At 45.8% G+C, this 61,391-nt stretch overlaps 4 protein-coding genes and 3 non-coding genes across 10 annotated transcripts; 5 read left to right on the top strand and 2 right to left on the bottom strand.

Moving 5' to 3' along the window:
- Positions 1 to 2,764: 2,764 nt before the first annotated feature.
- CX3CR1 (C-X3-C motif chemokine receptor 1) lies at positions 2,765 to 14,543 on the bottom strand. 2 transcript variants are annotated; one of them, XM_039713537.1, is made up of 4 exons: positions 14,288 to 14,543; positions 12,958 to 13,029; positions 9,224 to 9,312; positions 2,765 to 4,368 (listed from the first exon to the last, which is right to left on the bottom strand). In XM_039713537.1, the coding sequence occupies exon 4, from the start codon at positions 4,352 to 4,354 to the stop codon at positions 3,293 to 3,295; it is 1,062 nt and encodes a 353-aa protein (XP_039569471.1). In that variant the 5' UTR covers positions 4,355 to 4,368; positions 9,224 to 9,312; positions 12,958 to 13,029; positions 14,288 to 14,543; the 3' UTR covers positions 2,765 to 3,292. The 2 variants fall into 2 exon arrangements, with proteins under 2 accessions (XP_039569471.1, XP_039569481.1); XM_039713547.1 differs by lacking the exon at positions 14,288 to 14,543 and having other exon boundaries at positions 12,958 to 13,094.
- Positions 14,544 to 23,189: 8,646 nt separating this feature from the next.
- LOC120504225 (C-C chemokine receptor type 8-like) lies at positions 23,190 to 26,458 on the bottom strand. The gene is made up of 3 exons (XM_039713525.1): positions 26,357 to 26,458; positions 26,202 to 26,270; positions 23,190 to 25,299 (listed from the first exon to the last, which is right to left on the bottom strand). Exons 2-3 carry the CDS (start codon positions 26,253 to 26,255, stop codon positions 24,220 to 24,222), a joined length of 1,134 nt encoding a protein of 377 aa, XP_039569459.1. The 5' UTR covers positions 26,256 to 26,270; positions 26,357 to 26,458; the 3' UTR covers positions 23,190 to 24,219.
- Positions 26,459 to 29,967: 3,509 nt separating this feature from the next.
- Positions 29,968 to 36,307, top strand: SLC25A38 (solute carrier family 25 member 38). Of its 3 annotated transcripts, none has more exons than XM_039713286.1 (7): positions 29,968 to 30,125; positions 31,645 to 31,766; positions 32,361 to 32,445; positions 32,945 to 33,124; positions 33,721 to 33,889; positions 34,507 to 34,673; positions 35,413 to 36,307. In XM_039713286.1, exons 1-7 carry the CDS (start codon positions 30,051 to 30,053, stop codon positions 35,533 to 35,535), a joined length of 921 nt encoding a protein of 306 aa, XP_039569220.1. In that variant the 5' UTR covers positions 29,968 to 30,050; the 3' UTR covers positions 35,536 to 36,307. The 3 variants fall into 3 exon arrangements, with proteins under 3 accessions (XP_039569220.1, XP_039569232.1, XP_039569224.1); XM_039713298.1 differs by lacking the exon at positions 29,968 to 30,125 and adding an exon at positions 30,903 to 31,054; XM_039713290.1 differs by lacking the exon at positions 29,968 to 30,125 and adding an exon at positions 31,072 to 31,463.
- Positions 36,308 to 44,390: 8,083 nt separating this feature from the next.
- On the top strand, positions 44,391 to 50,900 carry LOC120504097 (40S ribosomal protein SA). Its single transcript, XM_039713276.1, has 7 exons — positions 44,391 to 44,544; positions 44,736 to 44,903; positions 45,900 to 46,018; positions 48,485 to 48,730; positions 49,522 to 49,650; positions 50,494 to 50,662; positions 50,756 to 50,900. Exons 2-7 carry the CDS (start codon positions 44,771 to 44,773, stop codon positions 50,848 to 50,850), a joined length of 891 nt encoding a protein of 296 aa, XP_039569210.1. The 5' UTR covers positions 44,391 to 44,544; positions 44,736 to 44,770; the 3' UTR covers positions 50,851 to 50,900.
- Positions 46,599 to 46,755, top strand: LOC120504462. Its single transcript, XR_005628034.1, has one exon. It is a non-coding gene; the product is annotated as a small nucleolar RNA SNORA62/SNORA6 family (small nucleolar RNA).
- LOC120504454 lies at positions 47,871 to 48,027 on the top strand. Its single transcript, XR_005628029.1, has one exon. It is a non-coding gene; the product is annotated as a small nucleolar RNA SNORA62/SNORA6 family (small nucleolar RNA).
- Positions 48,870 to 49,028, top strand: LOC120504443. The gene has a single exon (XR_005628024.1). It is a non-coding gene; the product is annotated as a small nucleolar RNA SNORA62/SNORA6 family (small nucleolar RNA).
- Positions 50,901 to 61,391: the final 10,491 nt, after the last annotated feature.

Genomic DNA, 61,391 nt, shown 5'->3' with positions numbered 1-61,391 from the left:
TTTATAGTAAGTGTCAGCGTGATTCTCAAACAGGAAAAAAGTTGATAATAATGAAAAATTAAGATGCAAAGATAGCTCATCAACCTCAAAACTCCAAAGCCCAACACCCACGCCCCAAACCCAGAGATTTCCTCACCTTCTTTTTGCACAACTAAATTCTATTCAATATATAGATACAAGTGTGTGTGCATTTCCATGTGTAAATTGTGACTTGCTGAGTAAGCAAGAGTCTGTCCTTAAATTGTAGCAGATGGAAAAGTTTTATCCCATACTGAGAGTGGTTTACTTTCTCGTGGGTAGTGGGGAGGAACTGGATGTTGCTGGTCCTCAGGGATATGCTGATCCAGTCTAAGGATAAATGTATCATTACTGCTGTACACAGAAAAGCTTTGCAGGTCATAAACTAACCAGGCAGTTAGAAAACACCAGTTTCCTTCTACAGAGGTTTTGAAAGAGAAGTTGTGTCTTTAAAAAAAGGCCACAATTAACTGAAAGTCCAGTTCTTAAAGAGACATCAAGGGGCTTTCTGTCAGGCTTGAATGGTGCAGGGCAGCAAAGGGCAGCAATGCCTGTCTCAGCTGAACCCACACTGGTAAAGTTTGCCACTTGCTGCTCTCAGAGCACACGTATGTCCCATGGAGGCCAAAGCTTTTTAAGGAACAATTACAAGAATACTCTTCCTGTTAACACAAACAAAATTAAAATGGTGATTATGGTTTTCACTTGGGTTTTCAAAGATTTACTGCTGCTCCTGTGAAGAGGAACCTGCAAAAAGTAGCAGTTTGCGGTGGAGCCAAATGCCTACAACCCCCCTGAAGTTTTTAATCTCATACAAATGCTCACATATTGAGCAACTACACCATGAAAATAAATGGCAAACCTAATAACTTGCAAATGAATGGCTTAAAACTTGACAATGTTATGCTGGCAATCCTCAGAAGTCTTCCATTGCACAGTGTGGCAGAGAAGACAGGAGTACAGGATTTCAGGAGGGGCCCTTTGACTTGGAAGTGAAGGATTTTGGCAGCTTGCAGAGGACCCAGGGCTGTCGAGGCAGTCTGACTCGCAGTAACAAGTCTGCCCTGCCAGAGGGAGATGCATCTGGAAGGAGAGGGATGCATTCTGCTGCTGATGGGTAGGATTGCTGGGGAACCACTGGGTCAAAGCAGCAAAACCCCTCTCCTTTCCTGGAGAGCTGGCATCAAGCTCTGGGTTTCCACCTTTCATTCTGCAGACAGTACATGGATCATATTTAAACATGTCTTTTCCTTTTCCCACTCAGTAACTCACCATTGTCTGAAAAATCAAAGGGAAGTTAAATAAACCAAGTGTGATTGCATTGCTCAGTTTGGCAATCCACCATCTTCTGGCTGACTTCAGGCTGATAACTTCTTGTTTAGTCTCAGAGCCTTCCTCTTTCTTTCTGCACATCTTAGCATTTCTTTAAAAAACCTTGTAAAAATACCATTTCTTAAAATACCACTTTCTTGGGGGGAGTGACAAACAAAGTTGCCTTATATCACTTGATTGGGCAGACTGAATTTTGAAAAATAATTTAATTTCAAGTGACACTCATGCTACACTTAATCTTAGACAACAAGTCTGGAGTCTGGAAGCCTACTTATAACTGAAAATTACAACATTGAGCATAGAGAATATATTTCCACCAAATACAAAGAGTTTTAGGAAAACGTGTTTCAGTTGGGTTTTTTTACTGTAGACTGTGATGAATGTTCAGTAGCAAAAAATGGAATGTTTGTGTAATTATGAGACAATTGCTCAATGGACACACTCTCCTCCGCATTTTCTAGGAAACAAGGTGGTACTAAGGTCCACAAAGAAAGGCCCTCCTCCTTCCTCTGACAATCTGGAACAACTTTATTGTGTTAGTTCAAAAGTGAGAGTGTTTCTTCAGATTTGGCATATTACCAGTTCCATCAGAGCACAGAAATACGGTTCCACTGTCATGGACTTGTTTTGCAAGACTGGTCTTTGATTTTTCCTTGTAAGGTGATCTCACTTTCATTATTGGCAACAGTCCTTTTTCCACTCACCTAACTCTAGTCCACACTGCCAATAAATTCTCCTTTATTTTGCAGCAGATGGTGGCAGGGATGCCCAGGCTCAGTTGTCTGATGGACATTTTACATCCCTGGTGCATTGTTACTGCAGGAGTAACAAGGATATTTGGAGGCTGTTCAGTGCACATGGGAAATGTGTCCTCTGGGATGCATTAAGCCTGGGTACAACTGCAGTTTTCCCTTTGGAAATCAGCTGTGGTGGGAGAGGCCCCAAAGCTTGAGGAAGGGTGTGGTAAGCAGCATGGGCAAGTGGTTATTTTGTCCCCAGAGCCATTGTCTGTGATAGCGTAGTCATGGCTGGTGTTTACAGCACGTGGCAAGCAGGGCATGGGTGAGAGGCAGGAACTTACCCTGCTCAGCTTGATCGTGCTGTATTTGGACCAAGCACAGGGATATCCAAACCCATATTTCTAGTTCCCATTGTTCCAGAGGCTGCTGATGTCCTCTGGTCAGAGCCCTTGGAGATGTGCTCTGTGAAGGGCTCCACTGAGCTCTGCCATTTGGCTGAGGCCAAGCCCGTGGAAATCAGGAGATACACCCACTGGCACATCTCTAATCCTAAAGGATGAATTAGAGATCCTTGCTCTGATTATTGCATGCTATAAACACAGAGTGAACAGGTGACACTAAACACATGTTCAGAAATAACTCTTTTTTTTTTTAACAGCGGGACTTTATTGCATATGAAAGGACAATTAAAACATTTGTTGCAATCAATAACCACAAAATAACTTCCTTCTGTATATATAGCATCAAAAATACATCCCTTTACTATCAAAAATATTTCCCTCTCCTAAAAGTTAGTCACTATTCATTAAAGAGATTTCTCTTCCCTTATAAAAAATGAGTTTAGGTCTATGTACATCAGTATCACATGCACATACACTGGCACATGTGCCAGTGGTGGAACTGTTCAAAAAGTTCCCTACCCTTAAATTCTTCTCCTCTTTCTTCGCTAGGCATAGAGCACTCCTTTTGTGTCTACTTTCCCTCTTCCTTGCTCTTGATTCCATTCTATGTCCAACACTGACATATTATATGTCTTTTGTTTTTAAAATCTCTGCTGTTTTAGAATATTTAATCCTTAACTAGAGGTATGTCAGTAATTCAGTGCAGCCTTTAAGGTTCTTCATATGGGTAAATGCAACCCCTCAGTGGCTGCTATCCCTGCAGGAGACCCCTATTGATACATTTCTCCTTCTGGGACCCTTTTAGACGAAGACAGAGGCGTCCTGGTCGCTGGTGTTCTGGGTTATGTTGCTGTTCACCACACTTTCTGCATAACTAACTGAATGAGAGACCTGGTAGTGACTGCAGGGCCCACAGAAACACAGGAATGGACAGTACTTCATGCAGACATGATAAAAGTATTTCCTGAATTTTTCCCCAGCAAAGGCATAGATGAGAGGATTGAGACAACAGTGACTGAATGCAATGGTTTCAGTCAGGTGCATTGCATAGTCCAATGACTTAATTTGGTTGCAATTTGTGAATAAATCATAGTGATTTAAAGTATCCAGAAAAATCAGTACATTGTAGGGGGACCAAAAGAGAAAAAAAACCACCACCACAATCAATATCAGTTTTATGGCTCGTGCTTTTTTCTGATTTTTGCAGGATAGGAGGGTTTTGATGATCCCACAGTAGCAATAGAATATGATACAGACTGGGATGAAAAAGCCGATGGTGTTCAGCTCCATATTGCAGAGCACTGGCCAGATGTTCTCCAGCTTCTCTGGGAAGACAGCAGTGCAGTCATTTTCTATGAGCTGGGAGAACACAAAGTGTGGCACTGACACTAAAACCGCTATTGCCCACACTCCACAGGTTACAAGAAAGCCGTGTCTTACTGTTCTGGACTTCAGAGAATAAGTTGCCCGGACAATGGCCAAGTACCTGTCAACACTGATAACAGTGATAAAGAACATTCCCCCAAAGAAACCAATGTAATACAGTGAGGAAACAGTTGTACATGCAATAGTCCCAAGGGTCCATCCACGGACCGTGTTGGACGCCCAGAACGGGAGGGAGATCACAAAGAGAAGGTCAGAGATAGCCAAGTTCAGGAGATAGATGTCAGTGATGCTTTTTTTATTGCCTTTCACAATGGCAAAAACCACCATTAGATTCCCTGTGAGGCCAAGGGCAAACACCACGATATAAAATAGTGGCAGAAATATGTTCCCAAACTCTTGGATGTCGGTTTTGTTGCAGGAGAAAGCATGTTCATCGTAAGTATATTCAGCTGTGGTTTCTGTGTATGCTTCTGTCATGCTGAATTTGCTGGCTAGAGGCAAAATGGAAAGAGTAAAGAAAATAACATTAGAGTGATCTTATATGTGCTGTGGTAAAATACTGAGGGACTGCATCAAGCATGCTTTGGGATTTTGTCACTATTTATTTTAGTGAGGGTTGTATTACTGTGGAGCAGATGATAATTATGTTATGACAAAAACCCAGACTCTGCTATTACATGTACTTCACTGAAAGTTAACTCTTTAGGATAAGAAAAAATAATTAATGAGAATTTCAAGCCCCTAATTACTGAAGTGCAGCAGGAGCAGCAGCAAGTTGAGATGTGGCTGAGATCTGTGCACGTGGTGCATGGCAGCACCACGAGCAAAGTAGGTGCTCTGCTAGTGTGTGGGCAGTTCTTAGCAGGAAACAACAGTTCACAAGTAGATGTTGAGCAGATTTGGTGCCTGTCAACACCCCAAGAGCCCCATCTCCCCCTCTCACCAACCCTGGGCTGGAAAGGTTCAAAGCACCCACTTTGGCCAGGCCTGAGATGATGCTTGCTGATAAGGGAGGAGCAAGTCTGCACTGAGACATTGCTAGCAGCAAGCCCATCTTTTATGAGGCTTTTCTAAAAAGCATCCTATGATCAAAAAAAGAGAAAATATATTGACCCTTTTCTTTAAGTAACAAAGCACCTCATGACTGCTCCTGCTCTGGCTGTGGGGCTGGAGCCAGGAATTCACCGTGGCTGAATCCTAAGAGACTATGAGGTGCAGGTGTGTGACTTCTGGGCTCATTGGCCTGCATACCCAAAAACCCAGAGCAGCTGTCATTTCATCTCCTCTCCTTTGGGATGTGGTGCTCAAGTCTCTGCAAAGATTTCTGTTTGCAAGGAATTAAAAATCCTATAGGAGTGCAGATGTTGCTGTATTTGGTCGGCTCCCTGGTTAGGAAAGAGCTTGGAAGTATCCATTACTTTGTCTCACTATAGGAGATGAAAGAAAGTGAGTGTGATATGTTGTGCACAAGCCCAGGGAGGTGATAACAGGCTAAACCACCCTGTTAAAGCTGAGACCAAAAGAAAGGGTCAGTGATAACCAAACTGCAACTAACAACTACCCCTTGGCCACATCTTCTTACAGGAATCCCCTGCTGCCTGTACAGAAGGCACTCAGGTCAGTGACCACAGGCTGTCTATGTTTACATCTCCTGTTAGTGGGAGATATAATCAGTACAGCCAACAAAGAGCAGTGCATCCTCATCCAATACAGGTCAGGCCAAATCTGCTTTAAGACAAGACAGACTGCTTTCCAGACTGCTGGCCACACTGGTGAAACTTTTTTTCCCAAGTATAAGGCAAGCATGGACACACTGCTCAGTAGTAGGTGCCGATGGTGCGTAGCTACTCTGACTCACTTATAGCTAAGTGATTGGAATCCACATTTCACCAACAGAAATAGTTTTTATACCTTCTGTTTCAAATAAGCCATGCAAGATTAAACACGAAATAAAGACGTCCTCAGGTGTGAGGCAGTTTTCTATGCCATGGTGGTAAGTACAACAATCTTCCCCATGAGCAGCTACTGTGACTATACTGACATTTTCCCCTAATGCCACATTGCCAGAGCATCATTTGTGGTGTTGGCTGTGAAGTTGTGGCCTCCTATTTTGTAGCAATATCTTAAACAGTGTATTTTTATGCTAGTTGGAAATGCAGGCTCTCAATTTTAAAATATTCTTTAATCTGAACGTTCAAACACTAATGATTAGCACCTGCACACTCTAGAAAACATCTTTGTGGTTTGCACAGGAAAAGTGGGCTAAAAAAGTCTGTCTCAGCACTGGTAGCTCTGGGGCATGGGCACAGTATGGGGAAAGCTGTTTGCAGCAGGCAGGCACACCCACGGGCAGAGCGGCTCTTGCAGTATCTATCCACTTGGACTGGGAGCTGAGTCCGCCTTCAGAGTCTGTCCAGCCCCTGCCTGTCAGCCCAGTTCAATTCTGCATCCTCTGACGCCAGCAGAGTTAAAGGGATGCAAAGATGGAAAAGCTTAAGTGCTGGGGCGGAAGCTGATAGCAATTGCAAACAAGATACTTATTTTCTACTGGTGAGATAAATAAAGAGTTGTCATCTCTCTACCTGCCCTGTTGAATAATACAGATATGAGCAGGAGACATCATGTATGTAATCTCAATAACACATCATGTTCTGCCATCCTATCCTGATTTCTTCCTTGCTTTCTGAGACTAAATGTAGGCAGCAAAAGCAGCAGGGTACACCAAGTGTCCTGTGCCGAGTATGTGTCACTCTGTCAGCCTCCCCAGCTCCTTGCCGCTGAGCTGTCACTGCACCCATCTGTGCACCCAGAGCCTACGCCTTTCTCTGCAGGCTCATGTGCTCCACAGCTGGTTCTCCACTCATGGAGCAGTAGCTGAGGGCTGCAGAAGTGACTGACTGGGGCAGGAGCACACAGCCTATGAGAAGACACTGGGTTTGGTAAGCATCAACAGGACATGTCTCAAGAGGAGTTTAGGGATAAGGTGTAAAGGTGAAACAGACAACTTTCCTCAGGGGAATAAATAGCAATACCCATGGAAATCATTACTTAATGCATTGAAAAGAAATTTTTGCCATGATGGTGGTCAAAGAGCAGGACAGGGCTCCAGATAGGTCATGGGATCTAATCTCTGGAAGTACTTGAGACTCAGCTGGCCCTGCTCTGTGCATGGGTTTGGACAAGAGACCTCCAGAAGTCCTGTCCTATCCTTGTGACTCTGGCAATGCCAGACAGAGATCACGCTGTTTCTGCAAACTGCACCAGCTTCTTCTCTGCCAAGTCAGCTCCTGTTTCAGACATGTCATTCCTGGTGTGACAACCAGAAGTCTCATCAGATGAAGAGGAAAAATCTGATCGAAGCTTGCTTATATCCCCTTAACGCTTTTGCTAATTATGCTGTCATCCAGAGAGGGCTGTTTGGTGGTGCTTGCCTTGACTGTCTGTGCTGAGACAGCACAGTGAAATCCCTGCTCTGGAGAGAGGGAATGCACATTGCTTTACTCTCCTCTCAAAGAACCTTGAGCTATGCTGGTTTTTAACATACTTGCTCCCTTAATTCACATTGAGAAAGACAGCTTGTCTGTCTGGAGAATTTCCATATGTGTCCATAGCAGTCACTGTGCTCTGATGGACACACATAAGGAAATGCAGCTCCCACCAGGGGTTAGCCCTCAGGTCTGGCAGAATTTTGCAAAGACTTCTGAATGGGCTTTGCCTGGAGAGAAACTTGGGCTTGGGAATGGCCACCTCCTTCACTGGAGAACATATACACAGACATGCATGAGGAACTCCTGTCCTTAGTGAAGTAAACAGAAACATTGCTTGTGCTGGGATATTTCCTGAAATACCTTTTCAGTCAAGTAATCTCTAGCTTACTGATGAGAATCATTTATTTCTACAGTAGCAAATTATTTCCTTTACCCTTGGATGGGTGCTTGTAGGGCCTGTGGTACCTACAACAATAGGAAGGGTAAGATTGTGTATTGTATGTCCAGGGGCAAGCAAGGACTGCACTTACCAAAATGACAAAAATTGGTGTTTGAATCTGCTGGCAGTCTGTGGTTTATTCACTCTATATCTCCTGGATTTCATTTGTCAGCAGTCCCTCATATCCTCCACCACCACTCATGCTGCACAGGCAATGCCACCAGCACTATTTGAATATTTAGCTCTTCTGATACCACTTTGCTCAGTTTCAGCTGATGATTCTCAGTAGATGGACTGCACATTTCAAAGGACTCCCAAAACCCATCCCATGCCAGATAGAGATAATGTGTTGAAATTATATTGCCCCTTAAAGAGTGAAACTTAGATCTGACCATCCTCCATCCTTTCCTGTCACATATTCTCTGTCAGCCTCTCAAAGTTCACTGCAGCACATGCTACAGGTTTCTCACCATCAGCTTCAACACGATTTTCCCTTTTATGCTTACAATAAATGTTCACCTAAAGGATAGAATGAACTGAAGAGTGCAGAGGACACAAGAGGACTGCTAGGCTTTGAGGTTTCTCCATCAGATATTTTCCCTTGCTGACTACAGGAAATAGTAGATTCACTTCTGCTTCTCATGGAACTGCTCAACCACTTTTCTCTCCGGATTTCCCCATCGATTTTACACCCTGATCTTCACAAACACTTCTGCTCCTAATCATGTTTACAGCTACCTCAAACACCATAGTCTGCAAGACCAGGACCCCTGTTTCTCAACCCAACCACCATGTGCACCCCATGAAATACAGAGGGAAGTGAAATTGTGAGAGGTCTGCGAACTCTTCAACGGAACAGAAGTTGCATTTCAATCTTCAAACTACACTGGCATCAGGCTAGGTGACATATGAGCAAATCCTGTTTATATATCTAGATATCAGATATACCAGATTCTTTCCATGTGTCATGCCTGGCACTTCAGCCGAGTGCCATGTTAGAGGCTGTACTGCCAAAAAGAGAGAGATCTACAAGCAGTTTGCCTCCCTGCGATGCCGCTCCTACCACCAAATTAAAAGAAGTGAAAACAATGACCAAATCCAGACCTCTGTTAGAGGGTCACGCTTCAGATTTGCACAATATGCTAATAAAAGTATTTCAGCCTCAGAAAGATTTTCACACCTTAGTCAGCATTTCTAAGTGATGCTTACACACTTTTCTCATGCTAGAAAAACATGTTTTCAATGCACACTGAATAGCCTGATGAATCAGCAGGCCCTGAGAAGCTGTAGGCTTTGTGAGAACGCCCATGAAACCCTACAGGTGTGTGTATATCTCTTTTTCACCCTTAGATCTGAGCTGCCACCACCCTACCCAAAGATAAATGCTTTTGCTTTTTTTGAATTTGCAATTACACCCACCTGCTTCTTACCAGCTGGTGATTCTCAGCAGGAGCACAGGGATGACCTCAGGCACCTCCAAATTTAATGTTGAAGCTATGGTGGCACTTCTAACACACAAAAGAAAGAGATTAAAGTAAATAACCAGAACTGGGTGAGAACTAGGAGGAGATAGCACTCTGGGTAAAACTTAACCAGCCTGGCCAAGCAGCTGCCAGAGACACCTCTACCTGTGGTTTAGATGACACACCACCCAAAACTTAGGCTTAGGGTTAATACATTAACCAGAGATGGGGACTGGTTGCTAGTCCTATTCCCTGCTAGTTCCTGTAATTCACTTACTTTATTTTTCAGAGCAGGATGGTTCCATGCATAGGCAATGGCCTCTGGAGCTGGTTGGGATCATGTTAGACAGCCAGGGTCAAAGGCAAGCCCATCCCACCAAATGCAGTTACTTTAAATCTTAAATTTCAGTCTTTCATTCAGTCCTGAAGTGGGGAGATGTTCTCCCTCTTCCACCTCTACATGCAGACCTTTGAAAGTGGGAAGCAAGGTGAAAGGGCTGAGCTAACCTAACCTTTAACTCAGGCAAAATGAATTTAAACTGTTAAGGGGCAGAGTGCAGCTAAGGCAAATCTGTGTGGCTTTATAGAAGAGGATTTTTAGTTTGGGCATCTGATGGGATTGCAAGGTTGAAAAAGGGACTTGTGTGGGTGAGTTGGAGCTCTGATTTGCACTACATGCTTATTTGGTTATCACGTCTCCAGCCCAAAGAAAGACCAACAAAGCATTGCAATGGGATTTGGAACAGTCAGATATCAGATCTCAAAAGGCAGACATTATGGAGGAAGACTTGCTGAACTCATAGTATTTCTTGTAAAAGGTCTGTGGAAATGACAAGTTGAAAGCCACAAACTGGTGTTTTCATCATTGTTCTGAAAGCACACTGGCAATGAGAGCTGGCAAGGGCACATGATAGAAGGGCTACAGGAGAGTGATTCAGACAATCTGATTAATCTGGGGATTCCTAGATGATTCACATTGGCCCTAATGGAGACAAATGTAACCCAAGTAACATGCTTGGCAGTTAAACAACATGGGCCATGTCTCAGCTGTGGGGGCATATCTGAAAGGAAACTTGACTGCAAGAAAAGCTGATGCAACCCTCAGGTGTTAAAAGAGCTTCCAGATGGGAAGGAACAAAAGAGGGATGACTTTATCATTATCATGTGTTAATAATCTTGCTCATTATTTGAGTGGGATTAGCTGTCCATAACAGTGATGCAGGGAAATTCAAACCAGAAACGTGCAAGACAGGAATAAGATTAATATTTTTAACAGTGAAAGGCTAATAACTGGAACAGACTAGATTACAGGAAGGAAAAGAACATTTTTGCATGTCTCAGAGTCTTCACTTCAAGAGAAGGTATCGGTCTGGGAAATGGATTTAGGCCAGACATAGTGGAGAAGCTCAGCAGGAGAGTGCTGGATTAAACCCTACAGCCCTTTATAAGCAGGGAGGCAGACCAGGATGGGGCACAATTCTCTGAACAACCATGACTCTCTTCTGGTAATAAATGACTGAAAAAGCTAAACTCTTTGAGCTCTGTCCCACACCAGCTAGCTCAAATCTTAAATGGGATGTGAGCTCTGGAAGGAAGCAGGATCCTGTGAAAACCATGGAGCAGCTGTGGTGTTGGGTTAGCAGTGATGCTGTCATAATGGCTGTGGAAAGAAAGCAGCACAGTTTGGAGATATTGCTATTAAATAGCCACCCTGTTGAAACCTGTGTATTTTCCTAACTAACCAGTTCTTTTTTTTTATTCCTCCCAAGCTTCTGAGTGAGTGTGGAGCAATGCTACATGCTCGCTGTCCCTCCAGTTCTTCCTTGATGAGTTTAAGGTGAGGGAATTCCTTTCTTTGGTGTTTCTTCTTTCTTCTGTCATTTACTCTCAGATCAACTAAACGATTACTGTGTCCCATCAGAATTCTGCAAACCTAATAATTGCTTTTCAATTTGGGTGATTTAATTTATGGAGACTTTCCCCAGTAATTTGAGGATAAGTTTTTTAAAAGCAAGTAGTTCTCTGGGATGCTTTGTTATTGAATTTTCCAATTTAAGGTGAAGTTGAAGGGGCAGAAACATGATGCTGAGGCTTTCAAAGAATTAGGCCACCTTAAGTGTCATAACTAAATGACTCAGAAATAGGAGGTGATAAAACTACTGCTGATAAGAATGACTGAATATTGCAGAGGTCTTGCATCCCCTTACAAATGGTATTTATGTCAAAAGCTATTTTAAAAATGCCAGTTTCCTGATCCCGTTCTGCAGTTTTTACACCAATATCACAAACTAAATTAGAAGTAGACACCACTACCTGAAAATGAGAAGCATATAAATCTACAAACTTAAACCAATGGTTTTTGGTGGAAAAATACATTTGGAAAGATCAGATTTTGATCATGGAAGGCAGGAGGAGATAATGCACAGTCCGAAATCCCTAGGGTCCCTCTCACCTTTGCCTAGGGCATAGTTTTGGAAAGTGCTTTCTCAATGATGGTCCTTGCATGCCTGGAGGTAACAGCAAGTAATCAGAGCACAAGATTTATATTAGCCCATCACATCAAAATTAGGTGTACTCATGATTTATAAAGAAAAACTAAAAACATGGACTTTCTCCAGGATGTCTCTGCCAATGTCAAGGGCTACATCATCTGTCCTTCAGAGCAACAACAGGGTATTATTTTGAACAAGATCTTGCCCTTGCTCCTTCAGTGCACTCAGGGTGTTTGTGCTGCCTACCACATCAAAGCAGGCACAGGGGACTGAACCCAGACATCCTGGGCACATCCTGCCCCCAGCAACATCCCCCCACTTGCTGGATTTTGCTCCACCAGGCAGACTTGCTGTGAGCCAGTTGGAAGGGACAGCTTCACCAGAGCAGCGTGTGGTTTGCAGGGGCCAAGTTAAGTTCTGCCAAACTCCTGGCAGCTCACCTCTGTGGTCGCTGGTGTATTTATAGAAAGAGTTGAAGCTTTCAGTGGTTTCAACTCAGCACTGGGGAGACAAAGACCCTCTGAGGCTGACAGGCTGACAGGGTGGATATTCAGGAGTTTTGGTGCCTGCACACTTAATGGAGCAGGAATAGGTTCCTGTTTCAGGGTGTGACCAAGTCTTTTGAGCATGTGAAGCTATTTCAGAAATGACTCCATGCATTTAGGAAAGACTTGACAGAATGATTCAGACTCCCTCATCTCCCCTGCATGTTAAAATTGAGGTTCAAAAATCACTGAAATGGTTCTGAAATTTGCATCCATGTCTCTCAGGGTGGTCTTGATCCTATGACCAGAAGCAAGGGACCTCTGCAGAGCTTCTGCAGACTGAGAAGGTTTCCCAGCAGTGTCCTGCTCCCAGGCATCAGCCAGGGGATAGGAAATTAGGTAAATGGTGAGTATTGTTGTAGGGCAACATTTATTTTGGTCCTCACAGAGGCTGGGGAGCACTTTAACTCAGCTACTGGGGAAGCAGTGGCAGAGCTGAGAGTGCAGGTGCCCTCCCAAGAGCTGTGCCCGGGGAATTTGATGTTTGGGGCTGTCATCTGACTGCCAGGATCAGGATTTTCCTGGAAAATTTATTTCACAGTTATTTCATCTAGCCTGTAAGTTCTCCTAATTGCCTTTCTGCTTGCACAGTTGCTCAGGCACTCTATTTTTTCAAATGTATAGCTGACCATTTTGCCAGTGTTTTCTCTTACCTGCTCTTCCTCAGTATTTCTTTTTCCCAGTCTTTCTCTTCTGAAGCAGCATTGAAATTTCTTTTGTATTTTCTGTTGAAGGGACAGCAAAAACAGGTGATTATTTGTAGCTATGAGCACTGTTTGTACTTGTTTATGGTTACTGTTGGCTCCGTCCTCTCACTGCCTTATTGTGGCATCTTTTTGCTTCCTGCCCCCACCCCCCTTTTTGTGATTAATAATTTCAAATTGCCCCAGCATCCCTGAGAAATTAGAGAAGGGTCTCCAGCAGTGGGAGATCTTTTAAATCATCTTCTCCATCATGTCAGAGAGCAGAGCACATTAAACCTTCTTGATTATGTATGGATGAGATTTACTTTCTGGAGTTGCCAGCTTCTTCCTGGGAATATCAAGTTTAGAAGTTTTTTATGGGATTTAGTCTCAATTTATTATGTGTTGTCTTTTGTCAAATTTTACCTTTTTCTTCTCCCTTTTGGACTTCTGCACTGCCCAAAAGTTTTTGATTCATCGCAGTTGCCATCTTTTATTCTCTCATCCAGTTCCCTGCCTCTGTCTGCACTGCCTGCACATAGGGCTTGCCCCAACAGACCAGATTTTGGAAACCACTGCTGTGGATCTGTGTTTATATCACACAAGTACTCAGTGGGTTGCCACCACTGTGGCATTACCCAAATGTCTCACCCAACCGGCAGACATCTTCATGTAACATCTTTCCTGTGGAAAGCTGAGTCACAGCAAGATCAAGTATATTATACAGAAAGGTAAGGGTTTTCAAATGTCTTTAATTTCCATTGCTCTCTTGCTGGTCTGTCTGTATCAGACACTTTCTATTGACTCTACCAGATTTTCTGCTTTGGGCTATCTTTCAGTGCCAATGAAGTTTTGGATGTTGGTTCACTGACTAAAACTAGAAGCAAGCAATGCTGGTGAGTTGTGAAATCTCTGCAGACATCAAAGAAAAAACTTCTAGTGAAGTAGAAGAGCTGGATCTCCTTGGTCTGTCCTTCTAGGTTAATGTTACACACTAGTCATATATCAGCACTTACTAACCTTGAGGATTTCTATCCAGGGTGAATATTCCTCTTACTTCAAGATGCTACAAATAATTAGGGACCCACTAAAATTTATTTGCCCTGGTTCACTTCACTAATAGAAGTGCTTCCCTTTTTACTTTCACAGTTTGTAAGCAGTACCCACATCATCTTTACCCAAATTAAATATCGTTTAGGTTCCAAGCACTAAGCAGTGAAGAATTTCCTTAAGTTCATGAGACACCATTTTGTCTCATTTTGCTCTGCCAATTTATAGGGAAAATATAATTGTCTCTTACCTTAAATCACAGCTGCATTGAAACACAATGATTTCTTCAAGCTGATCCTGTTTGGATTGAAATGTATGTTTCCTCTTCTCTAATGCCCATGCCTACATTAACGTGTTTGCTTCCTGGGCTGAGCTTTGGGGCTGAGCTGAGAAAGCACTGATGTGCTCTGCCTGGGTCCTGCTGGCTTCTTGTGAAATTGTCAAGTAGGATGCAGCCACTCAAAGGGACAGAAGCACTTACAGGGGACAGGATTTGCACAGAGGCAGAAATGCCTGAGGTGCCAGCATGTGACAGCATGTGAAAGCTATCGTCAAAGGGACAGAAGCACTTACAGGGGACAGGATTTGCACAGAGGCAGGAATGCCTGAGGTGCCACGACAGCATGTGAAAGCTATCACTCCCTTAGTTTCCCTATTCTGTGCAGAATGAGACATTTTTCACTCAGACACGGTGTGTAGAAATACAAGTTTGGTACTTGAGCTGTGGGGATTCAGGATGCAGCACAGAGGAATACAGATATGGGAGGGTAGAAGATGGGGCACAGGCTGGCACTGGGGAGCCCCACAGCTCTACACAACTCACTGATGGTCAGATAAAAAATGTGGATCTGGGGATGGCAAAACCAGGTTTAGTGGTAACAGAGAGAACAAAATTAGCATCTAACATACATAAGGGGCATTGCCTATTGTTGGTTGTGTATAGACCAGTGAAGAGAGAGGGTATAGAAGCATGTTGGAAACCATAGAAAAATGATCCAAAACAGATCCTGGAAAAAGACAGAAGGAAAATCAGGGTGAACATTGCACTCATCCCAGGGAAGGACAGACAGCTCTCTCTGACACCTCACTTCGCTACAATCACCAGCCTTAGGACCCAAAGTGACAGGGATAAGAGTGAGATAACACCAAAAAAAATTGATAGAAACTGTGTGTGCAAAAAATTGAAGCTGCAATAATGTTCCTGTTCTTCTGCAACCAGCAAATTTAAACTGATAACAAATGGAGCCTTGAGAATGCCATTGCACTCACAATAAATTCTTGGTTCTACCTATGACACATTGTGCCCCTTCTTAGCCTGTAAACAAGATTATAAGCATAATGTGTCTCTGCAGCCCAGTGGAGTCATAGGGTTTAAAATACTGGGATGTTCATAAATCAAGGACCCCTCTTGGTCCCTGACCTGAGCATCCTGCTCAGGGTTGCACTATGAGTGCAGCACAACTGGGATGCTGCAAAGCACATTGCCAGGCACCACTGGGGCACAAAAAGCAGTTCCTCTGGGGTGGAACAGGGCAGGAGGCTGTGCAGTGGGGTGTGTTATGAGAAAGAGACATTGCATCCAGCTGGCTGCTCTACCAATACCAAGGCCCTCCAGGACACAAGGAGTGCAGTCCTGGAAGCACCCCCAGGTACTGCCCCTGCCTCAAAACTCAAGAGAGACTAAAATGCCATCTGCCCAAAGACAGAGTTGTGCTGTCTTCAGGCAGGCTGACCTTGGTGGGATTTTAGGGGTGGAGAGTATCTTCCAGGTTGCCTGAGCTGTTGCTGGTGGATTGATTAGCAAGTTGCCAGGTAAACATCTTCATGTAAGTTCAGTTCTGGTATTTCTGCCACATTTGTGGTTTTTTACTGTGTTATGCTTTATCTAGCAAATATTACACCCTCAACTACAACTAACACCCTCAAGCTACAAAGCAATGTAATTAAGGTCAAATGTAATTAAGGTCAAACCACAGGCCTCCAACATCAACCAAAGTGATATCAGCCAGATGGGCCAGGACAAAAACCTGTGGAAATAATCAGGGAACTGACTCCTGGATAGGTATTAGCTAAGGACAGCAAAGATACACTTCTGGAAATAAAGTTTAAAGGGTAGGGTATTATAAAGTGCCAGAGCAGTGGATTTTCAAAACTCACCTTTTTCTCTGACAAGTGTCAGCAGACCTCTTCAAAAACAGATGTAAAGCACTCTGCACTGTTTTCAGGACAACATCAAAAGGCTGGTTTCTCCCCACACCCTGAAAGTAGGATCTATGACTTCTCAAATTATGAACTTTTAACTTTCAGAAAGATAATTTCTGGTAGATGGTACTAAGGAAATGTTCTCATTGTGCGATGACCATGAGATTCAGAAAGTTGAATTAAGGTTTCCTCAATGCCAGTGATAGCCTGATACTATCAGAGCAGCACTGCCCTGTCTGTAGAGGTGCTGTTGTCTAGAGGACACCCAAATCTAAATTTGTCTCTCATGTCCTCATGGGGACGATTAAGAGCTGTGTCCCTCCATCCCCCACCTCCCTCAGCCTTGTAAAGAAGGCACAGATAGATCAGTAGGAGCTTTCCCACTGGGTACTGCACATGCCAAGCTGGTTTGCTGCTGCCTTATAAAATGTGGGCAGAACCCATACAGACCCGGCCACCCTCACCTTGGTGGGCACCCACTCCTGGGTCACCAGCACTCAGCACAGTACCTCTGGTGTAGCTCTTTGCAGGCAAAACCCTCGAGAAGGGGGGGTCAGGACTTCCCATAAGTAACAGCAGGAGAGGCTGTCCCCAGGCATTGCTTACCTCCCCTAGCAACAGGGCTTTTCTGAAGGTGGTCATCACTCTTCCTCCTGTGCTGCCCAGAATTTAACTGGAACCAACGGAGCAGACTATAACCCTCAGAAAGAAATTAAGTTTGCCAAGTTTTACCCACACAAGTTTTATCTGGCAACTTCAATTAAAAAGAAACCAAGTCAAGCTGACTCATAGAGATCCTCAGCAGGTGTCCCTGGGAGACACAAAGGCTTTCTACTGTATTCTGCTATGACTGATAAACCTAGATAAGAGGGCTACTCATTATTATGGTGTGCACTTGTAGTGCAACATAGACAGATGTGAAACCAATACCACCTGAAAGACAACTGCCACATCAACCATATATCTGCTCTCCATCTTCAGCCTCTGTTCACACTCATATTGAGGACAGCTCAGGAATAAAAAATTCTGAGGACGCTGCTGAAAAGACTTTCATTCATACATACAAAATGGATGAAAACATCTTTTGTTTCTCCAAGCTAAAACAAAAAAGACATTGCATCCCTTGTAACCAGAGAGACTTTTCCTTGGAAGGGCTTGGTACAGTGTGCTGCTTTCCCAACTGGGAGGCACACGATTTTACAGGAAGAAATCAAGAGTAGAGGATGTATGTGCAAGGACACTGTGGGTAAAGAGGGGCAAACACCCTGTTCTTTTAAAACCATCTTCCTCTGAGTGGCCTTCCAAATTTGAAAATTAATTTCTCTCAATATCTGGGAAGACCAGAGGTTCTTCAACACCACTGGCATCTCCCACTGCTCTGTAGAAAGGCTGCCAGGACAGCTTGGGGAGGCAGGGTTCTGCAACTGGCAAGTTTAAGCTTTTTGGACTAAAGCACTCGGTATAGAAATGTCTAGTCTGAAGGATCAAAATGCTGCTCTCCCCAGCACGTTCTGCTTTTGCTGCCATGGAGGAAAGCCTGATTTGGTGGTGATTTTCTATGAAAAGAGGCTCTCCTGGATCTCAAGAGTTTCACTGGAGTCCCCTCTGCAGGGCCAATGGGGAACAGTAGTGGCCCGGGGTACCTGCACCATCCTCCCAGGATGGAGCCCCTGAATCCCACAGGAGCTCTGGGATGCAGAGCTGCCCTGCTCGGCACAGCAGCGTGACACACACCATAGCCATGACTGCACTGACCCCTGCTGGACATTTTTCTCTTACTCTCTCCAAAATTCTCATCTTTTCTGCCAGCTGGGTAGAGGCGCTTCTGAAGGTGCACCCCTGCCACATCGGCCTCCTTTCCCTCCCATGTTGTTCTGCAGCAGAGCCCACCCGGCAGCTTTTGGTGCAGATGGGAGCACCAGCTGCTCACACACAGACACACCCAAAAATCACAGAAATAATTTCTGTGCCTCACTTTTGAGAGAAAACCCAGCAGAGAGCCTCATCCCTTCATGTCACTGTTCTGCAGAGATACAAGAAGACAACTGAGCTCTGGTGTCTTTCCAGCCACCAGTGGGAGATGCATTTATTCTACATTAAAAACGTGGGGATGCAGAAATTACCCAGAGTGAGGAAGAGAGAAGTTATGTCTAGGGATTAAAATGTTTCATCCTGAGGGCTGCTGAAGGGAAGAGTGACAGAAAGATGAATGCTTGCACAGTTTCTACAAGCAGAAGGAGTGTGGCTCAAACAGATATCAAAAATTAAGAAAAACATTTGTTCCCACATTAGAAATGTCACAGAAGGGATAGAGGCCTTGAAACAGTTTAGTGCTTAGGCTCACTCATTCCTTGGTGACCCCATTGTGCTCCTGAGCTCCAGCTGTCACACAGATATGGTGCTGTCCTGCCCTGGAGAGGTGGCAGAGGCTCAGCCAGGTCTCCTGCAGGTGTCCTCCTCCCCTGGGATAGGAGATGTGCCTGTGAGTTGCTCGGACCCGCCTGTTTCAGGGTGTACCTGAGTTACACCGATCACTCAGTGCATCATGAGGCTGCCCTGCTCTGGAGGTCAGCTCCAACAATAACAAGACCCAAGAAAGATGGGAAGAAGCCTTTGGCTGGGCAATCACATCCCTTCCCTCCAAGGCTCATCCAGGCAGGAGGAATGGCTGCAGAGACACACTCCAGCAAGTTGCTGTTCAAGATGCTGAATAAAGAAATGCCTTTCCTCCCTCCTCCCCCTCCCCTCTCTCTCCCTTGTGCTGCTTATGAGAGCTGAAGCTGTTGGGTGCATTTGCACCAGCACCACCCCTCTCTCTGCAGGGCTGCAGCTGAGCACACTTCAGGGAAGGGTGGTGCTGGGGACACAGAGGTGTGCAGAGATGGTGGTGCAAGATGTGCATGCATGAGGCTGCCCTGCTCTGGAGGTCAGCTCCAACAATAACAAGACCCAAGAAAGATGGGAAGAAGCCTTTGGCTGGGCAATCACATCCCTTCCCTCCAAGGCTCATCCAGGCAGGAGGAATGGCTGCAGAGACACACTCCAGCAAGTTGCTGTTCAAGATGCTGAATAAAGAAATGCCTTTCCTCCCTCCTCCCCCTCCCCTCTCTTTCCCTTGTGCTGCTTATGAGAGCTGAAGCTGTTGGGTACATTTGCACCAGCACCACCCCTCTCTCTGCAGGGCTGCAACTGAGCACACTTCAGGGAAGGGTGGTTCTGGGGACACAGAGGTGTGCAGGGATGGTGGTGCAAGATATGCATGGTACAGAGACAGATGCAGACATAGGGAGAGTGGAAATGTTGCCTGCCTTGCAGTGAGCATGGACAAAGAGCCAAGTTGAATACCTGAGCATTAGGGAACAAGACCTGTTTCCTCTACTCTGTGTTGTATAGGAAAGGCAGCTGGTTTGCAAACATTTCTTGCTACACAGATCTCTTTACCTTGCTGCGTGCTGCAGTCAAGGTTGGTGCTGACTCAAAAACCAAGGGCAATCAATACTTTTGCAATGTCCTGGCACTCTGTGTTAGGCCAGGGCTCTGTCCTTCATTCTATCTGTCCATCCGCACATTCCGCATGCACATTCACACCTTCTCTGAACTCAGGCATGTGGAGGATCACAGAGACTGCACATCCTCCAAGGGTGCCAGGTGAAGAAAGGGATGAATGTCTTGGCAATGCAGGCCTGCATGCACATCACACATTCATTAATGTTAGTGGGAAATCTGCCTGGATATCGGAGCATGGGGAGGAAAAACCATTTGCTGAGGTGACACAGCTGACGCTGCTGTTTGCTTGGTGGTACTTTTCTCTTGCATAGAGCTCATCCAACGTGGTAAATCTGACCCAGCTGCTGACGCCAGCATTGCACTGGCTGCACTGGTTGCTGGAAAGCACAGCAGAGCTGCAGGAACACACGGAGGCCCGGAGAGCTATGTGGGGTCAGAATGAGGCCCCAGCAGATGCACACGTCAGCAGAGGCTGTAGGAACCCAAATCATTGCTATTCTGTATTCACAGTGGGGATTTCTGTGACCTGTTTCCGTACATTTTGGCATTTCAGCCAAGTCAGCAGAAACACAGATTTACCTAGAGCAGAAGCACACTGCTCACAAGTCGTGCGTCAAACCTGACACACTACAGTAGCAGCTCTGCTTTGCCCCACATTACTCGCTACCTTTAAGGGACATTAACATTTAAGGTATGTTAACCAAATATGAATATCAGCCCACACATTACAGTTAAACCTGATATATTTAGACTAAAGTTATAGTTACCTTTCAACTTTGCAAACTATTTTTATATCTGGACAGAATAGCTAAAGTCATGGGGTTTTTTCTTCTGTCATGAGGCACCTTTCTGGATCCTCTTCTAGCACAGTCAGTAATTTCCATGCTGCTTCATCATTGGTATACATATGTCTGTACATATGAAAAGTGTTTTCAATAGGCTGAAAATAAAACAGGATTCCCCTGGATACGATACAATTAACTTGGGGAGTCAGGCTTGGGGAGTTTCATGTATGCTAATGTAGAGACCCATCCCTGTGCAGGAGCATCCTTCAGCTAAGAGAAGAGTGGGACACAAACACCCTTCATCAATCTTTCTCTTTCCCCTTCTTAAAGTTTTGCCTGGTTCTGACCTCCAGGTGTAGCTGGATGTTACCACAGCAGAAAGAAGAGGAATTGTCCTGCTGGCTGGCAGGCCTCCTCCAGAAGGCACCAAGTCAATCCCACCCTCATCCCCAGACTTCATACACCAGCCTGAACAAGTGACCTGAAGGCCAGAGATTCTGCCAAGGATTTAATAAGTTTGTCTCCATGTTGCCTTGGGAAGGAGGGTTCAGCATAATGCCAGAGAAAGCCAGATATGTACTATTTTCTTATTCCCAGATACTTCCCAGATACTGTTTTGGGACAACAGGCTATGATTACCTGTGCTAAAGTGGCAGTCCTGCAGCTCAGAGCTGAGAAACAATCTGCTAGGTCCCACTTGACACTATTTTCTGAGGGATCTAGCAACATCATAAGCTGGCATGTCCTCATATATCCCACTTTTTGCTGCTGTAGTTGAACAGCATGGTCCTTAAACATGCCCATACAACTGCTGCACTTATTTGCTGTGTGGCAAGTGATGAGCACCCCTGATGCCACTGCAGTGCTCCAGCCCGTCAAGGCCTTTCCATCCAGACATTCAGAGAGCATCATGAGTGGCATCAGACAAAGTCTCCATCTTTCTAAGAGATCCTCTGTAGAAGGGACCCTCTGGTGCAAGTAACACCATCAAAATCAAAAGAAAATAAGTATGTACTTTAGGTTTAAGCTTGAGTGTGGGTAACAGTTACTCTAGTCTCTCTTTTAAGATGATGCACTGAAGCCAAAACAAGATTACATCTGACTGTTCCATGTGCCAACATCATTCTAAATCCTCTTTAACCTGCATTATCTCAGCAGAAAGAAAAAGCAAGATCAGGATATGAAGGTAAGCAGCGGATATGAGCAGGAGCCATACAACAGCTGTGGTGGAACAGCTGTGGTGGAATAGCTGTGGAGGGTACCTTTTATGCAAGTAAGTGAACAGGCACTGGGGCTGTGCAGGATGCTTTAGCTTCAGCTTCTTGTGATCTCTGCTCTTGAGAAAACCCTAAAATTTGGCATTTTCCTCAAGCTGTCCATCAGCTTGCACAGATACAGGAAGATGTCTTCTGCTCTCAATGCCCTCACACTGGCATTGCAAGGGCAGCTCCAGGGTTGTCCCTTCAGAAAGCAGAGGAGTTCTGTGACCTACAGGGATGCTTCTGGCCACCCAGAGCAACACAGGGTAGCTCTTGCCAGCCAAACACTCTCCGGATGTGGGTCTCACTCCCCACCCTTTGCACAGGAAGGCAGCATTACCAGCTTAGAAACGTTGGGCAGTGAGGAGAAGTTGAGGTTGAGGTCAGGTCCAACTCAGAGCTGCTGGTGTTGCTGATAAAACAGAAGCCAGCTGCCTCTGGCACAAAAACCCTTTAAGCTGCAGAAAGCATCTCCTGCTTCCTTGCTAGAAGGTGTTGTGGCAAGAACAGGGCAGGATGTCCTCCAGTGAGAGCTCAAAAAGTGAAAGGCTTTGCAAAGAAGGCTCTACATGTTTCAGCTGAAACATGTTCATGCCACTGCGTTACAGCCCTTGTGGGGAAGCCCTGGATCACAGTCTCACTCCAACAGCTACATAACAGCAATCAATGAAACCTCTGAGCAGAGGAACATGTCCCCTAGCAGACATGATCAGCAACCAGAGACAGGCCATCATCACCTTGCCAGCTTGGGAAAATGGGCTCCAGCACCTGTCCCAAAGCACTCACACTCAAGGGGTGCAGGGTGAGGCTGTTGAGGCTGCAGAAATCATTCCCATCTCTTGTGCTTCAGGTAAGTGAAATGTGCTCTAGAGGGCTCATACTGTGAATCTGCAGGGGAGAGAGTTGGAGCTGTCTTCTTGCCGACCACCCTTTGGCTTTGCCCTGAATTTTTGTGAAACCCCTTCTAGAGAACCTGAGGGTTTGCATATCCCAAAAAAAAAAAAACAAAAAACAACCAAACCTGGCTGGCAATAAGGCACCTGAAAGGGAGAGACTGTACTGCTGTGCCAGGCAGCAATCCTGCTGCTGGGACCAGGCAGCAGCTGAACTGAAAAGGGGGCAGAGAAGAGGCAGCTGGAAGGACTATCAGTTGTGTAGGTCTGTCCAGGACAGAATAAAATGCAGATGCTGACACAAATAATGATGAACAGGTCTAAAGATTGTGCAATTACACTGCACACAGTATCTTTATTATAAAACTTAAAATATTGTGATATCTTGTAGGGACAAATAGAAGAGAACAAAAAGCTTTAGAAAACCATTGCGTTTATCTAACATTATTTGCACCTATAAAAGTAGATATATGTATATATATGTGTGTGTGTGTATTTGTACACACATGGGCAAGTATAGATATACATGTATATGTACATAGCTCTATATATAGAGATACATATAGATGTATCTATACGAATGGGTAGCCATTCACATATCAGTCATTCCAAGTTGGAACAATAACTGGAATGTCAACCCCAGCTGCCTGCTCAAGAGCAGTGACCACACTCGCATACCAGTTACCAGTTCAAAAAGTTCAAAAACATTCAGAAAGTCCCCTGACAGGGACATGTGACAGCTTACACCCACTACTTTTTCCACTCTTCAGCCTTTTTCCTGGTAACAATTTCTACATCCATTCCTACAGCACTCATTCACTTCCATAGGGGTTGTTCCTTGATATTCACAGCACCATTTCTGAACTACAGCTTCAAACCCTTCCAGCCAAGAAGCTGCAGGCCCTGGTAGCAGATGGGGAGTAAGGATCATACCTAGATATTAATTCACATTGGTTTTACCAAAACATGGACAGCATTTATTTCTCAGTTTCTTATCCAATCACTCACTGACTCTTCTGGGGCTAAAAGCACTGTTCAGATCTGTCAACTGGGAGCCAGGCCCTGGCATGACACCTTAAGCTTGGGCCCCATTTCCCTCCAAAGAGCAGGTTCCCACTCCTGCAGCGAGTCCCATCCTGCTCACAAAGCCAACACACTCTGCTGAGATGAGGGAAGGAATGGCCAGGTGTCCAGGGTTTGGAAACATAAACAGTTCTTTTCAGTACTGAGTCTGAAGGGGGTAAGGTATGTTTGTAAGGTACCTCTCCATGTTGCTCTGGCAGTCTGGGAGTCTGCTGGTAATTTCATGAAGCAAGCAAGGCAGGATGCGCCGAGGAAAAGGGAGGATGATGCTGAAAAAAAAACCCTCTAAAAAGTGAGAACACCAAAAGCAACCATGATAAAAGCAAAATCAAGCAGCTGCTTCCACTTTTTATGTCCTAAAAGGTTGCTCAAACAGTCCATGGCTGTGGATGCACAGTTGAGGATTTCTCAATTTTAGGTCACCTGTCCAGGATGAGTTTTGGACTTGTAGTTCTACAAGACAGTGCCAAGAGAAGACAGCTGCGAGGACTTTGTGTGCAGAGAGGAATGCTTGTCCAGGCTGCGCCCACTGAAAGCCCCATAGCCTTTGCAGTTTGACAGCAAACATGGAGATTTTTTGAAAGTGTCACAGAGATGCTTCTTGAACTTCTCACCCACGAAAGCATAGATGACTGGGTTGAGGCAGCAGTGGACAAAGGAGAGTGCCTCAGTCAGCTCCACGGCTAGGTCTAGCCTTTGGCTTGTCTGGCAGTCATTGATGATGGACATGTTCCTCAGAGAGTCCAAAAACAGCACAATGTTGACAGGGGTCCAGGAGAGAAAGAACACAATGACAACAATAAAAATCAGTTTTATGGCTTTGTACTTGTTCTTGGTGTGGCACCTCTGCAGGTTTTTCAAGATGCTGTGATAGCAGAAAATGAGGACAACAACAGGGATTAGCCACCCTAGGATGTTGACTTCAAAATTACTGAAAATCTTCCAGCCATTGTTGTCACCAGGATAGTGAGGGAGGCACTTAATCTGGTTATTGTCATTCACTTCCTGGAAAAAAAGTAAGTCTGGCATTGATGCTAAAATGGCAACTGCCCAAACGACCAGACTGGTGATAAACCCAACGGCAGTTGTCCGAATCCCTTGGACATGGAGGGAGTGGACTATGGCCAAGTACCTGTCGATGCTCATGATGGTTATGAAGAAGACATTGCTGTAGAAACCAATGAAGTAAACTGAGCTGATGATTTTACACAGTGCATTTCCAAAAGTCCACTGGCTCACAATGGAGTACTGAACCAAGAAGGGCAGAGAGAATACCAAGAGGAGGTCAGAGACAGTCAGATTCAGCAGATACACATCAGTCATGGTCTTGATTTTTATGGAGACTGTCAGAATCCAAACAACCAAAGCATTTCCCATGAGGCCTGCCACAAACAGTATGGAGTACAGCACTGGAAATAAGGTAGATGCAAATGCTGGAATACCTTCAGGATGACAGATGATGTATAGTTCTGAGTAGTAGAAGGCATATTCATAGGCTGCAGAGGAGTTAGGTGTTGGTGAGGTGTAACTCATCTGTTCAAGGACAATGAAATTCATATGAGCCCAATCCCACATTAGTAGGTATACCAGGAAAGAGTCAGCTCACACCAAGCTACATAAGGACAAAATAGATGTGCCACAACTGTGGTATAAGATGCAAATGAGGAATGAACACGAGTGACTGGCCATCCCCCTGCAAGAACCAGGATGAGATCCTGGGGCATCACAGGGGCAGAGGATATCAAGGAAAACACAGCTGTGGTGGTAAAAGTTACCAGCATCCTCCTGCTGGCTCCATATGGGGCCATGGCCCATGCCCGAGTCCAGGTGGGATACTGAGGCCAGAGACAGGGAGCATCCTCAAACCAGCAATGACATGGGCATGGCCAGGAGGCTGAGAGCCCCTGATACGGGTTTTGGGGGTCCTATTTTATGTTTCCTTCTGAAAGGAGAAAGGGAGCATGGCCCAGGGAGAAATTGACATGTTAACACTCATCTCCGAAAAGCTTTGCTTCCAGTTAGCTGAGTGCCAGAAATGGGATGCACCAGCAGCAGTGGCATGCCCCCTTCCTGCTCACCAGCCCCTTGCAGCTCGCCCAACTCCCAGCAGCAGCCACCACATCCCTGGGCAGTCCTTGTGACAGCAAACAATTAAAGACGATGGATAGCAGCATCCCTATCAGGATGTCCTCCACAGGACACTCCTAGCACTACCTCTGCCCTTAAGGACATTCTTCTCCAACAAGCACAGTACCATCAGCTAAAGATATTTTCACCCTGTGTTTTGGTTTCTTTCCAGAGAACAACAATCACACTGATTTCTTCTAAATGCCCATCATCTCCACCAGTACTGTGTCCCATAGGAAAAACTGAATCTCTAAGACATGCTACTGGCCCCGGCTTGCAGGAGAGCAACCCATCAGGGAGTGACTCACCAATATGTCCTCAGAGCCACCGCTGCCCAGCAGGTCTGTCAAATTCTTCTCCATAATCCAGCACTGTGTCTGAAAGAGTGCAAAAAAACTGCCTTTATATCATGTAGTTTTAAGAAGCAGGCATACTTTTGTGTATATAGGCTGGCAATATTTACCTTAGCTTATGCTGCAATGCCAAGTCACAGGTAAGGTCCTTAATGTAGCAGTGCACAGTCCTAAAATAGCTTTTCCTCAGTATGACCTGTGTTACATTAAAGATGTATGAAACCCCAAGCCAGTGAGTTCAGCCTCTGTACTTAACACCTACAGAACGGAAACGTCAGCTTTATCTTCTGTGTGATCACAAAGTTTTCATTTTGACACTTACATTCTCCAGTGGAAGAGATCTGCAATTTTCTCCATGTCTTTGAAGTGTTCCTGTCTCCCACCTGCATGTCCTGCACTTGCTGTCCCTGCTCTGCAGTTCCAGTGTCTAGGAGAGAGATAGTAATGCTGTCTCTGCCCTACTCAAAGGACTTTTGGTGAAGATGGCTGAGGGGGATGGTCCAATGCTGCCAATAGCCAGCGATGGCAAAGAGCCCCGTGTTTGCTTTAACACTTCATTTTTCCTTGGAAGGCACCTTCCCCTGCACCCACGCAAGCACAGACAGGAATACCTAAAGGAAATTATCACAGAATCATAGCCATTTAGTTTGGAAAAGACATTTAAGATCATTGAGTCCAACCGTAATCCTAACAGTGCCAAGTACATTTGAACCTTTCTTCCCAGAACACGCAAGCTGCAGGGTGCTCTCACAGACTAACACTGAAATAAAGCCCTGAACAGCCCTGAATTGCCACCAACTCTACCACATACCTACTGTGACTTCATCCAGATCCAACACAGCTTCCATCCCACAGCTGGCTCCGATCTTCCCCACAACACAAGATACAGGGGAAAGAGCAGCCCTACTGAGCAACAGGCAACATTTGAAGTGTGTGTTATCTCCTTAAATACTGCTGCTCCTCACTAGAGCTTGGTACATCACTGAAATTCAGGCAAGTCCTGTTGCATTAATAAACAGACGAGACTCAGTTTCCTCAAGCAGAAAAAGCCAATTATTTACTCACATAACTCATTTTTTTTACAGTTTTCACAAACCTTGTGTTCAACTCAAATTGGCTACTTACTAGTTTTCTTACCACTCAATTAATTGGTTAATAACTGGCATTTTACCTTTCCATCAAATCTCTCTATTCTTGGATTGTTTAAATATTTTCTTCACTGATTCTCATGGGACAGATCTATTGTTTATGCAGGTGCAAACTCATTTTTCTTCCTAGAATTGGTTGTTGTGCTAACTGTCTTCATTCTTATGACTTTTCCTTATGGGAACTTACAAGCTGCTGCTAGCTTAACTAGAGTAGCAGGGCCTAAACCATATTTAATAAGACCTTTCTTTTATAATATTTCTACCTGTCTACAACAAGTCACATGATCTTTTTGTTAGTTTTTGAACAAACAGCACCTCATTGGGCATCAGTCCATAGATGTGCTGCTAGAATTTCCATATGGAATGGTCTGTTGTCTTTCTCAAACCCTTTGGATGTCCACCTTCACTCACCATCACTCCAAAGGCAGAGGGATAAATTTCTGTGAAACAAGAAAATCTGCAACTATTGCATGTGTAGCAGTGGATGTCTTTCCTCGGCCGTGGTGGGCAGTGTGACATTAGGTCAAAGTTTTACATGTGAGTCAAGCCATGACAGCCAAGCTCTGCTGGGTACTAACGCTTACAAAACCTGAAACTAGGAATTAAAACCAGAAACAAACTCTTCTCTTACAGGCAGCGTTACTGGCTGCTGCTGGCAGTGTTGATGCTTGATCTCCACTGACCTTATGCAGGTTTAAAATGGCACTCACAACTCTGTTGGTGCTAAAGCGACAAAGAATATAACCAAGAATTATTCAGTGTGGAAAAGATGTGTCAACCAAATGGCAATTTGGCAGTTTCGTGCCTCTCATCTTTCATCCCCTAAATAGAGATGACGGGCTATTAGAGTACCAGGACAGCGACATGAAGGGACGCGGCTCCCTCTGCTGGGCATTCCTGCAGAATTGAGGCACATCCCTGCAGAGATGTGGGAGATCAGCAGTGCTATTTCACCTCTTCGTTCATCGTGAGGCTTATTTTAAGGAAGAAAACGCTTCCACAGCAAGATTAGAACCTGGAGACCGCTGTTGCTGCCACGGTTTAATGCTGGATGAGCTCCTTCCTGGGATGCATGCCATTTGGCCAATATTGTTTTGCTTCAGAAAACTACAAAAATGTCAACTGTTGATCTATTCAAAGATAGGGAGGGAGAGGATGTAGCCACACCATCCCCAGTTCCATATAGAAACATTTCAAATGCATCACTTGAGTTTGTCTGCCTTATTAGAGTTAAGCTTACTCCTCTAAACAACCTACTTACCCAGTCCCATCCAGAACAGCCAGAAACATGCCAAAAGGAACAGTCAAAGGGGCTTTTTTAAATTGACACATATATCCCAGACAGCTTCCTTATATAATCCATTGTATAACAGATACACTGGGTTTGCAAGGTAAGGTTTTGGTAACAAGGAGGCTGCAGGGCTGCCTGATGAGGGAAGATGCCAGAATCTTCCCCTGTGGTGGTAGTAGCCAGTTCCAGCTGTGATAGATGAGTAATGCGATGATTGACTCTCACAATTAATAGACAAATATCATGTATACAGGTTAAGAAAAGTTTATAGATTTATAGTTTTGTTGTACCCCCTCTCGTGGTTATCAAGGGACAATGGGAGTTAGCACATCTGGGAGAGCTGGCTTGGCACTATGGCGACATCTGACCTCCATCTGGATTTGAGGAAGAGATCTCCACCACTGGACAGTGAAGAAGGGGTGGATGGGCAGAACTTTGGGAGGGGTTAAAGGGTTAAAAAGGGAAAAACCTCCATTGTGAGGGTGCTGAGCACATGGCGGGGAAAATCTTTTGCTCCCAGCGCTGTAACCTTTTTTCTTTATTCAGTCTTCATTTGTATTTTTGATAAGGTCTAATAAACCTTCCTAAACTATGAAAAGTGAGTAGCTATTTCTCACACAGCTGGCTCCAAGATGGCCCTGCTGCTGGTCAAAGCTGAGGCCATTGGTGATATTGGTAGTGCCTCTGTGATTCAGAAACACTGTGCAGCAGCATCTGTGAGAGAGGGAGAACATGTGAGAGAAATGCCCTGCAGAGCCCACAGTAGTGAAGATGGAGGGGAAGGAGGAGCTCCAGGCAAGCGGAGCAGAGATTCCCATGCAGATGCGAGGCAGGGAAAGAAGCACTAGGAGGGAAGGGGACAAGCTGATCTTCTTTTCCATGAGTCAGCAGACAAAGTTAGTTAATGAAATAAAAGGCAGTCACTCACTCAAGAAGGGAAGCGCTTAACAAGAGAGGAGCTTGCTGAAAGGAAGAGGGAGGCTATAAGGAAGTGCTTTTGCTAGCCTGTGTGTTACATTTTCTCAGAAAAACGTGTTCTCTCTTTCTTCAGGGGCTGCCACAAGGCAAAGTGAGCCCAGGAGAGGAAGTAGTTTGTGCATAATGGCTACTGCTGCACACAGGGTTTTCCTTCTAGGAACACCTAGAGCATGACGTTCTGGACGTGTCATTCCTTACTTGGCCAAGGCACAGCAAACAGGCAATTCTTAGAAAAGCAGCTTCCAAAGCCATAACTTGCTCCTCCCAGCACCTCCAGTTTTGTTGTTGATAAGCAGTGTCTGGCTCTGCAGGCACAGCAAAGCCACAGTCTCAGGGCTGGCACAGGTCTAATACTGAAACTCTTCATTTTGGTGCCTCACTTCTTCAATGCTCTGGAAAGCCAGCCTTCCTGTGCTCTTAGCCCAGGATGTGGATGAGCAAGTGGAAACACTAGCAACAGCGGTAAGGACGCATCTCAGGTTTCTGAACAACGTGGTATCCATAGGAAGCTGGTTTGTTTTGTGGGGAAGTGGGAGGTGTGAACTGAGGGAAGACATGAAAGCTGTCATTATGAACTGACCCCACTGCCCATGTGTGACAGAGTGTGCTGGGGCTCTGGATACAGCACAGAGCGCTGGAATATATAGTACAGTTGCTGGAACTGAGTAAATTCTGGTGACCCCAACTTCAGGCCATGGATGAGGCCACAAAGTTGATCAGAGGACTGGAGTACCTGCTCTATGGAGACAGGCTGAGCACTGGGGCTGCTCAGCTTGGAGAAGAAAGGGTTCTGTAGAGATCTCACAGAAGCCTTCCAGTATCTGGAGGAGGCCAGAGAAGGAGTCTTCATCAGGAACTGCAGCGATAGGATGGGGAGTAATGGGTATGAATTGAAAGAGAGGAAATTTAGGTTAGATATTAGGAAGAATTTATTTTTTTTTCTGTGAGGGTGACGAGACACTGGAATAGGCTACCCAGAGAAGCTGTCGATGCCCCATGCCTGGCAGTGTTCAAAGCCACACTGGATGGAGCCTTGAGCAGTGTGGTCTAGCGGGAGGCGTCCCTTCCCGTGGCACAGGGGCTGGAAATAGAGGAACTTCAAAGATCCACTTCAGCCCCTTTCCGTTCTACGATTCTATGCAGACCGTCCAAAAGCCGTGACAAACCCGCGATGCGGGGGCAGAGGCCGGCTGGGGCCGGCAGGCCGCTGCTCTCCCCGGGCCGAGGCACAGCGAGGCCTGGGCGGGCGAAGGGCTCCGGGAGCCGCATGCGCCGGGCGGGGCGGTGCTGCGGGCGGGGCCGGCTCGGGGCTCAGCGGGGCCGGGCCTCGCCGCTGCCCGCCGCGCTCTGGGGCAGCGGGCGGCGCTGGGATGCCGGGCCGGGAGGCGGAGGTACGGCTGCGCCGGGCCGGGTCGCCGCGCCGGGCCCTGCTCGCTCTCTCGCTCTGCCGAGAGCCCGGGGGCAGCGCCCCGGTGGGACGCGAGCGGGGCTCGCTGCGCCCCCTGCGCTGCTGCGTTCCGCGGCCTCGGGGCAGCGGGGGGACGGGGGGATGGGTCCAGCCCCGTCCCGGGCGGACCTCGGGGCACCATTGCTGGCTCGGAGTGTGCCCCACTCTGTTTCTGATCTGTCCCTGCTTTCTAGGCTGCCGTGATTAATGAAGAAACTCGTTCTTCATTAGCAAACACCGTTATATGTTTATAATAATTCAAACCCTCTATAAACACCTAAAAACCTTCACGCTGCCGTGGCTTTGTGCCTCCTGCGGTATTATTTCCCGAGAGGTGCCGGGCGGCAGCCGCTGTGGGTAGCAAAGGCAGCCTCAGCTGAGCAGGCCGTGCAGTGCTTTTGGGTGCATTTGGGCCGGGCTTGGGTCTGCGCAGTGCCCGTGGCAGCAGGGGGACCGTGGGGTGCAGGGTGGGAAGGAAGGGTTGTGCCATTCTTAATTAAATGGACATTTAAAGTTTTGTTCTTCCTCTTTCAGATGCATCCAGTCCTAAAGGCCTTTGTGTGCGGCTCCATCAGTGGCACTTGTTCCACGCTCCTCTTCCAGCCCCTTGACCTGCTGAAAACTCGCCTGCAAACTCTGCAGCCTGCTGTGAATGGGTGAGAGGAGGGGGATGTGTCTGCGTGGGGGGCCTGGAGGTGCTCTGCCATAGGCTTCTGCCTTATTTATTGCTTGGAGTTGTAATCTGGGAAATCAGTCTTTGTAAAAGAGGAGGTATATTTTTATATTACAGAGAAGCATTTCTATTACAGAAAAATGTCTGTGAGTGGTTCTGAATGCCACTGGAATAACTTGTAACCTCAACATTTGTTCTCATCTGAGAGACTGGTGTTTGCTGGAGTGGCTACCATGCAGTTTCATGGGGTATCCTCTTCCTGAAAAAAAAATCCTGTGTGGTTGTCATGTAATTTTTCATGCATACAGCTTGGTGTAGTCAGCCTACAATTTGCTGCTGCTAACAAAGGGAGTGAGCAACTGAAAATGCTAATGGGTATTACAAGTTGTGAGATACAGAAGGTGATGGATAAGCCCTGGAAAGAGCAACCCAGAAAAGCAGACTGAGATGAAGAAGAGCATCTTAGAGCTGCCAAGTTAATGCACAGATATATGAGTGAAAGGGGTGTCTGTGGAGTACATCTGCCAAGGAGCAGAAGTAGATAATTTCTTCAGTTCTTGTCTTGTCTTTCTTTCAGGTCTGGTCGTGCTGGGATGGTAACACTGCTCTTTAGGGTTGTTCGTACTGAGAGTATTCTGGGGCTCTGGAAAGGTGTCTCTCCAGTAAGTGGCTGGTCTAATTCTGGCTTGTAAAAATAAGTAAATAAATAAGCTTACTGTTTTTTGCTAATTATGTCTGCCTAAATTTAAATAGCCAATTCTTGTACAATTATGAATGAAACCACATGATTTAGATTACATCCTATTTTAAAGGGTTAATGTTGTGAATTTCACTGATCTGGTTGTGGCAGTCCTGAGCAGCTGAATGCAAATGTGGTGTGGCAACTGCAAGACCATTTGGTTTGCATTTTGGTTTGGAATATGCTGTAACTAGAAAACTGACATTGAGGAATGCAGTAAATCCTGGCATCATTTGAATAATTTGTCTGTCAGTGCCATAAATGATTTCTACCTTATCTTCTTTCCTCAGCATGTTAGCTTTAGTGATGTTTTTGTCTTCTACAAAGCTTCCTGTCAAGTTGAACAGTCTCAGAAATGTTCTTAGTGTATTTTGTCTTATGTAAGCTTTTTCTTTCTTCATCTGCTTCTGCTTCTCCTGAAGTCTTTTGCAAGATGTATTCCTGGGGTTGGAATTTACTTCAGCACTTTGTACGTGATGAAGCAAAAGTTTCTTGTGGACCGTTCACCCACAGCTGTGGAGTCTGTCTTCCTGGGTGCTGCTGCTCGTGCAGTTTCTGGGATTTGCATGTTGCCAGTGACTGTAGTGAAGACCCGATATGAGGTATGACTTTCCAATTAGTCCCCTGTTCATGGTGTCACACACCTTCCTTGAGTTGCAAAATATAAATCCTTCTGCCTGGAGAAGGTTGCTGCCACTTGGGTACCCTTCTGCCTGGAGAAGGTTGCTGCCACTTGAATACCGCCAGGAATGTAGTCCTGATTTCACCTCAGTTCACACATTGTGGAGGAAATTATATTTAGGCAAGAAGATGAAATAGAATTTGCCCTAAGATTTGAGGTTGCTGCCACTTGGGTACCCCCAGGAATGTAGTCCTGATTTCCCCTCAGTTCACACATTGTGCAGGAAATTATATTTAGGCAAGAAGATTAAATAGAATTTGCCCTAAGATTTATAGGTTTCAGTTGTATACAGTATTTGTGTAGCATCTTTCATATGTTACCTCCCTGAAGGATTCTTTTAAAGGCTGAGTTAGGTGAAACCTGGTTTTTGCCTTGGGTTGTCCTCTGTGTTGCCATCCTGGGTATCACATTAAGTTCACACTACCATTTGTTTGGCTATTATATCCTTAGTGTGTGTGTAGAGCTCCTCAACGTGTGCCTGGCATATGGATGACTGACCTTTGTCTGCTCTTGCAGAGTGGAAGATTTGGCTATGGGAGTGTGTATGGAGCCCTGAAGAGCATCTATCAGACTGAGGGGGCTCGTGGCATGTTCAGCGGGCTCACGGCCACGCTGCTGCGGGATGCGCCCTTCTCTGGCATCTACCTGATGTTCTACACACAGACCAAAAACCTCACACCCCAGGGTGAGGCTGAGTGTTGGATGCTGTAGTGGAAAATGTTCCCCTTCTCAGATCTTGCCCTGGAGCTGACAGCCTGCATGCTCTGCTTGTTGCCCTCCACCTCAGAAGTTAAATTAGTCTCCTTTAGGGCTTTGGGTCACTCACTTACATTTGCCTGTGGAGAGCTGTAGACCTAGAGCTGAGGTCAGTGCAGAAATGGAGTCTGGCCCTAAATTGATTGATTGTCTTCATGAAGGCTGACGCATAACTGGGTTAGTGAACAGTTGAAAGACAGGGTGTCTTAAGCACTGCTTGCTGCTTCTGCTTGTCTTGCATAATGCTCAGTTTCCACTAAACCGGGGCTTCTCTGGTATTAAAACTCACTGGGGCAACATTTGTAGAATTTTTTCTTTTCTGATTTTCTGTTGAATTCAGTTCCCCAGCGAATGAGGTTTTTCAATAGTGCTAACTTTTGACTAGTAGCCACTTTTCCCCTTGAAAGGTTTCTTTAGCTGCATGGATTTTAACTTTTCTTAGGTTCTCATGTTGATTTAATCATTCAATAGCTTTCACTTTGTCACACAGCATGAGTGTTCCTGGCCTGAATTGTGTCTGAGTGTGTTCTCTTTGCTCTGTTGCAGACCAGCTGGATCCAGTGCTTGTGCCCTTGCTGAATTTTGGCTGTGGGATCCTTGCAGGGATCTTGGCCTCTTTGGCAACACAGCCTGCTGATGTCATCAAAACACACATGCAGCTGTCACCCCAAAAGTACCACAGGACAAGACAGGCCATTGCCTTTATCTACAAGGTGAGGTGAATCCCTTTTGACATGCACAACCACATCCTCAGTTCTGATCCCCTTGCTCAAAGCACAGGTTTGCTGGGGAAATTGTTGCCTTTTCAAGGAGGTGAACAAGTGTCAGTGCTTTACCTGCTCTTGCAGTTGGACAATTCAGTGTCAGCATTTTCAAGATGATGAAGGGGGTCATGCTGTGGTAGAAGAAGACTGTAGTGTGCAGTGTGAAATGCTGGTTTCAGATACAAACCATCTACAAAATAATTTTTTGCTGTTTAGACATCAGAAGAGAAATAAATGCCCAGGTCTTTATCCCAGGAATGGGATGGAGAAGTAGTCAAAGGCCACAGCTCCTGCTTCCTTCAGTACTTAGAAATCTCAGAATAGCTAAGAGACTTTAATAAATATGAAGCTCTAAAACAAAGACCAGTCATTTTCCTGTAGCATCTGGAGAAGATTACACCCTTCTTTTCTCTTTGTTGGATTTGAATGTGCCTTTCCCTGTCTGTTGTCTCTATCCTGGCCTTCCTTTTTCCCACTCACTGCTCTTCCTGCTTTTCTGGGTAGCCCTGCAATAGTGCAGTGCTACAGGTTCTTCCTAAACACTAAATGCTATTTAAGCCCGGGTCTTTCAGAGACTGATCTGGGTCTGAGCTGAAATACATCCTGTGCTTGTTCCTAGTAATAAATGATGAGAAATTAAAACCCTCTAGGCAGATTGGGATGAATTGCTGTTTATCTCCTGTTGCAGGACTTTGGGCTGGTGGGCTTTTTCCGAGGCGGTGTGCCCCGAGTTCTCAGGCGCACTCTGATGGCAGCAATGGCATGGACGGTGTATGAACAGATGATGGAAAAAATGGGCATGAAATCCTGACTGAGCTGCACAAGAAAGGACCAGCTTCACTCCTTCTCCCGTTTGTTGTGATCAACTGGCACTGAGAAGTTCCCAGTTCCACAGAGGAATAAGCCTTCTTCAGCTCGGAGGAAAGAAGTCCTTCTGAGACAGGGGATTAAGCCTTTTGGCAAGTAGAGGAAAGGAAGGATTGGATCTTTGTGTTGTTTGATCAATGCATTCCAGAAGGACTGCACTTGCAGACTGCTGTGGGAAATGGCAGGGTTTTCACAGCCTGGTAACTATGCTGAGAAGCCCCTTTTGAAAATAACTCTGTGCTCACCACCTTTATGCAATGAGACAGTATTAGAGCAAAAGTGTTTGAGGAGAAAACAGTGATGACAGAACTTGCCGGCTAGCCTGTTCCTTGCTGGTGTGGCCAGAAAACCATCTGATATAGGTCCTCCTTCCTCATATGCTTTATTCTCATAGGGGAACACTAGGCCCTGGTGGGAAACTGGATGTGTCTCATGGTGCGTATATTGCAGAGTGGGTGGAAAGAAATGAAGTGCAGAGGAAAAGCTACAAACATGGTCTCTGCCATCACTTCTGTACTGTGGGTGGTCACAGAGAAAGTAACTGGAACCGCCTTGCTGTGTTGTGTATTATTATGTTATTGAGCACCTTAACACTCTTGAAATGTCCTTCTGCCTCTACAGCAGAGTTTGAGAGTTTGCACAGGAATTAAGAAGCATAAGGCACTTTAGAATTGATTGCTACCAAAGTTCTACTTGTTCTCTGAAAAAAAAAAAAAGCTGCTGGTCTAACTACAGCAGGAACACTCAAGTGGGTTTTGTTGGGTTTTTTTCATGTAGTTGTCATAGAGACTTATTTGTGTCCTGTTCTTTATTTGTTAATCCCTGATCAACATCCTTAGTGTGAAGTGATACTTAGATGTAGCTTTTAGGGCCATGGCTCATAATGCATAAATGTATAATGGAAACAGATATAGATACTGGCACTTCACATTTCCCTTAAAACATCGCTGATTGCATGTGGAGTATGTTTTAGTTTGGAAAGAAAAGGTTGCTATTTCTGTAAGCTTTCTCCAAAGTTTGAGTCCTGTGGGTGCTTGGTAGTGACCTTTAATTCCCTTAGGGCTCCACACAGACCCTTCCCATTTTCCTGGCTGATCCTTTTCTCATGTCAGGTAGTCTATGTTCGAGTATGCCTGAGTTTAATACACTTTTCATCCTCTGTGCCTTCTTACTCTTTCCTGCTGTGTTACTCAGTGTGTGCCAGGTGCAGCCTGATCCCTCCCTTCACTTGTGCCTCTGTGGTGGGTTGGGTCCCTTGCAGCTCTGTTAGCATAGCCATGAAGCTGGCGTGGAAGTGTGCATCCTGTTCATAGTGTGCCTTGCAGAAGACTTAGCTTTGGCTTTTATTTTCTTAAATATCTAGGGATATTGCAATTCACTTTAGAACAAGAGCACCTGTCTCTAAACATGAAGATATGACACTGTAGCTGTATGGACAACCAGTGCTACCTGCTGTTCATAAATTTTAGAATGTATTTTGGAAAATCATTGCCTGCCCAGGCAACTTCCTGGGTGCAAGAACAGAGGGGATGTGGGTTGTTAAAGGTGTTCTTCACCAGATTTCAATTCCAAGAATGCTTGATGACTGATGTAAAAGTTGAGGGAAGTGTAAGAGGACAGGCTAGAGGCTTGGAAAGTGCTGCCTGTTTTCAGACTCAGCCCATCTATGAGGGGAGTCTGGTCCTCTGCAGTGCAGGAGTCTCCAAGAATGGTGGTGGAGGGTTCTGTGTGCACATCTATGTGTTAGCAACAGAGCACTGCATCAAATCAGGCACGGGGCATGTTGTTTGCTAAATCCTAAATGTGAACACCTGTTCGTTCCTTTCTTTTGCTGTTACTTCTGCCCTTAGTGACCAGAACTTGTGAAAGTGCGTGAAACCATGGTAACTGCACACCCTGCTTGTTTGCTATCCCGAGCACTACTGGCACAGAGCTGGGGAACCAAGTCTAGGATTGCTGACCTGGCAGAATAAGGTGGCATTTAGATGAGTTACCTCATTTGTCCTTTATTCCCCTATGTATGGGATCAAACCAGCATTGTGCTGGGAGCCTGAATTTGTTTGATGCTTTATAAATCTGGCATGAGTTGGATCTGTTGAACATCCTGGGCTGTGGCAGCCAAGGGCAGTGTGTGGGGTCACCTGCAAGGTGCTTCACACATATTTAGTTCCTGATTTAGCAATGGCAACGCAATGTGCAACCTGTGCAGACAGAAACTTAAGCTCTTAAAAATGAGGCAAGCAAGCAAAGAATGCAAGGTAATCTGGAATCAAATAAGGTCCTCATCAGAAATCTGAATTTCAAGAACGCTTTGGTGGGTTTTATGTCCCTGTACTTCTGCCTGGTCAAAGGAAGAAGTAGAGAGTTTATTTCCATGTGCTAATGTTTTAAGGTCTACTGTGGGGTTGTTTGTGTTAAATCTGGAATCAGGCCTAAAGCAGTGTTAGCTTTTACTTTGGGAAAGTGTTTCCATTCTGCTTTGGTGCTTTGTTATTGGAGTAAAATGGAAAACTCTATGGTTTTTGGCTTGTGGATTAACCTGGGCTCCTCTGGGTTTAACAAATAGAGAATCTAAACTGCCCTGTGTTTCATCTATCAGAGGTGCTGCAAATCCAAAAGCTTATCTACCTGCAAGTTGGGGAGAATGAATTCTGTGGTGCAAGCTTGTTTGTCTCTCTTTGTTATTTCTTTTGTCAGGTGTCATATAAGGGGGAAGGGAAAGCCTGAAGTTCTGCTTCACTGTTCTGAAAGCTTTTATCACATATCACAGGCATACGACTACTTCTCAGCTCTGATCCTTACCCTGTGGTGCAAGCTTGTTTGTCTCTCTTTGTTATTTCTTTTGTCAGGTGTCATATAAGGGGGAAGGGAAAGCCTGAAGTTCTGCTTCACTCTTTTCTGAAAGCTTTATTACATATTACAGGCATAAGACTATTTCTCAGCTCTGATCCTTACCGTTTTCCCCTCTTCAAAAACATTCTGTTGCTGAAGTGATTTATTGAAGTTGCTCCTTGATAGCTGTAGCTCAAGACAATCGAGTGCATGGACTTGAAGTTTAGATGTATTCCCCTTGAGGTTTAATGCTTCTACTTAACAACAAATTGTCACTGTACAGCCTAAAGGTAAAGTAAATCAAATAAAAGATATGGACAGAGGTGGTTAATCACCTGCCTCCATCATGCCGGCAATTCAACACTAACAATCTTGTCAGATAATAATTTCCAAAGCCATCTTGGCTTGGATTCTGGAGGCTGGGGTGTGCTCCCTCTGTGCACTTCAGGATGGCAGTGGGATCCCTCTTGGGACTGACCTCTGTTGCTGGCAATGCACTGTTAGTGATCGTGCACTGTCTCTGCTTGCCCCTGCAGCTGTGGCTAAGAACACAGCTTGCTGGCATGTTGAGGCAGGCAGTGTTTAAGTGAGTTATAAGGACACAAGAGAAATAGTCTGACTATTCATGCTTTAGAAACTTTGTTTCCACTCCTCCTGCGTGATGATTTGCTTGGTTTTTTTTTTTTTTCTCTCTGTCTTTGAAACAGAACTGGAGCTTTGAAACGTTGCATAGCTTTGAGTATTGTGAGTCTATATAGTATGTGTCTATATAAAATATTTATGTGAAAAAGCGTATATGTTTCTATTAAAAACTGGTTGCTAAAATTAAGGAAGTAATCTCTTCAGTGTTTCTTTTAAAAAACCCAAACAGAGAAACCCCAAACTGATTAAATGCACAAGGGATTGGAGGGAGCAGAGACTTAAGAAAGCAGAAGGAGTTTTCCAAGAGGACAGGACTGTTGCATGTGTTCAGAGCCCATAAGAGGCAAGGAATATTCTCTTTTTCTGTGGTGTATAATATGCACTGTAGTATTTTAGTATAATATATAACATAATAAATCAGCCTTCTGAGAGAAATGGAGTCAAGCCTCTTGTTCCCACACTTGGATGGTTCACCGCAACACACAGGTTGTGCTTGTAGAACCTAAATAAACTTTACTTAAATGGAAAAACCACACAGCACTGGGGAATGTTGTGTTTTACACAGCTTCCTCTGCCTGCCTGCTGTGTGTAAACACAGATGGCTGTTGAATCCCTGTACTAGCTGGTGAAATACCTGCCTTCAGGACAGTGGAGTTTTAAGATCTCTGGGGAGAAACTGTTTTTAGTCTCCTGCTGATCAGGTTTTTGCTACTCAGGCAGTCTGATCGCAGCAGGGGACCAGAAATTGTGCCTGGGACACAATAGTCTCCTGCAAGGCATAATGCAAGGGAATGCTGGATTGCTGGGATCTCCTCTTGCTGTCACAAGGGGGATTCAGAAGCAGATAGGTTGTGCTAAGCAAAACATTTTTGTTGACACTGAGATGTTCATCTTCCAGATGTGAAGATCCCAAGCCTTCGTCTCCTGCTGATCAGGTTTTTGCTACTCAGGCAGCCTGATCGCAGCAGGGGACCAGAAATTGTGCCTGGGACACAATAGTCTCCTGCAAGGCATAATGCAAGGGAATGCTGGATTGCTGGGATCTCCTCTTGCTGTCACAGTATGGTCCTGGGATTCAGAAGCAGATAGGTTGTGCTAAGCAAAACATTGTTGTTGACACAGATGTCCATCTTCCAGATGTGAAGATCCCAAGCTTCTTTTCTTGCTTAGATAATACATTCTCACATGGAGCAGTTTTCATGGATGGCTTATCTGTGTGTAACAGACCTACCAGACAGCTCTGAGGTGCAGCCTTGTGCCAGCTGAGCCTAAATTGCTTGTGCAGGTTCCTGGTAGCAAGCTGGGCCTGGGACTGTGCCTGCTCCTGCACACGGGGCTCCCCAGGGCTCTCCTGCTGCCTTGAAGAACCACCTCCTCTGTAGGGCGTGTTGCCATCCATGCTGCTGACTGCTGCCCCAGCTGTGAGAAGAGATAGCAGACAAGCTCTCTCACCCTTCTGGGTGGTAGAAGGTGGGGAAGATTGAAAGTTTAAAGGCACTGTGGTCGTAACAAAACATTGAGTTACAGATCTCCCTTCCTCATTAAAAATGGGCAAACACTTTGCTTGCTTTTTTAACGAGTTTTGTTCCGCACATAAGCACTGACACCAGACTGGAACAGGAAGGATTCCTCATCCCACACAGGCACATATATATGTGTACTTTTGTGAACTCCATGTGGGTTTCTTGAATATGCTTATCCCTTCTGGCTTTGCTGCTTGTTTCAAAATAGCAAGCTGATTGTCCACATTGCAGTTTCTTAATTTGTGATTTTAGCACTGTAAAATGCTTTAGGAGTTTTTATCAGAATGCATTAAGGAGTTTTAATAAAAATGACAAAATCCTAGTGAGAGGTTAAAATGAGACCTCTGCAAGTTTTTGTAACAGGTTAGGCAATTCTAACTTTGTAGAACTAGAAATAAATTTGCAAAAATATGTTTTCCCAAAACGTGTAAAAAGAATAACAAGCCTTTGAAACACAAGCCAAAATGGAATTTACAGGGAGGCACAGTAACATTAGTGCAGTTTCACTGAAAGTGGGTTGATCTTCATAGCTCTTCTTTGCCTTCTGCAGGGGCGCTACATGATCTGATCTCTTGGGTGACACCCACTGTCACGTTTGGTGGGGAAGATACTGCCTGAAAGGCTTTCTGCCTTTCACACAACCCAACCCCTTCATTGCAGAGCTGTCCTGGCAGCACAGAACACCTCCTCTGCACCCTGTGAGGAGCCCTCTCCCCCAGCACTGGGGTGCTGGTGCAGCCCCCTGCTCAGAGGCTTCCGGTCAGGGCTGCTGCTCTGCTGCAGCCTGGGCTGGCTCTCTGGGAGATGCTCTTTCCAGGGCTTTGTGACCACCTTGGCACCTACTGGAAGTCCTCAATGTAGCTCTGTGATGCTTCTCTCTGCACCTGTGGGTCCCAAGTCTCCCTGGCTCTTCAGGAGGCCCGGTGCCTCAAATCCACCTTTCCTGGCTTTGCTTGCTGCCGAGCAAGGCTGTTCCCAGGGGCTGCCAGCAGCTCTGCATGTAATTGTGTAACAGAGCTCAGTGTGAACTTTGGACAAGGGAAACCTTGTCTAAAACACATGATAAGATAGATACACTTTCACCTCAGGGACATGTCCATTCGCAACAGATTGTTTTAAGCTGTCTCAGTGCACAGATAAAAAATAAAGGCAAGCTTTCAGGTTTTTTAAGAAAATAGCTAGAAAGATTTTATTGTCCAGCTTCATCACCACTTTTCCAAGCTGTCTCATGGGTTATGGGCCTCATGGTCTACCAGAAAGGGCCCATAAGCATAACAATAAAAAATAAATTAGGTATCAGTGATGCTAGAGGAGTCTATAACACCAGTGGCACTCCTTTGATAACATCATACAAACTGCAATATTCAATACTTAATTTCCAATCATTATGTTCAAATACATTTTTAATACAGATGGGTTTCAATTGTGCAGAAGAGCTCTCCAGGTGAAATCTATTACCATGGTGACATCACCATCACCACCACCCCTCCTCTTACTCCTTTGATAACATCATACAAACTGCAATATTCAATACTTAATTTCCAATCATTATGTTCAAATACATTTTTAATACAGACGGGTTTCAATTGTGCAGAAGAGCTCTCCAGGTGAAATCTATTACCATGGTGACATCACCAACAGTTCTCCCTTCCTAAGATAATATTCACAACAACAGTTCTCCCTTCCTAAGATAATATTCACTCTGCTCCTGTCTCCTTAGGAGAGACACAGTTTGTACACAGCCATCAGGTCTCACCATCCACAGTGCCCTTACCCAAGTGTCACAGATATCTATCATCTCAGGATTTTCCAAGCTGTCTCATGGGTTATGGGCCTCATGGTCTACCAGAAAGGGCCCATAAGCATAACAATAAAAAATAAATTAGGTATCAGTGATGCTAGAGGAGTCTATAACACCAGTGGCACTCCTTTGATAACATCATACAAACTGCAATATTCAATACTTAATTTCCAATCATTATGTTCAAATACATTTTTAATACAGACGGGTTTCAATTGTGCAGAAGAGCTCTCCAGGTGAAATCTATTACCATGGTGACATCACCAACAGTTCTCCCTTCCTAAGATAATATTCACAACAACAGTTCTCCCTTCCTAAGATAATATTCACAACAACAGTTCTCCCTTCCTAAGATAATATTCACTCTGCTCCTGTCTCCTTAGGAGAGACACAGTTTGTACACAGCTCCATCAGGTCTCACCATCCACAGTGCCCTTACCAAAGTGCCACAGGTGTCCATGACTCAGGCAATAATAGTTCACACTCCGGCTGAGGGCTCACTAACCTGTTGCTGAGTTTCATTTTACCTACTCTGTCACCACCATGTGGCAAATGCTTGAATTACTCAGCATATTCTAAAGCTGATTTGGTAATCTTGCTAATTAACACCATCTGATAAGCACGAAGAAAAGAAGGATAGAGAGCCATTTTCCAGGAGACAAAGAACATACATGAGGCAATGTTGTAATCTGCAATTCTTCCCCAGGGTAACTCAGGGGTCAGGCATTGAAAAAGAGTCCAGGCTCAGTCACACTGATGTGGTTATACGAGGTTAAAATAGAAGGGAGAAAACTAAAGGAACACTGTTGTTAGAAAGATGTGAAGATTAATTATCACTTGCAGAAGGCATTGGCAATAGTATTTGCACAGTCCAGAAATGTTTCCAGATCTGGACGATAGCAAGCATAGCAAAGTAAGTATCACTACTTTTCTTTTTTTCCCAAGAAATTCCTTTCTCAGGCCTGTGTCTGAGAATAGGACAAAGATGAGAAAGACGAAGATTCTTAAATCTCATCACTTTCTGTGGTTTCTTAAAAGCAAACAACAACAAAAAAACCCCAAACCCAACAACACACACACAAAAAGGGGCAAGTACCAGAAGAATGTCTACTGCAGAACAAGGATGTGTAAGTTCAGTGTCAATTTCACCTGGTTTTACTGTCAAGCTCTCCTGCGTGGTGCCAGAGCAGTGCCCCTGCACGGAGGGGGAATGTGGGTGCAGGGAAGATGCTGCAGCTTCTTAGAAGCTTCCCCCCATATCTGGCAATTTAGAGCCTAGATATAATTCATCAAATAATCACCAGCCCTGAGAGCATACATTTCACTTTCAGCAGGAAAATGGAATTGTAAAATGTTTAAAATAAGTCTTTGCTTTCTATTCACTTCAGGACCTCAAAAACAGCCTTGATGTTGCTTGGAGCACAAGTCTTGGGATGCCGTGAGGCAGGGCCAGACTGACAGAACCACAGAAGCAGTTCAGTGGGAAAAGGCCTCTGAGATCCCGGAGTCCAAGCCATGACCAAACACAGCCTGTCAACCAGACCCTGGCACTGAGTGCTTCGTCCAGTCTTTCCTTACACACCTCCCGGGACGATGGCGACTCCACCACCTCCCCGGGCAGCCCATTCCAAAGTCTGATCACTCCTTCTGTGAAGAAACTCCCCCTAATGCCCAACCTAAACCTCCCCTGGTGAAACTTGAGTCCTCTCGTCCCGTCGCTGGTTGCCAGGGACAAGATGCCGGCCGCCACCTGGCTACACCCTCCTTTCCGGGAGCTGTAGAGAGCGGCAGGGATCAACCCTGAGCCTCCTTTTCCGGGGCTAAACACCCTCAGCTCCCCCAGCCGCTCCTCACAGGACTCACACTGCAGCCCCTTCACCAGCTTTTTCCCCCCTTCTCCGCATTCGTAATCCCACAAGTCCTACGAGCTTCCTTCAGAGCCAGTGTCGGTGAGGGGCCGGAGGAGCAAGCGGAGAAACAGGCTCGTGGATCCCGGGGAGGCGCCGCCGCAGCGCGGCCCCGGCTCTGCCCCCGCCGCCGCGCAGCCTCGCCCCCGAGGCGCGCCATTGGCCGGCGAGGCCATATAAAGCCGTCAGGCGGAGCTGTGCTCTCTTTCGGCTCCGCGCCGCCCGGGCCTCCACTCGGCGTTGTCAGCGTGAGTCGGGGCCGCCGGGCGGGGGGCACCGGGAAGGTGGGGCCGCGTTCCGCGCCCTGCCATACCGGGCCGGGCCGCGGGGAGGCCGGGGCCTGCCGCTGTAGCGCGGGAGGCGGCCCAAGATGGCGGCCGCGGCCGCTGGGCCTCGTGGCGCGTCCCCGCCGGGCTGAGCCGCGTCCCTGTGCCCGCAGGTTCCCTGTCGTTGCTTCCCAAGGGAAACCCCACAATGTCCGGAGGCCTCGATGTCCTGCAGATGAAGGAGGAGGATGTCCTCAAATTCCTCGCTGCCGGGACCCACCTGGGAGGTACCAACCTGGACTTCCAGATGGAGCAGTACATCTACAAAAGGAAGAGCGATGGTAAACAGGCGGGATGGGTGGCCCGGGTTGGGCACCTGGGATCTTGTGGGCACAACTGGGAGAAGCAGGAAAGTGCTAGTGCTTGATCTCTTTAGCATGGTTTCTCCGTGGCCTTTGCCTACCAGTGTTAACTCAGAGAAGTAGAATAAAATAGTGATTTTGGAACAATTGTACCAGTTCTTGACTATCTTGATTTTAAAATCTGGTAAATCAATCACACCTGGTTTTGGTAATTTTGCTGGTTCTTTACTATATTAATAAAATGGTTTTAGTATCAGTAATGATTTCTTCTTGTTTGTATTGGTCTTCCATATAAGCTGCCCTGTTTTAAAAGATTAAAATTCGTACCAGGACTAGGTTATTGATAATAGATGCTGGAAGTATGGCATTAAAACCATAAGGGGAGAATTTTCTTCATGATAGTTTTCCATTAGCTAAAATGAGACTAGCATGTCGTCATTTCATAAAGGACTTTGAGGTGCTGGAGCATGTACTGAGAAGGGCAGCAATGCTTTTGAAAGGTCTAGAAAATGTAATGAGGCATGAGTGAAGGAGCTGTGTTTGTTTAGTCTTGGAAGAAGAAGCTCGGGGGGGATTTCACTGCTCTCCACAACTACCTGAAAGAAGGGACCACCCTTTTCTGCCTGCCAGCAGTCAGAGGATCTGAGGAAAGGGCCCTGAGATGAGACAAGGGAGATTCAGATTAGATAACAGCAAAATATTTTCATTGCTTGGGTGGTCAGACGGTGGGACAGGTTGCCCAGTTGCCTTTGAGGGGGACCTGGATATGATGCTCAGTGTTACATCTTAGTGGTTACAGTGGCAGTGCTGGGTGCAGAGTTGGATGGGATGATCTTGAAGGTCTCTTCCAACCTCGATGATTCTGTGAATTTTGGAGTAACCACACCCATGTGACAGGTTTAATGGCAGAGGAGTGCTGTCCCGTTTTGGGATCTTGTATTTGCTGGTTGCTCTAAAGCCTTTTGTTGCCAACAGGTATTTACATCATCAATCTGAAGAGGACCTGGGAAAAGCTGCTCCTGGCAGCTCGTGCCATTGTTGCCATTGAGAACCCAGCTGATGTGAGCGTCATTTCTTCCAGGAACACTGGACAGGTATGGGCATCAGGAAGCCTGCAGTCCTGGGAGCAGGACTCCCTTGCCTTGCACACATCACTGCCTGCCAGTGACAGTTTGATGGTAGCAGGCAATAATACCAGTTTTAACTATAGGAATGCTTTCTGTAAACATGGTTTTTGTGTTGCACTTAGGAGCTTAAAACAGATGAGTTCAAACCCACTCCCCATTTGAGGGCATTTGATAACTTGTTTTTCTTCCGTATCCTTCTTCCTGTTGAATTTCTGTCCTATTGGTGGTCAGTCCCCTGGTGACCCCTTCCTCCCAGAACTGCTGTGTGTAATTGGCACTGATTTTCTGGGACAGTAGTAAGCACCTGATATGAAAGTTGTCAAAGAAGAAATTTTCTATTATTGAGCAAGGTAAAATAGCTGGTATATTTGTAATTTTGACTCTTAAAGTTTTTAGCAAAAATGTTCTGTTGTAGGTGATAACATTTAATTAGTCACTGGAGTTTATGAGGTTAGGCTGTTTAGTTAACTGCAGGTGGGGCCACAGATGTTTAGGGAGATTCAGGGGTGGGTTTCTGAAGGAGAAGCTTGGTATCCCGTGGGCTTGATGTGCACACTGTTAAAGCTTGATGCTGAGGTCAGTTTCTGGCCAGTGAGCTCTCAAGTGTCGGAAGTGTGCGACAGCAAAGGATGGCAGGGTTTTCGCTAACGCCAGGAGAGGGCTCCCTCGAGGATTGGAGTTTGATAGTAGGCCCTGCCACATGCCTGACAAGTTGGAAGCTGTTGCAATTGAATGACCACCCTTTTCTGCCTGCCAGCAGTCAGAGGATCTGAGGAAAGGGCCCTGAGATGAGACAAGGGAGATTCAGATTAGATAACAGCAAAATATTTTCATTGCTTGGGTGGTCAGACGGTGGGACAGGTTGCCCAGTTGCCTTTGAGGGGGACCTGGATATGATGCTCAGTGTTACATCTTAGTGGTTACAGTGGCAGTGCTGGGTGCAGAGTTGGATGGGATGATCTTGAAGGTCTCTTCCAACCTCGATGATTCTGTGAATTTTGGAGTAACCACACCCATGTGACAGGTTTAATGGCAGAGGAGTGCTGTCCCGTTTTGGGATCTTGTATTTGCTGGTTGCTCTAAAGCCTTTTGTTGCCAACAGGTATTTACATCATCAATCTGAAGAGGACCTGGGAAAAGCTGCTCCTGGCAGCTCGTGCCATTGTTGCCATTGAGAACCCAGCTGATGTGAGCGTCATTTCTTCCAGGAACACTGGACAGGTATGGGCATCAGGAAGCCTGCAGTCCTGGGAGCAGGACTCCCTTGCCTTGCACACATCACTGCCTGCCAGTGGCAGTTTGATGGTAGCAGGCAATAATACCAGTTTTAACTATAGGAATGCTTTCTGTAAACATGGTTTTTGTGTTGCACTTAGGAGCTTAAAACAGATGAGTTCAAACCCACTCCCCATTTGAGGGCATTTGATAACTTGTTTTTCTTCCGTATCCTTCTTCCTGTTGAATTTCTGTCCTATTGGTGGTCAGTCCCCTGGTGACCCCTTCCTCCCAGAACTGCTGTGTGTAATTGGCACTGATTTTCTGGGACAGTAGTAAGCACCTGATATGAAAGTTGTCAAAGAAGAAATTTTCTATTATTGAGCAAGGTAAAATAGCTGGTATATTTGTAATTTTGACTCTTAAAATTTTTAGCAAAAATGTTCTGTTGTAGGTGATAACATTTAATTAGTTACTGGAGTTTGTGAATTTAGGCTGTTTACTAACTAAAAAAAGTTAACTAAACTGCAGGTGGGGCCACAGATGTTTAGGGAGATTCAGGGGTGGGTTTCTGAAGGAGAAGCTTGGTATCCCGTGGGCTTGATGTGCACACTGTTAAAGCTTGATGCTGAGGTCAGTTTCTGGCCAGTGAGCTCTCAAGTGTCGGAAGTGTGCGACAGCAAAGGATGGCAGGGTTTTCGCTAACGCCAGGAGAGGGCTCCCTCGAGGATTGGAGTTTGATAGTAGGCCCTGCCACATGCCTGACAAGTTGGAAGCTGTTGCAATTGAATGAGAACTGCCAACTGCAGTTTCAATGGACACAGCAACAATTTGTATGCATTTATTACTAAACCTGTTTTGCTTTTATTGTAAGCTTTTTGTTTAATTTACCTTCCATGATTTGATTATGAGAGATTGGAATGGAATAGAGCTTGCCAGTAACTTGAGGGGAAGAGAAGGCTTTTTTTCATATCCTGACTTACTACTTGGCTGGTGGATGTGGTCTTCTAAACTCACGGTGTAGCTCTTTTCAGTAACATTTTTATTTTGTCTCCTTCTGAGGTGGTGAGCCCTGATTTCACAGGAGTGGAAACAAATAGTTCAGTTAAATTTCGTGCACGTTCACTGGCAGTGCCTGGGTGACCTGGCTGAAATGCACTTTTCTGACTTGGTTGAAATGCAGTTTTCCTGCTTCACTTTGCTGTGTCCCTTTTGCAGCGTGCTGTTCTCAAGTTTGCTGCTGCCACTGGGGCTACTCCCATTGCCGGGCGTTTCACCCCTGGCACCTTCACCAACCAGATCCAGGCAGCTTTCCGTGAGCCACGGCTCCTGGTGGTCACGGACCCGCGGGCTGATCACCAGCCTCTGACAGAGGCATCCTACGTCAACATCCCCACCATCGCCCTGTGCAACACCGACTCGCCGCTGCGCTATGTGGATATCGCTATTCCCTGCAATAACAAGGTAACAGCTTCCCCCGGAGCGTGCCTTGGGCTTCCAACATGGATGCTCTCTGCAAGGGAGGGTTGCCTCGTGTCTCATGTGTGTCTTGGGGGATGAGCTAATTAATGTCTCTGGCAGGCGGGTGGGGAGGAGAAAACAAACTGCACACAGTTGGAGCTTGGAGCTGAGGCTGGTTTCTGGCCAAGGAACTCTCAAGTGTAGGACGTGTGCTATAGTAACCTGGCAGGATTTTTCGCTGACGCCATGAGGGTCTTTGTGACCCAATGAGTGGAGTTTGATAGTCATTCTTGCCACAGATCATGAATATGAATGAAAGATAAGTGAACTGATGGAGAAGCTGCTCTGAGACATTACCTTGGCAGAAATCACGTGAAAGGTAAAGTCTAGGAGGATGAGAAGCTATCTTAGATCTGTCTAGATGTCAGTCACCAAAACCAGTGTAAGCCACAAGTGAGGATGTGTGTAAGCTTTGTTTATTTTGTCAAGTTTTCAATTTTTTTGTTCTCGAATATGTGGTGAACATCATCCCTGTCTTTTGAGGGTGGTGAGCAATGTGAAATGCCATAACAGGAGAGTTACTTCAGGCTGTGGTGTAATGGGATGATGATTCCTTCAGAGAACTGAAAATGTCACTGGAAACTTGCCCTTTTTTTGAGTTCAGGTACTTAAATCTGGCATTGGCAAGTAATGTCTTTCACCAAGCAGGAGTCTTGGATGGGGTACAAGTAAGTCTTCTGCTCTTTCTGCATAGGTTTAGCTTTACAACTCTTAGCTACCTTGTTCTGTTCCAGGGAGCCCACTCAGTGGGACTGATGTGGTGGATGCTGGCTCGGGAGGTCCTGCGCATGCGTGGCACCATCTCCCGTGAGCACCCGTGGGAAGTCATGCCTGACTTGTACTTCTACAGGGATCCTGAGGAGGTAGGAATTCTCACGGCAGGGATTGTGTCTCTGGGATGTTCTGCTTGTGCTCCTCTCCCATGGTCCCCATGTGTCTGCAGTCGGGGACTATCTGTCTAGATGTCAGTCACCAAAACCAGTGTAAGCCACAAGTGAGGATGTGTGTAAGCTTTGTTTATTTTGTCAAGTTTTCAATTTTTTTGTTCTCGAATATGTGGTGAACATCATCCCTGTCTTTTGAGGGTGGTGAGCAATGTGAAATGCCATAACAGGAGAGTTACTTCAGGCTGTGGTGTAATGGGATGATGATTCCTTCAGAGAACTGAAAATGTCACTGGAAACTTGCCCTTTTTTTGAGTTCAGGTACTTAAATCTGGCATTGGCAAGTAATGTCTTTCACCAAGCAGGAGTCTTGGATGGGGTACAAGTAAGTCTTCTGCTCTTTCTGCATAGGTTTAGCTTTACAACTCTTAGCTACCTTGTTCTGTTCCAGGGAGCCCACTCAGTGGGACTGATGTGGTGGATGCTGGCTCGGGAGGTCCTGCGCATGCGTGGCACCATCTCCCGTGAGCACCCGTGGGAAGTCATGCCTGACTTGTACTTCTACAGGGATCCTGAGGAGGTAGGAATTCTCATGGCAGGGATTGTGTCTCTCTGGGATGTTCTGCTTGTGCTCTTGTCCCATGGTCCCATGTGTCTGCTGTTGGGGACAGGTTTTGCTAATGTAATGATGGCACTTCACACTCTACTGTGGAGGTTGGTTAATTGTATTCCCAGTTGGTGCCTGTTGTCTGATACTTGATAGTGAGGGTTGTGTTTTGGGATGTGTTCCTGGGAGACTCAGGCTGGGCTCTTCCATTGCAGATTGAAAAGGAGGAGCAGGCAGCTGCTGAGAAAGCAGTCACAAAGGAGGAGTTCCAGACTGAATGGACGGCCCCAGCACCTGAATTCACTGCTCCTCCTCAGCCCGAGGTTGCAGATTGGTCTGAGGGAGTGCAGGTCCCGTCTGTGCCCATCCAGCAGTTCCCCACAGGTCAGTTTGGGGGCTGTCTATGGGAAGGGGTGGGGGTTGTTGTGGGTGGAAGGAGCTGGGGATCACTAAGTGTTGTTGTGTTTGTGATTGCAGAGGACTGGAGTGCCCAGCCTGCCACCGAGGACTGGTCAGCAGCTCCCACTGCCCAGGCCACTGAGTGGGTTGGCACTGCCACGGAGTGGTCTTAACTTCAGCCCTGCTGTACTGTGAGAGAAATAAAGGCTGGTTTAGTACGTGCTGTGCTGGTGCTGCATTTGTAAAGTTGTTGCCTGGTAACACCTGGGTAGCATGGGGCATGGTCCTCAGGCAAGAGTGGGCATGCCTGTTACATACACTCTGTTAAGTGGAGCTAGGGGGCTGTGGGCTTTGTCCCTGCCTGCAGCAGCTCGCTGGGCTGTCCCTCCTGTCTTTCTCACGTTCTGCCTTCCCTGGCTCCACCCCAGTGAGAAGGCAGCAGTGTGTGTGCTGGGGGAGAGGATGTGAGGTTGGGCAAAGCAGTTTGCTTTTGGTTTTTCTTTATAGCAGCCTGTCTGGGTCCACCCAAATGGGCAGATACTGTTGCTGTGTCTGGAGTTTCACAAGTTTGCAAGGTGAGGATGGTTTTGGTGGCTAGGTGTGGGGGGTGGCCTTACTGAACAGTGTGAACAGAGCCCTTGCTTTGGGAGCTGCTCCTCTGATGAAATCCCAGCTTTAGCATCAGTATTGTCAGTTCCTTCCTCAAAAATACTGCAGTAATCTTCAGGAAAAAACATATTTATTCATCTGCTTTAGTTCTTGAGGATTATATTGCTGTGATTATTAGCAATAATGGGAGGTAGACCAAGAGAAATGGTATTTTGCTTGTTGGAGGTGAAGATTGTTTAGATTGGATCCTTTTTTCCATATTGGTGTGGTTGCAGATGCTCCTTTTTGTACCTTCAGCACTGCCAATCAACCTGTAAAGAATCTTTTCTCTTGGTGCACATGCTTATTTCATTTTACGGTAATAGTGCATATTAGCAGTAAAAACCTAAAGCAAGTTATGCATATTACTGCACAGTATCTGTCCAAAGGAGACTGATCTTTCTTCCTCTTGTCTTTACCTGTTACATGCAAAGTGACTAAAGGTTTTGTTAATAATGAACAGCATTTAATTAAATGAGAAGTGGGTGAGCACTTCACCATTTGCTCCTGAAAGAGCCCACCCTGCTCTGTTTGTTCACTGCATTCCTCAGAAGTGTGCTTGTGGCACATCCTGTGCTACTCTCTAGAATCCGGCAGGGGGAGGCTCCTTACTGCTGCCTGAGTCTGTTACTTGTGTGTCAGGCTGTGGTGAGAGCCTGGTCGTTTTGGGGCTATGTACCTGCTGATTGACTCCCCAGATCTGAGATTGCCCTAAAAGATTTGTTGGCCTGGAGTTTTTTTTTTTTCACTCTGCCACATCAAAAATTTCCGAGCTTTGAACACAGTCTTAGACTCCCCAGATCTGAGATTGCCCTAAAAGATTTGTTGGCCTGGAGTTTTTTTTTCACTCTGCCACATTGAAAATTTCTGAACTTTGAGCACAGTCTTGCCCCTTGGTACATTGAATCTCTGCTATTACTGTTGCTGTTCCATCATTGTCTCTTTTCTTTATCCGTTGTGTAACCTTTTTCATGTGAATGTGTTCCTGTTAATGAGTATGTGGAAGTCATCAGACAGCTCCTGTGTGGGTGATGGCGCTGTTTTAAATCAATTGGCTCTGAGTAATTGCTGCAGAAATATTCCTGGCATGTTACTGCAATGTGGTTGTTTTCATTTAAGTATTTCCTAAAGTATCACTTTGATTCTCATTTTTAGAACCAAGGACTGGCAGTGGCAGGTGGATCTGCACGGTCAGGATCTCTGCATGTGGGTTCAGAATGACCTTGTTGGAGTAATGGGTAGAGTGGGAGTGCTTGTTTGCCTGCAGCACCAGGTGGATCAGCACAGCCCGGTCAGGATCTCTGCATGTGGGTTTAGAATCACCTTGTTGGGGTAAATGGGTAGAGTGGGAGGGCTTGTTTGCCTGCAGCAATGCAGAGGGGGTGCAGCCTTTTAGGAAAGGAGGCAGCCTTGGCTGTGACTGCAGAGGACTCTGCAGGAAGGCTATGATCGTCAGCATGGCAGAAGAGCAGGGTGGCACAGGAGGGGAGACAGCAGCAGAGATGTAGCAAAAGATCCTGTGTCTGCCAGAGCTTCCCCTGTGGCAAATACCTGGCAGATGTAATCTATTGAGACAGTGTAGAGGAATAGGGAGGAGGTAGCAAATCCTTGAGACACTGGCTTGTTCATTATTGCTTTGTAAGTGCAGTGTTGATGTTGAATAAGAACATCGAAGAACTTGTAACTGTTCTGGATTGATCTGATTTGACCCAAAATGGCTTAGGCAGAGGTCTCTGTATAGTGGCAGTTTCCATTGAGGGTCATGGTAGTGTTTCCTCTGTCTGTGACCTTCTTTGTATTTGATTTGGGTTGATGGAGCTGGGTTAAATGGGGCTTGGTGAACTTCTTAGGATAGCCTTCTTCCAGAGTTTGACTCTACAGGAGCTGGCTGGGGTTTCTGGGCATTGTAGAGCCCCTCTGGACAAATGAACTGTTGCAGTCCTTGCCAGTATGGTACTGTGTGATCCATGAATGTCTCATATATACAGGCTTTCCAGTTCCCTCCCTACTTTATATGCCACCATTCACAGATGTTCCTTTTCCTCTCCAGTCACTTCTTTGTCTAAATAATGATATTTTTAGTATCCATGTATTGTCAGATTACAGCAAGGTTTTTCTTTTGCAGGAAGCAAAGGGTTTTATGCACAGCTGAAGAGATTAATCTCTGCTTAAATCCAGGCTGCAAAAATTTTCCACTCTTCACATCTGTAGTCTTTTGCTTTTGAAACTGTGAAAATGGCTATAGGATGTTTGATGCTGACTTTTAGGAGTATAGTATACTCATTGTGAGCCTCATTTATTCAAATCAGTGCACTGTATAAGTATGTAAAGGAAACTGAGGTGTGTGTGATGAATTTACCTCACTGCTCCTCTTGGGAGGCTTCTTCCCCACCCAGGACTGTTGTGATGCAGCATGCAGTTGGAGTGGATCTTGTAACAATTTTTTTTTCCCTTGGATTACTAGCATCTTGATGCAGAGACTCTACATGGAGTAAAGCACATGGTAAATCTGCAAAATGAATGCAGCACTCTCCAAAGCTGTGTATCTTGTACCTTCTTAGGACAGATGAAGCCTGGCATCTTGAATATATTTTCTCCCTGGCAGAGCGAGAAAAAAGAAAAGCATTCCAGATTTATGTCATTATTGCTGCAGGACCAAGGTGTTGCTGGAGCTTGTCCCCACTGCCCTGCAGCTTCCAGAGAGACACCAACCAGCATTTCAGGCAGTTTCTTGTCTCTAGACAGTGCTTGGCACTACCAGCTCCCAGCCCTTGCAGCCTAAAGCCTCAGAGTTGGTGAAAAGCTGATCTGCATCGAGTCTGTATGACAGGTAAAGGTAGAACAGTGTTACATTTGTGTGTAGCACTGGGAATGAAGAACTGATCATCAACTCTGCAGAGGCAGACTGGTAAACACCTTGGGCATGACAAGCCTCAGAGTTGGTGAAAAGCTGATCTGCATCGAGTCTGTATGACAGGTAAAGATAGAACAGTGTTACATTTGTGTGTAGCACTGGGAATGAAGAACATAATTGATAATCAACTCTGCAGAGGCAGAGTGTGATAAACACGTTGGGCATGATGGGTACAATCTTGCTACGTCACAACACTGATTTTCTCAATTTCTTACTTTATGGGCACTGGTTTCTGAACCTGTTTTTATTTTGGTTTTTTTGTACTTGTGATTTTAAGAGTACTCACTGCCATTTTTCTGCTTTCCAACTTTGGAAGCATGTCATTTTCATTTGTACATTGTTCATTTATACACTCAGTAGTCACTGATGAAAAAAAAAAACTACATAAAAAGATACATTTTTGATATCTCTACAGCTGAAAGAACATGTCTTTTTGGGGCTGCTGCTTAAACCCTCAATTCATCAGGTGTTAATAAAGACTTGAGTTTACCTGGTATATCTTCTCATGTGCCAGAGTCATAAATATTTCTGTCAGTGTTTGTTTCACTGGTCACAAGATTGTTTTTGTTAGTTCTGTTCAAGCATGAATAAAATAAATTCTAAAGGGATGCAGGATGCATACTTAGAAATTATGGCTCCCTAACCATGCTTTGAATGCCAGAGAAACATGCTTTGGTAGAAAAATCTCTTCATGCTATATGCTGTTGCTCCACATGCAGATGGGTTCCTGGGCTTGAGTGACACAGCTCACTCTTCATTGTGGTACAGTCTTGCTGGTGACATTTGGGCAGGACAAGGGGTACCACAGTGCACAGGGACAGCCTGTGCCCGCTACCCTTGGTATGGGGCTTGGGTTTTAGCAGCTCAGAAGTGGGGAACAGGGTCTATTGCATGGGCCAGAGCTGGATGCTGAGGACTGAACATTGTGGCTGCTCGATGGGACTGTACACCCTCCCACCACATGTGTGGGTCAGGTTTAGGGTTTTGCAGAGTGGGCTCAGCGTGACAGGTGTGGCACAGTTCAGAACTCAGAACTGTCTGCCACGGGACACGGCTGTGCTGAAGACTGGGGCAAGCTTTTGCCATATGAGGGCGTGCTGGCACTGCTCCTCCCTGTGCTGCAGCTGGGAGGGTGCAGCCGTACAAACTGCAGAGCTGCTGTGAAGCTCAGGTTCTTGCCTGGAATGCTGAATTAGTTGGCATTGCCCAAGGAGCTGGTTCAAAGTGTTTGCCGCCTTACCTCTTGAGAGCCCAGTACTGCTCAGAGTGAAGGAGGTGGTCTCAGTGTTTGCCTTTTGGGTCTGAACCAGGTCAGGGCGATGCTACCAGCCTTTTCCACTCGGACGCCGGCACGGTGACACAAGTGGCTTTCCGGGAGCAGGCTAACACCTCGGCATCGCTCCCACCTGGCGGGGGACAGGAGCATGGCGGGTGCCTTGCACAGCCGCGGAATGCGAGTGCAGGGATCCCTCCCAGTGCCGGGAGATGGGGCTGTGGTTCCTGGGTTCCGCGTTCCCGCGGCAGGAGGGCTGGGCAGAGCGGACACCCGGGGAGGGAAGGCACAGAGCTGCCCCTCAGCTGGCTTTGTGACTTCCCTGTGCCAGAATGGTGCCGTCTCACCGGCACCATAAGATACTTTAAAAACCCCCAAATGACCGAAACCCGACTATTTTTCTGTAAGTGTCTGAGTGATAAACTTTCTGCCTCCATGCTCAGCTGCAAACCTTGATCTTGACTAATTTCCCTCAGGGAGCAAGTGGGGGATGCTGTTGGCTGCGAGTGCTCCAAGTTGAAGAAACTCCATATTGGAAAGCCATGTTTCTAACACATCTTTCCCGTTTGGCTCATTGCTTCCAGCATTTTCTAGAATGGCTTGTCTTCTCCCTAGTACTCCCAAAGCTCCTGGGTATACAATTCACTGCACTTGTTGGCTTTGTTTATATATGAAAAAATTAAGAAGCACATGCAAAGAGGGAATCAGGTGTGAACCATTTTCTCTCACTTGTTATTTTGCTGTTAGAGGCTCTAATTTGAGCGGAAAGATTAAAAAAAAAAAAAAAAGACACCACTATCACACTTCCCTCTCTGCAGCACCTTTTCTGAAGGCTCCTTTAAGCCTCATTCCTGCTCCCAGCTGGGTAGAGTTTTACGAGCCCCAGGTGCCACGGGTTGAAGTGTCTCCTACCATTTTCTCACAAGGACTGGTGTGGGGTAGGAGGGAATGTGCTGTTTGTTGGCTTTTCTTCTTGGCTTTGTGAGGCAAACCTGCTTTGTCCGTGTGCTGTAAGCAGGTAGGGGCTCTTCATCAGCTCTTTCAGTAGGGCTGAGAAGTCTAGCAGCTACTTTTTCTTATTTCAAGGGCTTAAGTCCTTTGAAAAGTTTTGTGATAAATGTTAAGTCGTAATTCTTTTCCCTAAGCCTGTCTTGGATTTCTGCTTGATTCCTATACTGCTTGTGCTCATTTTATATTTAATTTTTGTTCTGTGAAAGCTACCTGTTTGTGTTTATTGTTTCAAAATGAGAACTGGGATTTTTCAAACCATACCTTGAATGTAGAAGAAGGAACTTCATTAAAGTGTCAAATCTGTGTCTTGTGATTTAAAATATGCCAAGTTATCAACTCTGCATGGTCCCCAGGTGGGATGAGTGCTCTGTGATGCCATTTTTTTGTGGCCTGTGAAGTCTCTGCTCCCCGTGGGATCTCAGGGATGGAGGTAACTCTGCTAAGGTAAGTGTCAAGCTTTCTTTAAATTTTATTTTTAATCTTCTATTGTTTCAAGAATAGTGGATTGACCTTCCCTTCTAGCATCCATTTGGTAGGCACTGCTCTTCTGTTAGGATAATTGCAACACAAAGTACAGAGGTGAGCAATGAGTGCCTCCCATGGGGCAGAGGGGAGCAGGGTGGGCATCAGGCACAGAGCAGCTGCCTCTTTGCTCCCCTAGGCTGGGTGAGCTCAGCTGTGGTAGCTGCTCAGGCAGCATATTGCTGGTACCACAGGGACTCCTGTGGCAAACGTGTGCTTGGCACGTCTCCTGGTTAGATGAGATTTAAGGGATGCTGTCTAGGATGCATCTGGGTGTTGTGGAGCCCCTGAAACTGCTCAGAGGCTCCCTTCTCACCTGGAAGGCCAGGTGGAACAGCAGTTTCACAAATAGTTTAAACAGATGTTACTTTCAGAGGCTGTGCCTTGCTTTCTATATTCTTTCCTCTGAATTTGAGGTCTGGTGGTGGCAGGAAAGAGGAAATCCTTTATTTTAGGTGGAGATTTGTTTTTCCTTCTGGACTTTGGGTTGGAGTACTGTGAGCAATGCATGTCTGATCCATCCCCAACAGTGTGATGGTTTTGGCTGTTTGGTAGATAACCAGTTCAAATACAGTACTTGGCTTCACTGGCACCATGGTAGTGTTGCATAGCCAGGTGGTGACTCGTCCTGTTCCAGCAGGATTAGTTCAGCTCCTCAGAGCCAGCTAAAGGGCTTTAAAAGCTACTTGTCCTCCATGTTACTGGCATATGTGCTGAGGAGGACATCAACTGCTGAAAGGGCATGTGCATGAGACTGGGCTTTCCCTGGAAAAGGATTACAACGGATTTCCACCACTTCTGCACAAAGGAGCTGCTTTTGTTTGTGGGTCAATGCTCAGGGTAGTGCTGAGGAAGGTGTTTCCCCACTGTTGGCTCTCTGTGGCTGTGGCACAACCCCATCCTATGTGAGCATGATGACAGAGGTGGGGAAAGTTGAGCAGAAGCTATGGAGAGTTCCACAGGCAGAGCTGCAGCTGCTTGTGAAGAAAACCTTGCCAGTGGCTCATTTGTTATGTTTGCAAATGCAGTATCAAAATGTTTCTGCAGCCTTTTCCTCCAAAAACTGCAGGGCTTCTTGGGGAGCAGAAGCTGAGTTTGCCGGGCCCCGTGCAAAAGCCCTGCAGCCCTGGCCACTGCAGCAGCTGCAGATGGAGCTGGGGACCTGCAAGCTGCAGTGGTGCTGCTGTGGAGGCAGTGAAGCTCCATTGGTGTTCAGGCAGTGTTTGTGCTGCTCTGTCCAAGCTGCTGGAGCAAAGTGCTCTGGCTAATGAAGAAGACAGGGTTTTTATTATGGTGGGTTTTTTAAAAATCTTTCTTCCTGGCCTTGAGCCCTCCAGGCACCTTATTAAAATAAATCTGATAATAGCCTTCATATTTTGAAGATCCTACATATCTGCCAAGGCACTGAATTATTTACTGCTGCTGCTGCTATCCAAAAAAACCCAGAAGTCCCATATGTGTGAAATGTTTTTTAATTAGAGGAAGGTTTGGATCTGCAGGCTTTTGTAGGAGGTAAGCCTTGGCTCCCCCAAACAACTTTGCTTTGAGGGAGGGAGAATGGAGGAAAGGGGAGGACACAGCTGCTCGGGATGTGTCTGCAGCTGCTCTTCCCTGGAAAAACGAGTTAGCAATGCCATTAAAATAATGTTCCACCTCCTACTAACCTGGTCTGTACTCTTGGTCCCTGTGGTGGTTTGTCTATCCTCAAGCAGTCCAGGTAACAGTGCTGTGCTGCTATGGTTGTTTTCATTTCATTTTCAACTGAGCTGAAGTTATTTTTTCTCCCTCCCACATTGCCAGGAGAGGGATGACACTGGCAGCTTCTGCAAGCATTGCTCGGTTCCTGATGGAGAAGCTCTGCTGCTTTTATATCCTGCAGCTGTTTCCTTGCACAGTTTTTCCCTGCCTTGTGTGGCAGTGGTGGGTGCAGTGTGCTCTTACCCCCACGCTGGCCCTATAGCAGGTGCAGGGCTGTTGAGTTTCTTACCCTCCAGATTTCCCAGCTCTGTGAGCTGGGTTAAAGGAGGCTAAATCCCACTCTTGTTCCTTGGGCATAAGCCTCCAGGGAGCACAGCTGAGATCGGCACTGGGGATTCTTGTGTCCCACTGTTGCTGTCCTGCCTGGGTCTGGTCCCCAGGAGATGAAGAAGACTCTCAGTGGTTGTCCCCCTCCTCCCCTTGGCTTCCCTGACAACTTCAAGTGACTTTTGTCCATGGGGTCTTTCCATGGAGGTTTGATGTTGATGCACATAAAGTCTTTGCTTGCTGGGAAATGGCATCTGTCTATCCATCCATCCCTGGGTGCCTGTCAGCTCTCCTCCCTCCACCTGTGTGCTGGGAGCACCAGCTGCAGAGAGAAATCTCTGTGCTTCAGTGCTTTCTGGTTCTGCTGTCAATCATGGAGGAGTGGTGCAGAAAATAATATAAATTCTGAAACATTTAAAAAATCCACTTATCTTGATCTCAGTGCCTGTGTGGATACACAGACTGTCTCCTGATATGGGGGAGGTTGGTGGCCTTTATTTGCTGAGGTCATGGAGAACACAGGTATTCTCTGAGTAGCACCATGTGGTACCAATTTAAGATTTAGCGACAGTGCTCATATCTGGGTTTGGATGTTTATAGATGTCTGAATGGAAGGGGACCCCAGGGAGTTGAGTCCTGTGATTGCAGCAGAGCCAAGGCTCCCTGCATTATCTCGACACAGCCCAGCATTGTGTTGGTACAGTCCATTCAAAACACAAGGCTGAGGTCTGATTCAGCACTGATGACTATGTTGTGTGAGAAATGGGCCAGGACCTAAAATCCTGGGCTTTCAGAGTCACTTTTTTCCCCAGGGGAAAACTGAATCTGAGCATTTGGGAGTGATAAAGCCTTGGCTGCAGATGAAGCCGGGCTGCCAGCTGCCAAAGGACAAACTGCTGCCTCAGGGCTCAGGCAAACAGCAAGGAAACCATGACAGAGAGCAAAAAAATCCCCACGGCTGTCAGGCTGGAGAGCTGATAACATTGCATGCAACATGAATCAAAAATTGGGGGAATCACTAATTTATAGTCTTTTGTCAAGCACTCAATTTTTAAATTTTTTTTTTAACCAGGACATTTTTACTTTGAAGAGATATGATTTAGAGAGGCAGTGGGTTAAGGCTTGAAGCTCCCTGTCTGACCTGCTTCGGTGCCAGCAAAAGCACTGATATGTGGTTGCAGAGAGTCCAGGGAGGCGTCTGAACGTGCTGGGGTGCAGGAAGGTGGGAGACCTGCTGTACCCACAGCCTGCTGGGGTCAAGGCAAGGGCCCACAGGATATTCCATTAGTTCTTAGTTCATCTCCACCAGCATAGAAGCTGCTCTGGTGCTCCTGACACTGGCAGGGGCCCTGCCTTACTGGACTTCTGCCAGTGCCAGTCTGTGAATGTCCTCCTTTGAGTGGGGCAGCTATTTCTGGAAGTAACCTCTTGGCTTTTCTGTATTTGAAGGCAAAACTGATTTTTAAAGAAATTCTGAAGTTTCTTTTTATCTGTCTCTTGCTTGTATTTCCTGGGGTGGTTTTCTTTTGGTTTTGTTTGTTTGTTTGAAAGTTCTGGTCTCTTTTATAAGAGCTATTTCTGGAAGTAACCTCTTGGCTTTTCTGTATTTGAAGGCAAAACTGATTTTTAAAGAAATTCTGAAGTTTCTTTTTATCTGTCTCTTGCTTGTATTTCCTTGGGTGTTTTTTGGTTTTGTTTGTTTGTTTGTTTGTTTTAAGGTTGTGGTCTCTTTTATAAGCCAAAGATATCAAGAAAAGAGCTAGGTCTGTACAAATGAGCATGACACAGTATTTAAGCTCTTAATTCCTGTGAGGAAACAGATATTTAAGTGTTTTTCTTGGGTCAGACCATTAAAGCAGAATCCTTTTCAAATTTGCCTCATGTCTAACCTAACCAGACTCCTTTGCTCAGTTCCCTGAAGGTGGACATTCCCAGACTGGCACTAGCAGAGCTCCTTCCCAGCCAGACAGGAGCTTCTGGGGCTCCTCAAGCTTGTGGGGCTGGACAAAATGATAAAATCCCTGTCTCCATCATCAGGAATTGTCTCTGGGAAGTGGTCTTTGGCTGTCTTTCTTACCTGGATTTGCCAGAGGAAGTTTTTTAGGGTACGTCTGAGAAACTGATGCTGGTGCCAGTGCAGCTTGTGGTCTTTGTCCCTATAGTGGTTCAAAGAAACTACAAATCCATCCCCAGAGCTCTGGTTTGTTAGCTGGTATGAGAAAGCCCTCTCCCCTGTCCATGAGCAGAGAAAGATTCCAAAGAAGAACAGAGGTGGGTGGCACACAAGACCTCTGCAGCTCACATTTTCAAGCAAGGTGGCA

The sequence above is a fragment of the Passer montanus genome, unplaced genomic scaffold, assembly GCF_014805655.1.
Source record: "Passer montanus isolate IOZ18808 unplaced genomic scaffold, ASM1480565v1 scaffold10, whole genome shotgun sequence".
NCBI classification, from domain to species: Eukaryota; Metazoa; Chordata; class Aves; order Passeriformes; family Passeridae; genus Passer; species Passer montanus.
This window is presented reverse-complemented; position numbering and strand designations above follow the sequence as displayed.

What these genes read in the sequence shown, in the direction of transcription:
- SLC25A38 (XM_039713286.1), top strand. Translation starts at nt 30,051, where the DNA reads ATGCTCTGGAAAGCCAGCCTTCCTGTGCTCTTAGCCCAGGATGTGGAT. An exon ending in TAGTGAAGACCCGATATGAG is followed by an intron (nt 33,125 to 33,720) that starts GTATGACTTTCC and finishes CTGCTCTTGCAG; the next exon opens with AGTGGAAGATTTGGCTATGG. An exon ending in CCATTGCCTTTATCTACAAG is followed by an intron (nt 34,674 to 35,412) that starts GTGAGGTGAATC and finishes CTCCTGTTGCAG; the next exon opens with GACTTTGGGCTGGTGGGCTT.
- CX3CR1 (XM_039713537.1), bottom strand. Translation starts at nt 4,354, where the DNA reads ATGACAGAAGCATACACAGAAACCACAGCTGAATATACTTACGATGAA.
- LOC120504097 (XM_039713276.1), top strand. Translation starts at nt 44,771, where the DNA reads ATGTCCGGAGGCCTCGATGTCCTGCAGATGAAGGAGGAGGATGTCCTC. An exon ending in CTACAAAAGGAAGAGCGATG is followed by an intron (nt 44,904 to 45,899) that starts GTAAACAGGCGG and finishes TGTTGCCAACAG; the next exon opens with GTATTTACATCATCAATCTG. An exon ending in TCTACAGGGATCCTGAGGAG is followed by an intron (nt 49,651 to 50,493) that starts GTAGGAATTCTC and finishes CTTCCATTGCAG; the next exon opens with ATTGAAAAGGAGGAGCAGGC.
- LOC120504225 (XM_039713525.1), bottom strand. Translation starts at nt 26,255, where the DNA reads ATGGAGAAGAATTTGACAGACCTGCTGGGCAGCGGTGGCTCTGAGGAC. An exon ending in GTGGCTCTGAGGACATATTG is followed by an intron (nt 25,300 to 26,201) that starts GTGAGTCACTCC and finishes GTCCTTGAACAG; the next exon opens with ATGAGTTACACCTCACCAAC.